The sequence below is a fragment of the Rhopalosiphum maidis genome, chromosome 3 (assembly GCF_003676215.2).
Source record: "Rhopalosiphum maidis isolate BTI-1 chromosome 3, ASM367621v3, whole genome shotgun sequence".
In the NCBI taxonomy this organism is placed as follows: domain Eukaryota; kingdom Metazoa; phylum Arthropoda; class Insecta; order Hemiptera; family Aphididae; genus Rhopalosiphum; species Rhopalosiphum maidis.
In genome coordinates, this window is record NC_040879.1 from 30247881 (window position 1) to 30319969 (window position 72089).

The following is a 72089-nucleotide window of genomic DNA, read 5'->3' on the forward strand; positions in this document are numbered from 1 at the left end:
CTAAGCAATCAATGATATTAAATATGATACCTAGTACCTATATGGCTACATAAACATTAAACAATACTAGAGGGAGTAAGAGGAACTAAATCCATTCCCAAAATTAGTTATCTCACCTAAAAAATAAAAAATAAAATTAATTCATAACATGTATATAAATCTGAATCGCATGAATACAATTTTAAATTTATTTAAAAATAAATAAAATAAATTGTTTTCAAAATATTTTTCCTATTCATATTAAATAATTTATATTATGAAAACTAGGTATCCATTACTTTTTCTGGAATTCGGTGGATTCCGTGGGTCATAAAGTCACATAGACAAGAATACAAAGTTTGTATTAATGGCTTTACATTTTTTGTAGTTAAATCGGTATCAGTCATCAGATAACATCAATAAAACGTTGTCATTATCCTTTCGGGCCAAAAGATTGTTTAAGCAGTCGCTTACAAATCGTGTTACAGTTTACAGCTTACTGGTTTATTTGTTTAAAAAACTTTTAATGTTAAAAGATACGGTTAAGGAGGTGAATCAACATTTATTTTTCAATAATAAAATTCTCTGTAGACTTTCTCCGGAAATCAATAGTTTCACCTACATAAAAAAATATACTAGTTACCCACCAATATTATTTCTTATTGTAAGATTTGTATGTAATATAAATAAAATGATCATAAATAATTCTTCCTCAATGTACTTTCATCGGGTAATAATTACTTTATTTTTTAAAAAATTGTCAACATTTTTATTTTTAATCTATAATACCTATAATAATATGTGAGGTGAAATTAATATTAAACAGAGTTCTTTTAACAAATTGAGATTGATTTTCAGTTAAAGTAGATGCTTACCTTAAAAATCAACGACAGCTGTAATGGTATTATGTATTATAAAATATAAAGTATCAGCTGCACTGCTATAGTCCTTTATATTTTTAACGCAAAGGCTGAAACGCGTGTAACATACGTGTGTGTATATACTGTATATGACTAGGTATATACTAAGTAGGTAGGTATACGCTGTTGTATTCTTTGACATACACTCGATCTACAGTTCTGTTTCTATTCAATACATAGAGTAAGTGAACAATCTAGTTTCTTACGTATTATAGTTGTTATATCGTGACTGAAACATTTGACAATCACGTTTTGGGGTACGTCACTGCTGAAGGTAAGACTGCTTAAGTGCAAGTACCCTACTTAATGTTTTTATAGAAATACTTTTATTATTAAAGATTAAAGAATCACATTGACGAGTGTTTTTAATAGTTTAGAAACAATATACATTATACTTAGGCATCTACTTAATTTTGATCAACTGTCACATGATTCTACAAAAATCAAGATTTTTGTTGTATGTAAGTACTGTTTTGGCTCCAAAAACTGTACACGTATTATACATATCATACATCGTTATTATTGATAAATTATAATTTATAAAAACTAATATATTAATTATTTTAACAAGCAACAGCCAAGAGACGATATTAATGTATTAGTATTACTCCACAGCTACGTAGAGCTAACAATATTCGTACAACTCGATAATGTATGCAATCGACTCTTATTTCTTATTAGGTATAAAGCAGAGCAGTTATCTGAGTTATCTACTTGTCTAACTTTTTAATTTTTATAAACAAAACTTAATATTTTTGATTTCAAACTTAAATTAATAATTACATTTTTTTAATTTGGATGCTTAAGTATTTACAATGTTATGATAATTTCTTATTAATTATTTTTAAACACATTTTGTCCTTTTTTAATCCATAAAAAAATTATCGTAGTTATAAAATCAAATGCAAACACTTTGAAATTCGTAATATTATATGCAAAATACAATTTTTTAAATTTAAATATGTCACTTTATGATATATTTCTTTTACCTCAGCTGGCATTTAATTTTATTAAACTATCAATTAAATACGATACGTGCTATCCTTTTCCAGAAAATTATGATACGCCGGCTGCTCATAGAGGTTGATACACATTAATCACATACGTATGGTTATAGTATACAGTTACCAAGACGGCATCGTAGTAAGAATAGACCGATTTAACATTTTTAGACAATGAGTGTGGATGACGTCAAACGAGTTTTTAAACTCGGTATCATTGTATCGGGGTAATACTTTATTACCAAATTGTACTGCTGCGCAGTGTTTAATCGTAGTAAGATAAAAACGCTGATTTATTTTATTATGAATTAGTAATTACAATATTTAGTTTAAAATTAATAATTAATTTTATTACGAAATGTAATCATGGTAACTATTTTTGTAACTTACAAGGAACTATTCAGATTTTCAATTTTCAATACCAGGTGCTGGGGTAATCTCATTTATTTATTTTCAAGATACATTTTTTGGAATAGAAATTTTTATAAAATGTTTACAACATTTTATTACCGAAAAAATATCCAAAATTCAAAATTCCTAACATAACTCAAATCTTATAAAAATAATTTTAAGTTTTGTCAACATTGTGAACTCGTGGTTGTCAATTGCCATTAATTGGTACTCATCGTTAAAATAACTATTTTAAGTTTTGATTCATTATTGAATTATTGTATTATAGCTTTTACTCATTAAATAATTTTTATAAATATAGTATATTCATATTTTTATATTTATAATTAATAATGAATATTATTAAATCCCACTAGGTTTTTTTTAAGTCAAAATAATAAATATCGACTTTAATAAGTTTATATTATAGCCTATAGGAAGTATGGCAATATGACGACTGTTTAAGTTCTGAGTACATTCGTTATTACTTATTAGTGATTACTGTATTAGTCAATTTTATAAGATTACCTAGTATTTTTGTTTTTCCGAAAATCTCTTTTTCATTCTTGGTTGATTAGCTTATGTTTTAATATTACTGCTACAATCCTGCAACTAAATAATAGTTTGAGTATTGTTAGTTAATATAAAATAATAATAAAATATAAAATTGATTTATTTTGTTATGATGATGAAAGCCCGACATGACCACGTTTTAGAGTGAGATTTAAAATATCCAATGTCATAGTCATGTAAGCAGTGGCGTAGACATGATTTCTGAAAGGGGGGATCGCAAAAAAAGCTAAATGGGAGGGGACAATTGAAAAATCCTCCGACCTGCCAAAACTTTTTACTTTGATAGTAAAATATAAGAACAAATGATGAACAATGAAATTTGAATTAATTCAAAATTCACATTAAACACAATATGGTAGATTATTCACTCCAATATTCCATAAAGTCAACATTTCTGTATTATAAAATGCTACATCATTAAATAAATATATAAATAAAATAAATAATAATTAAATTAACAAATCTAGTTTTCTATTTTTTTTTTTTTTTTTGCTAGTTAGTCTAAAACTTCTGCTGTAATTAAATATTTCTATAAACTGGCATAAGTGTTAGGCCATTTAGGCGTTCCTGTAACAAATAGATTTTCACACATTTTCGACAATCCCGTGAGTGTCTTTTTTTAGATTTCAGGTAAATAAATGGTATGTACATAGTACGTACTATGTATTAGTGTACTACGTATACGCGGTAAACTAAACCCGTAGCGATAATTATCTCATTAGTTATTTCTCATAATGTAATAACAACGATAATATCTGATAATATTTTAAACACAGGCTCACAGTGGAAGCATAGCCCTTTTAGTCGAGCATACATACATATTATTATATATAAAGTATTGTCTTTATAAATAATAAGATATGCTATAATAAAGTATAAACATAGTCGTTATTGAATATTTCGACTAAATAAACATTATTTTGCTACAAATAAAATAAAATTAAATTAAAATGGTATTTAGTATTGAGAAAATTTTCATAATTCAATAGCTCGATAGATCATAATATCACAAAATATTGCATTTTAGTGCATACTGCATAATGTAAGCAAAAACAAAAAAATAATAAAAATCCAATGGGGGATCTGACCCCCACATCCTCCCTTGTATACGTCCCTACATGTAAGTTCTAAAATGTATTAAAAATCATATTTCTTTACAAACTATAAGATAGGCTTAAACGTAAAATGTAGCCCTTCTACTATTATAAAAAATTACAGTTTATTCAAATGTTACCCTTTTTTTTCCTTTATAATCGACGACGCCGTGGGATCTGCTTTCACATTGCTTCCGCAGCGCAATTTCAAATTTCAAATTTTACTTACGGGATGTTAGTGTTACCTACCAAACTTTATCCTAAATTCATAAAAATACCGGTTTATCAAAATACTTTTAATTACATTAGAAAAAATTATCACGTACAAAAAAAAAATAATTATTTTAAAGCGAAATATTTTTTATAAAAATATAAATTCAAGTTTTAGTTCTGACTATTTTAAAATATTTAAATTATAGGTTCGGGTTACCATGATTCTAGTTTAAGAACCGGTTCTTTTTGGTTTGGTTCCAATCCTTGAGAGAAATAAAGTATTTTAATTTCAATGTCTTGTAGGAGTAAAAACTAACACACATAAATATTCACATTTAATATTTATGTATATGAAATAAGAATTTTGTATTCTTACTTTAATTCCGGCCACATGACTTGTGTTTTTTACTTAAATTCTTAATTATTATAACTAAGTACACGTTTGAAAATATAAAGTCTGTACTTTGTATAATAAAAGTTGTTTTCAATAAAGTACCAATAAAAATTAGATGATACATTGTGAAATTTTTATTTTTGTAAAATTATGTTTTACTATAAAATAAAAAATAAAGGTAACTAGTAATTACATATATGTATTCTTACTGTAAATATGTAATACATTATGTAAATGTAATTATATACAAATTAATCTCGAAAAATGTAACTTCATATATTACATCGCCCACAGATGGTAGCTTCCAACAGTTTGGTCACTATATAAAATATTTGGACTTAGTGTGATAATTTTAAAATTGTCCGCACTGCACCTATATATAGACTATAGGGTATTCTATATAGAATATCTTATAAAACGCCCAGTTTTTTTACTTACCTATAACATATTAAATATATATCATGACGTGTAGTGCTCAGCCGCTCAGGTAATTATATTATATTGTAGTGTTTAATGTGTATTTTGTAATTTACATCATCATTGTTACACCCAGTGATTGTATTGATGAGGTATAAACCAACGACATATGGCTGACAGATTAAAAATTTCAGATTTCTTATATGATGGTAATAACTGATAATATTTTAAATTATTAGTAGAGTTGTAGTATAGCCATATAACATTATATTATATCATAAATTAAAACAAAACTATTGTATAAAAACTTTATTTAAAAAATAATACCACTTATTTTTACAATTGAGTTTATAAACTATATAGTCATTTTCATGTTATAAATGTATTTTTTCTAAATTTGGTCACTAATCTTATAAAACCTATACCTATACACATTAAATTACACAATGTACTTTCATAAATTTGTTCACATAAATTATATTTATAAATATATAATTACTATATTTACAGTGTTTCAGAGAAACCTCAAAATATATTATCACAATAATAATTACTTTGATACAAATACCCAGCTTAATAATTCAAATGGATTTATACCTTAACCAGTTTAAGATTCAATATTTTATATTGCTCGTAAAAATGCCTTATTGCCTTAAAATAATTAAGACACTCAATATGAAAATTATAACATAGCATAAATAGTATTAAAATTATTCTAACAAATACTGTTTTATTTCAGGAACACGAACAAACAAAAATTGTCATTATATACTGTTATTATTAAATAAAAAATATTACATATTTAATTTAAACAAATTATTATAAGAAAAAATTATGTATGTAATTAATCTAAAATATAAATTGGGTTTCTCTGGAACGTGTTAACTTACCATAGGTACTAGTTATAAATATAAATAGAATGAGCACTGGCTAAAATGTGCTACATCTTATAAGAATATAAAATATTATTATATACTTATAATAAATATATAATAAAAATATATTTACTTTTATAATTAAGTTATATCACAATACATAAATTATTAATTAAATTTATATTAACAATAAATATTACAAAGATACTATAATAAATTAGATAATTAAAATAATTTAATTCCCATTATTTTAGTATACTTAAATATATTTTTTTTAAAACACCTTCAAAATATATTTGATCTCAAACTCCTAAAAATACATTACTTTCTTCATTTGAATGTACTTGTATGTTGTCAAAGTGAAATCAAAACCAAATTTAATTACGTTTTGGTAGTAAAAGTTATATGCCTATAAACCAGTTAACGGTAAATTGTACTTACGGTAGCATTTAACAACAAATATATCTATAGATAATAATAATATATATTATATACGTATAAATTGTAAAATTATAATAAATCAATAGATATAAAATATAAAATGAAACAATATTTTTCCAACGGAAAATTTACCATCATTGTTTAAATTTCAAATTGACAATTTAAAACATTTTTTAAAACATGATTTAAAGAGAAATTACTAAATTAAATCAATGATAAAATAAACAACCATTATTTGAACAGTAAAATATTATGGAAATTATAAATACGAATAAATAATTAGGTAAATAAAATGTTTAGTCGTAATAATAATTAATATTTTTGTCTTCAGTTGAAATATTATGTACCGACGGATTAGATGATATTATTTTTTGATAAATTATTTATTTTCATACCCAATGCTAAACAAAATAAATATTTGAATACTTTTTATCTTTGATTTTTTCTATTAATTATTATCTATTAATTAGTATTTATTTAATAAAAACTATTAAATCGCATATAATTTTAAGTATTATGGTGTTTGAAATAAAAGGAACATTGTGAGTCGTAACAATATTTTGTCCTTTTGTATAGCAAAATCAATTCGTGAAGGTGTCTGTCAAGTATTAAACTGATGGACAATTCAATAGTTTAAAGACGAGCGTACTTCCACGTAAATAAGAATAATAAGACATACATCTAGTGAAAACAACTATAACAAGAATACAATATGTGACATGTCGATCAATATCTAAAAAAGATGTTCTATTAAATTGCATCCGTTGACGTAATAGTCTACAGAGATCAATAAAACGGCTGTATTCGCTGTAAATAAAACATCTTTCCTATTAGAAATAAACGTATACGAACAAAATTAGAAACTATTCAAACTGATCGATGACACTTAAACTGACCATTCCGCATGATGTTCTTTTGTTGCAAGTCGTGCGAAAAAAACACTATGAGTACTGTATAAAATCATTAGGAACAAAAAAATTGTCTAAAAACTGTGGTTGTATAACCAACCGACTTGATAATGATATTTTGAATGGAAATGTCAAGTGTTGCGTTAAATTGTCCGTTAAAATTGCAATATCTGATTGATCCAGTCTTTGAACTTAGAAATTCTAGTGTATACACCAGGTTGATTTGGTTCAGCACATCCGATACCCCATGATATGATACCGGCTAATAACCATCTCTTGTCCGGTCTTTGAATTACCATTGGTCCACCGGAATCACCCTAAGGACAAAAAATTTTTTTTAAATTAATTTTCATATCTTTTAAGTCATTCAAAGACTAAGCTATGGTATAATTCTTACTTCGCACGAATCGAATCCTCCTTTTTTCCAACCAGCGCAGATAAATATATCTGGTATGTGTTCAATATATCCAGCTGCACGATACATTGTTTCGCAAACAGAATTGTTAATCACAGGAACTGTTACTTCTTGTAGAACACTAGGTAGAGGTCCGTCTATTTAAAAGAAGTTGATTTTATTTAAAAAAATAAATATATATATATACAGACATTATAATCAATAAAACACAAATAATATAATATAGCATACTAAATATACGTAGTTTTGTAATGTATTTTATTTTTACATTAGATACAGTAAAATATACTTAAATGTGTATTGTATATAAATTTGTTTGCAATGCTAAGCCTTTGATTTTTTTGTATTAGGTATGTTATTTTTTAAATGTTTACCTTCATATAATCTCCCCCATCCGGTGACGTAGGCAGAAGAACCTACAAAATTTGAATCGTCCTCAGGAACGCAAACAGGTATGATATTAGGTTGAAATTTTACGGGTTCGTAGAACCGCAAAAGGGCCAAATCATATTCAAAAGTTCTGGGATCAAACTGTGGATGTGATGCGACTATTTGTATTCTTCGTTCTTCGTAACCGTAAGGTTCTTCTTCTACTGACAAATCGTGTTCACCGAGTCTGAGGAGTAAGTCACTCGGAGGAACGCTAAAATGATTAAATTTAAAAATGCAATCAGTATAATTGTAAGAATACATCTAATACAAAAAAATAAAACTGATAAACCTATCTTATATTTTATTTACTTTTCAACGCAATGCGCAGCAGTTACAGCCCAGTTTTCATTGAATAATGCCGCGCCACATTTGTGTAAGTATGTTGACGTCCTCCACTGTCTTAATGAAATCTTTAATCCAAAAAATCATTTGATTGGTTATATTTTATCGAAATTTTACTCTAAACTTTTAAATTGACTTACCTGCCATGGCCACTTGCCAAAGGAAACTTTTTCACCTCCTACTATTCTAGCCGTTGGGAAAAGTCGTCTTCCACAAACTTTTTTATGACAATAAAGATTTCATCAATTTATTTCATTCATAACATACATTATAATATATCATATAAATGATTAACTTACCATCTTTGTAGTTAGACATATTAAGGGGAGCATTTCCGGCTTCAGTGGAATCCGTCGAAGTCGACTGCGTAAGCATTGACAATGTACTCGAAGGATTTTGTGTGCTACTGTAGGTTGTATCGATACTGTTTGAAGTCATAACGATGTCATTATCGGAAGGACTTGGAAGGGTCGTCGGCTTGGACATCATCATCGTTGACGAGTATGTACTAGAGCTGCTTTCTTTGGGCGGTGTGCCGACAGTGTTTGGTTCATGTGTCTCGACCGGAAGTTTGACCCAAGAAGGAAGCGTCGAACCGTCAACGGTCGATGGTTTGTGTGTCACTAAAACAGGAATTACATATCATTGATATTACAAACAGTTTTAATAGTCTCAAACTTACTGCTCGGCGACGACGACGGGGATGGCGGTGGTTTTGTGTTTTCAGCCGGTACAACGGGAACTTTGTCGAGCGTGGTCCAAGTGACCAGAGTCGGTGAAGTAGACGTGACGGTTGTCATGCTGCCGTAGCTGGGCGTCTGGCTCTGACCGTTTGCGGTGGCCACAGTGAAATCGGTGATGACTTCGGTGACGTTTTCAACCGTCGAGCGGGTCGAGTACGAGGACCCAGTCACGGATTCGACAGTGGATCCTATCGTTTCCGGTTTGCCGGTGGTAGGTTTCGGTTTGACTGTCGTCGCGGCGGGCTTGGCCGCGGTTTGCGGTTTGACCTTTTGCGCGGACGCGACGGTCGTCGATGACGGGGCCGCGGACGCTACCGTCGATTTGTACGTGGTGCTCGACGGTTTCACGACTGGTTTGGTGGTGGAGAACGTGGCCGTGACTGTGGAGCTGTGCTGCGGGCTAGGGCGCATCGACGTCATCGTGGTGTGCGGTTGACCGGTCGTGGCAGGCTTCGTAGTCGGTTCGTGCGAAGAGCCGGCCGTTGAGCTGGGAACGCTGAACTGGACGGTTGGTCTCGCGGTCTGAGGTTTTGGCTTTTGGGCGGCGGCCGTGGTGATGGACGCAGTGGCCGTAGCGGTGGTGGCTTGGTCCCTGATCGGCGGTGGTTTGAACGATGTCGGCTTGACCATAGGCTTGGCCGTAGAGAAAGTGGTGGACGGCATTGGCTTCGTCGAATGCGATATCGTAGTCGTGTACGAAGACGATATCGAACCGGTCGGCGGCGAACTGCTGCTGCTGCTCGCGAACGTCGGCTTCGTGCCGCTCGAAACCGATATCTCCGTGTATTGGGTGCGCGACGTGGACGTGGACGTGGTGGTGGACGGCGTGGACGACACGGCGAATTGACCGGTGGGCTTGTACGACTGCGCGGTGGACGACGGGTAACCGGTTGAAGCTGACGAGCTCGGTCTAGGCGTGCTGTACCTGTCGGTGGCGGCGGTTGCGCCTGTCGTCTGCTGTTGTAGCAGATGCAGTGGCGCGCCCGTTTTCGTGTCGGTGGACCCGGGCGGGCCGGCTACGTCGTTGTTGTCCACGCTGTTCAAGTAGTTGTCCGGTTCGCTGGCCGCATCGATGTCAGCGACAGACTGGGTCTTGCAGCAGCTACCGAAGTAGAATCGATCGATGCAGGTTCCCAGGTGCGTACCGTTCGCTTTGGCGCACGAGTAGGCGAACATGCACACGCCCGTCTCTCCGGACCTCCGGCTGACGCATGGCAGTTGTCTGATATTGCGTCCAAAATCTGCAATAGGAACACGATATAATAATTGATTTATCGCAGTATTACGAGATAGTATAGAATATTGATATTGACGTGTCAGTATATAATGTGATGTTTGAAGTTTAAAATCTAAAAAATTGGTCGTTATACTACTCAGCGTGTTGTACATGCAGTAGGTAGGTGTCGACTGTCGAGTGTATCTATTTTATCGTCATCAAGTAAGTCATTGGTATGTATATAGTTTATGTCTTATTGTATAATTCAACGATAAATCATTGTATGTGAAATATGATTCTGAACATAGATATTTAGAATACGATAGGTATATAGTTTAAACAAGTATTACTAAATATATGAATAATTATATTATATTATTTTACTAATTTATTTTATTACTTATTTAGTTGAATATTATTTTTTTCCCAAAATTAATGTATTTATTTATTATTATACACATAATAATATTAGGTATATATTATATCATAGTTATCATAGGCGTGTCTAGGCCTCATTCGCAGGTCGTGCACAACAGTGGCATATCCAGGAGGATGGGTTTACTGCACTAGAATTATCAATTTTTATAGTCTTATAAATATAAACGCTATAAGTCCAAATGATGAAAATTAAAAAAAAAAAATATATGAAATCAGAAACTGAGAAAAAATAAGGTTATATTATGCACCACAATTTATAATGTAAATTAAATCAAATTTCGCAGGTCATGCCTGTGCAGGACAGGCAAGACCCGTAAACACGCCTATGATAGTTATTAACAATATTAACCTTTGAGTCAATATTGACTTACCGTGGAACGATGTGAATAGATTCGTGGTATAAATAGACAAAAATGTATAAATTAAACTAAATATTTTAAAAACGTCATTGTTAAAGTTAAAGTTTAATAATATAGGTAAGTACGTAAAAGTTTCAAGTCCAACGATTAATATTTTTGAATTACAACAAAATAACTTAAACCATTGTGCTTCGTTTAAATGTCTAACTTCGTCCAAATTTTAGCTTCAAATATCTATGAAAATTAGCTAAAGTTTCAGTAAAAACAATACTTACAAGGAACTTTCTACTAAATTATCATAGTTTTAAAAATTTTTATCAAAATTTTAACTTCTAATCTTTACATATAAAAAAAATCATGGCTCTGTACTTCTATATTTTTATATATCAATTTATGAATATCTTAACATCTTAGATGAGATAATTATAGGAATTTAGGAACCTTATATTATTTTAAAGTTTTTTCCCAGTCAAAATATTTTTATCAATACTTTGAAAAAAATTGAATATTTTAAATTACTATCATAAATATTGTTTAAATCTAAATATTTTGGAAATTGTATTGAGTAAGATTATAATTTAAGTAACATTGAAATGTTATTGTAGTATAAAAATTTAAATATTGATAAGGCATTGTTAAATTAAAATCTAACCTTTCTGTTGTAAACTGAAATTTGAATAAAACATTCATGAAAAATATTTGTGTGATTAGACTCATTTTTTTTAAATTCTAGTTTGTCCAATTCATATAGACCCTTGTATTAGATTTTTAAGATATTTAACATTTTAAAAATTTTTAACTGCAAAATAATTTACAATTTTTGTGATTTGGTAACATTAAAATTCAAATTAGGAAACTGGTTTTTCGTAAAAACTTTCGTGTTTTTGAATTTATTTTCCTCAATTATTTTGAGTTAGAGTTATTTGAATTATTTTATTGGGAATTTTTGCTCCCAGAGAATCAACTATTAAAAACTATCTTTGAAATTGAAAATTTTATTAATTTTCTACTATAAAAAGTATGTTCAGAAATAAATATATATGTAAGAAAACCCATACATCATTATAAAATTAATGTTCAATTTTCCGCTCAGAATCTAAAACTATAATATATTATGTAGTAATAAAACACATAAAAGTTTTATATTATCTTAACAAAAGAGAAACAAATAGTATAAATAATAAAGAGTTATCATGAATTATAATACACTAAAAACAATGAGTCCTTTTACTCGTCTTTTACCATTCACATCACGCGTATCGGGGATCTGTCTATCTGTATATCAGAAATATCATAACTCATAATGTTGTACGGGATTTTTGTTAGTTCACGGCCGTCTTTTTATACAGCCATATCCTATAAGTATCGTGCGATTTGTATTAAAGTAAGAAATTTGCTTAATTATTTATTACATTTATTAAAAGTCTAAGACATTGCAGTTAAAACATATTAAACAATCCATTGAATTTATTTATTGCAAGTATAGTATTGAAAAATACACCTAAACTGAATAAATATATGTTACAAAATGTCACTTCACTATGCATTTCAGTCATTGTCCATCACCAACAATAATAGTTATAATAATTAAAATCAAAAACCAATATTATATATATGTACCTAAATCCACTAACACATATACATATAGAATGTAGATGTATAGTAAGTATATTATTGTGTTATAGTACATATTTATATTTATTATAGAGATGAGCGATTATTACATTTACGATACTAATAATTATTATTTATGACGTTAAGTTAATCATAAATTCTATATTGCGTTCAATTTATACCTGCTATGACAAATTATTTTTAATTGCACTTATAACTGGTTCTGTCTTGTGAATAAATGCTGGTTAGACTGGTCAAGCTTATAAAAATGTGGGAATTTTAACTTCACTGAACTTTATGTATGCTGTGTGAATTCTATATTGAATATAAAATTATTAAATAATGAGATGGTTAAAAAAGAAACAGTGTATATGTGACTTGCGTGTAAATTTCTTATATTGATCATAAATCGATAAAAGGTGAAGAACATTTTTTATACGAGTAATACAAAACGTATAAAATGTACCTACGATAATTATTTTTTATTCATACAAATAATTGTTAATTTAAAAATATAACCTACTGCTAATAGTATTGATTTAGCAAGTAGTTATATTAAATAGGTACCTCAAAAACACTATAGTATTGCGCATTATAATTAATAAATAACAATAAATAATTATATAATATTATATTATATAATTACAACAAAATATCAAAAATTGTTTGAGAGGAAATAAAGTTATTTTATGGGTAAATCCAAGGTTATAAAAATTTGGTTTTCAAACGTTCATAAAAAATTAATGTAGTATATACACTTTTTTTTTGAGGTAAAATAATTCATGAGAAATATTGTATTCAATTTTTAAATCTTAGGTATAAAAAGAAACATGTTTATGAAATAAAATAATTTAAAAATTTTCCAGATTTTAAGTCGCATTTGTTTATAAAAAAATATTTTGACTATATATTTTCGATATTTTTTATTTGGTAAATTAAGAATTTATAAAGAACCTATTTTACTAACATAAACATTTAGTAAAAATTTAAGTTTTGAGTTACAAAAAAAAAACAAAATCGATTTTATCAATAGGTATATCTATATTTCATTTTCGTCCATGCAGGTCACGCGAAATGCAAGTTGTAAACAATAGGTACCTATTTACTAACCAATTTGCTTTATAATATAAATTATAATGGTATAATGATTCATTTTTTTGCTTTGTTGTGATCAGAAATCCATACCTATTTATAGTTTTAGTATACAATAATAATTAATAATATCATATAGTCATATATTATATGAAATGATTTTTTTGTTTAATCATTAATCAGCCAATATTGTCTACGTATGGTTTAATAATTTATTATATTATATTTAATTACCGTTTTCAATATGGGATGACGTTAGATAGTTTGCTGAATAATAGTACATTTTATCGAAGATACAAACATATCTATAGTTGTCTACCTAACGTTAATTTATTATAGCGATTAATCTATCTCAAATCTATCGACAGTTGTAAATTGTTAGCAGGTAGCAAGCAAGGTATTACTTTCAGCATATTGCTCATCTGTCCACAATGAGTCTTTCCGACTGGAAAGAATGCTGCTTCCCTTATCTTTAATCGGGTTACGCGTGTACAAGTGATGGTGGGTGTGTGTGGTATTATTATTACCTATATGGTGAAAAATGATCATAAAACACTGACACACATAACAACATATACGGAATGGATCTAGTCAGTTGTTGAGTTTTTGAAAATAATATTCTCATAAATGTATTTATGATGTTACATTGTATTATGTTTATAAAAATAATTTTCTTATCTTATGAGTTTTTAAAAAAAATGTATTGACAAACTATGTATTCTTAATTGCATAACTAGATACAGATACTTTTATAAAAACGTTAATGTATAAATATTAAACATTGAATAAATAGTTTTTTTTTTTATGAATAATAATTAATAACTAATTTAAGTTAATAACATCAGTGGACAAAGGACAAGAGATTTTAAGTTGAAGTGAATTACTCTTCTCACGTGTGAACTTAAAAAGTGAAAAACATACTTATATTAATCAATAACTATTTGTTTGGTATTCAACATTAATAATTCTACGTTTTAGATGTATATTCTGCTTCTATAAACACTAAGTTAAAAACACTGCAAACTATCATTATAAAAAAAAACAAAAAAAAAATTAGATAGTATTATGAATACGTATATTAAAAACCATAAAAAACGTTTTTGTCTCTTCAAAAATACAAAAGTTGACTTGGAAAATTATTACAGCAATTATTGCAGTTAAATTGATCGCCCTGTATACAGCGCATCATATAGGTACACACACATACACACGTGTATATGTGTAAATGTGTATATGTGTATAATATATACATATATATATTATAGGTGTAGACAATGGGCCACGGTTATGTCTGGCCAGTTTGTAGGTCAGTAGATTGAGAGTGTACGCGCGCGCCAGCGTGTGTTTCGATTAACAGTTATCTTGTCTTGTATTGTGCCCACAAAAAACCCGTACCCGTAAAGGTAGTGGAAAAACAAGTTTTTTTAATGTATGCGCCAATGTTCAGCTTGCATTGTGCGCATAGTTGTTAGTTGAACGTGATTTTATTTTGCCTCCGAGAAAAATAAAAACGCAAGACGTTTGTCGTTCTACTTAGGTGTTCGATTGTCACTGCAGTTGTTACACATTAAAATTTAAAATATTATAAGTATAACCTACCTATTATCCACCATCGTAGCCGATCGCGTATTATCTGTGTATTATAATAAAAGGAACGCGTTTCATTCACACGACTCAGGATTTTTTTTTAAAATTAATTTATTATTGTTCGTTTTATATTTATATGGGACATAAAGACGGCGACTTTTTGTAAAAAATCCATAAACAATACAAACTTAACTCTAGTTCACAATATTGTATTAGACACACCATCCGAGCACGAACTTTATAAAGTCAATATTTCTCTCAACTGAATAAATTGATCGAGTCAAAAATATTTTAAAAACACAATCAAACGTAGCGAATTGAAAAAATAATTATTTTACAGATATTGTGGTTTAATTTAATGAAAACAGTCGAAATGCAATCATAGATGCTTCAATGCACAAAAAAATATGGCTTCTGTGACCAATATTATAGTTATAGATAGGTACATGTTGAAAAGTACCTATGTTTGAGAATAGTATATACTTATATTATAACAGTAATGACTCATTCCTAACTGTAAACATAGTTTGTTTATACCTCCCAAAGACTATTATTCACTTCATTATAATACGAGTTGAACTAAAGAAAGTGTCATCAGGACATCAGTTATATCTTTCTTGAAAAGTCATCGAGTTTATTATACTCGGATGTGTTCTAAAACGATCGTGACCTTACTGTTTTCCTGATTTGGTGTATAAAGATTAAAGATAAAATGTACTTATTTGATTTCTAGTAACGATAAAGTTGAAAAATGATAACAGTAAAATAACACTCTTAATCACATATTTATTCGAACTTGCTGCTACTAAAATAAATACATATAATAGTGTTAAAGTATCGCGAGTTACATATTAAATTTTGAGACGATTTTTTTTTTTTTTTTTGTTAAATATTATTAGTTCATTAGTTGTTATTAAAACGTGAATGTTTTTATAAAATGATCAGTTTCTGAGTACTTTATAATTTTACAATTGATATACAGTATTCAACCTAAATTATAATAATGTTTATTTCTGTATATGGTTCTAAGCTTAAGAAAATCAAATTAAATATGATCCTAGGATTGAATAAAAAGTTGCTGATGGAAAACCAGAATGGCGTTATTACATACAAACTTACTAAACCATTAACTAATAAGTAATGAAACAGAATTTAATAGGTATTAAATCTTCTCATCTTTATATTCCTATTATTTTAAACTAAGAATAATATTTATATACAATACATAATAATATTATGTTTAAAATAATTTTTAATTAATTTACAAATTATTTCTACTGTCACAATTACTGAACTAATACATGTCGGTACTTTATTACTATAGTTTAAAAATATTTTCAAAATATTATTTATTCCAAATTTCAATAGACTAAAATTATGTTCACGCATATTTTCTTACAAACCTTAAGTTCCTAATAATTTATATACATATATTAACGGTTTCAAATGGTATAAGCAGAATAAAACATATAATTATTATAACATTGTTTGTATACTGTAATACCTGTAGTAGATTTTGACCGAGGTTAATAACCTACGTCTGATGATCCAATTGCAGTACGATTTCAAAACTCTAATATTTGTATATTATAATTTTGTTTTAATATTTTGTTTAAAATTTAATTTTTGTAAATATATTTAAGTAAAATCATGATTACTTTGTTATTATTCATTTTCTCTTTTTGAAATGATACTTTTTATCGAGTAAAGGCTTATAACAGTTACAACAGGTATATAATATTATTTATTTTAATAAAAATGTTCACTTTCTATCAACTAACATACAATGTTGTGGTTATCTAAAATGTACATGTGTAGTGTGTAGTGTTTGCATTTTTAACAATTAAAATGTAGGTAAGTACTTTATTATTATTTTTAATATACAATTACCCGTATACACTAAAAGTGTATTATGATTATGTTGGTGTTTATACGAGTAGTAAATCAATTATTTAGGTATTATAGTCATTATTATAATTTGGAATATTACCTGTAATTGTAGTTGGTGTGTCCCACGAGGGATACGATTTTACTAAACTTTGGCTGATAATCAATCCAATTATGGTTATCTTAAGTAAAAATGTTTTATTGTGCGAAGACTTCATTGCTGAACAAATTCCATGTCTCTTCATTCTAAATATAAAAAAAAAAATTATAATAACATAATTTTTGATTACTAATATGTACAATAATATTAAAATAATTAATATGGAATTCCTTATAATATTGTATTAATTGTATTAAGTGCGTGTCATAAAATAAGTTTAGGACGATAAATCGATTGCCGTTAAGTTCATATTGTGTGAAAACCAAATATTTTTATTTTCATTACTTATAATTGAATTTTTAAGGTTTTATATGAAATTTTTATTTTTATAAATATACTTAAACTATAGTTTTTATGGATTTTTTATTGTTTTTCTATGATAATAATTTAGCAAATATTTTTGTGAATAATATTGAAATTTAAATATTTTATGTACCGAAATTTAGGTTCCTAGTAAAATTAATACGGATTCAATAATAAATAATAATATTTATTTTTTATTGTTCTTCGTAAAAAAAATGTAGATGTATAATATAATGCAGTATGCAGATTGCAGTTGATTAACATTACCCACAGTATCTAATATATTATAACGTATAATATTAATTATTATTATGTATTAATATATTATGGCCAAATTAAAGCATTAACTGTAGTCTGTATAACTTGTCTTAAATACAATAATTTACAGAGACTTAAATGACGTTTAACTACAAACCGTTAATACATAATAGTATAATACTACCTAATATCTATTGTAATACTATCTATTATTATTCATTAGTTATACATTATGAAATATTGGTACTGTTATTTTAAAATACTTATACAAATATATAAAATAAACAGGACACAAATTTATAGGAATGAATTTCACAAAAACCAAAAGTCGTATAGGATAATTTTATCATTATAATCGTACTTTCACATTCATACCATAATGTATAATAAAAAAATTACTATAAATGTGCATGCATGGAAGGATAGGACAACGATTTTTAATTATATTACTAATATGCACCATTTTAACTTGTCAAGAATGTAGTAAACGTGACACCCCCTTGTATATACTATAATATAATGTATACTTTTAATGTTATTGATGCATTCATAATTATATACGTTTTTAGTTTTAAATCATAAGTAGGTGTGGATATTTACGTCCCATCTGTTACATTTCTATAGTGAATATACCTATGCTATACAAAAAGTTATATGTCATCTAATACAATATTATAATATTTTATGTGATAATTAAAATATTAAAATGTATTTTTTTATTTATTCAATTCACTAGAGTGATGATTAATGTTATGGAATATGAGAAAAATAGATTTGAAAACAAAAAATATTAACAGTCGTATAAGTATCACAAGTATCACAATACGTATAATATTGTATAATGTATATTATATTGTAGCTATATGATTTTGGCTATACTAAAATAATGTTACATTTCAATTAAATGATAGTAACCATGTTTGAAATATGATATAAGAACATTGATTGTACTGAATACTTGAGTACGAGTATGCAATTAAAGTGTATTGAATCGTATTATGACGGAAAATGTAAATTATCTGAGGGTGAAGTGTCACTGCATTCATACCATACAAATTGTCTTGGTTAAAAACATGAATATATATATATATATTCTTTTTTTAGTCGAACCCGGCGATCCATTTCTGAGAAATAATGCGTCATAGATGCGAAAAAAATCTAGCGGAAAATCAATTGCATCCTTGATCTTTTTCAATTAGAATTTAAGTCATGCGTAAAATGTAAGTCTATATAAAATGTAAATCTTTATTATTCAAAAAAGTATTTTAAAATAGAACAGTGATTTTTTTTTTTGATTTTATTTATTCCAACACGATTTACTCTTCTATGATAAAACATTCCTACTTCGGGTTTTGGTAACACGGTAGTGCATACAAGTACAAGCACTTATTACAATTCTATTAACATAATATAATTATAGATTATCTGAGTGTAAATGCAATAGAATTTTTAATTTTATTTTAGTGTCTAAAAATGACACGGTACGTATATATTATATACGTATACTATATTATAGGTCATAGTAAAATATATACCGAGCTTTTAATTCCTATTTGAAGAGATAATTTTTATATACAACAATACAACGCAATAATAATCACATATAATAGGTAATATTTTTAGTAATACAGTGAATATATAGAATTATATAGTGAATGCACTTAACATCATAAGATCGATTAATTAATAATATGATAGTATTTTGATTAATTATAATAATAACGGTTTAAATATATATATATAAGTCAATTTACATGTCGCATTTTGTGGGTATAAACAACATGACCCATATATATATAATAAAAAAGTCATTGAATTTAAATTATAAACATTATAGGACTTATCTTCGTGATAGACGTTACGGTGTGAATGCCTGTACATAATATACCCGTTGGTCACCATTGCCTACCCGTATATTATGTCGTATAATATATGTATAAAGATAATGAACTAACTATATAGTGGATGGTTTAAGAGTAATATTATTATTAGTTTATGCTTCCGTATGATAGGTATGTGACCCACCCTGAATTATTAATGTGCCCAATAAGTATATCAGTTTATAATTTGGCCTACAATGCAATCATTAAATTCTAACAATAATGAATATATTATAATATAGTATATATTAAACAGAAAACTTAAACATTATATTAAATAATAAATATAATCATTTATTATTTATATTATTTTTTACATATTTATTTGCTCAAGTTCAATAATAATGCATTAAAAAGAGTTAATTCTAAACGAACAATTTTGAATAATTTTCAAAGGTATGGAAAATAAAAATGTAAATAATATTACATTATGTTCAGTATGTTTTGTTGTACGATTAAAATAACAATTAAAAATATAATTGAATACACGCATTTGTAAATATTTCGTAATTTGTTTTCTTGAAAAATAAATCATATTATGTAAATGCATGCCATTTAAATCTATTTGAACACAAAATTGAAGGAAATTTAAAAAAATCTAACCAACAATAGAAACTTTTCTTAAACGTTTTAAAAAATTAAGGGAATTTACTTAGACTATGCAAACAATCTAATTTGAATACCTACTCTAATTTATTTTTGATTCCAGAAATAAACTTTAAAGAATAAAATAATATATTATTATAAAATGATTATAGTAAAGACGATTATTTATTCAATACTCATTCAATTTTCATATATACAATGAATACCTACTTATAAGTTATAAGTACCAAACTCTATAGTCATGAATTCGTGATCAATAACGTTGTTTGTAAGTAGTAATATAAGATATTATAGTATAGAAAAAACAAACTTCAAAATATGTGTTAAAGATTTACCAAGCCTGTAATTATTGCTCATAAATTATGCACCGTCAACATATATAATATATTGTATTGTTAGGATAAGCGAATATTGGAACAACCATACATTTTATCGAAAAATACAAGCACTGAGCACAAATAAGTTTTATGTCTATCAATAAATTAATAACAATAAATAATAATACCAATAATGACGATCTATTGGTTTCCAACAGGTTATATTATTTTTTAGAAATAATACATATTCATTTTGTACGCGAGTTCTGCTACGATGGTACACGACACGCTCGAAGTCAGAGAGCGATGCCCGAGTATGAATTTTTTTATATGATATAATGTGTTGGTATTAGATATACTAGAATATGTATAACAACAAAAAAACTCACCGAAAAAACGTTGTCTACAAAATTCAAGAAATCGAATGGGCATTCTTGTAATATAATATGTAATTTTATATTATAATAGTGCCAGAATGGGCGGACAATACGTAAAGTTACTAGGTGATTCTGACTAATAGCATGCTGTAATTTAATGTCAACTTGTGATTGACAAAAATATGACCAAATTTAAAAATCAAATTAATATTTTTTTGATAATTATAACTCTGTTCGTATGCTATTGTGTCAAGAAATATAGTAACATACCTACATAAGTTCAAACACGAACAAAAAACGTTTTATTCTGACTTGAGTCTTACTAGAAGGCGAGAGCATAACCATCTGCAATACAATGTATATTGGCCCCTTCTAAATCTGTAAAATAATTATTTTTTACAACCCTTTGTTAGATTTGTAGCTTGTAAGTTGGGATTTTGCTATTCTGACATAAATACAAATATAAGAAATGGACTCATAACTAATAAATTAAAATCCGTTTAGAATCGTTATATGTACACTTCGCAATAAATAATAATCACTTCACTTCTCATATTATATTATAATAATCAATAATGTTTCAACGTTTTACGAAAGTCTACATAAAGCCGCTCTGAAGATCAAATCCCTATAGTCCACAAACAATCTAGTATAATTTATTACACCTAGTAATTATTAGTAGGTAACGTCGTGATATATCCTAGTCAATACGTAATGCATACATTACGTATTCATTGTTTACCAATTCATCCGCTATCGACTTTCCATAATTGTATTAAGACATTAACGCACAAGCTTTGGATTCCTGGTCGATTATTAGTCATTTATTCGTAAGCGTTAAAACCGTAACCACGTAGAAAGTCGTAGCAGTATTAAGTATAAAATGGAACGCGTGGTCGTACCGAATCCTGTGTGTGAATTTATTTTTTATGTCACTATTATTCATTCGAACGGATACGGTGTATAGTGCAGACGTAATGTACATGTTATGAGTACGTTATATTATTATATGACGAGCGTAGGTCAAATATTATTATAACAACCATTTGGTATTTCTAGGTCAACATTTTAAAACGGCGAAAGTTTTTTTTCGCAAACAGAGGTACGTGTTCTAAAATTTAAATTTTTTTCCTCGGAAATAACCCGAGAAAAAGTCAAAACGTCGTCGACTCGTGGTCTATTGCTATTACTATTTTCGGATATTGAGTCATGAATTTGCATTAACTAGCAATTTCTGTCGTCTGCGTGTATATTATATATTTATTTCACGAGAGTCGTAACTGTAAAATGGTTTATACTAGCGTGAACGATCCAATGAATACTAATTTTTTCTGCGGTCAAGTTAACAGAGAAATATGACCAACAAATTGTATATACAATCGAATCATTCGAATCAAATGAGATATATTGTAGGTACGTGAAAAATATTTTATGTTTTATTTTATCCCTTCTAAAAGTTGATCAACCAACATTTTATTCATAGCTTGCATACTAAATGTGTGTATACAGTTATTTCAGATTGAATTTTTACTTCTATAATATATAGGCATATAATATGTATTTATATTCTAATTAAGTAGTTACTTAACATTTTCGTCATCATTTTATTGAGTAAAAACTCATTAAAAACCCAATTCTGGTCATCAGAAAATAATCTTGAAAAATGTTAATACTTACTACTACTATGTTAATAAATAATATGTCTAGTTATTAAATATAAACTAGTACATAACAGAACATAATTAAAAAATCACAACAAGGAAATATAGTAAAACATAAATTAGAAACATTGAAACTGTCTTTATCATATAAACCGAAATCATACTATGTACGTTAACATTGTACTGGAAATATGCGCATCGATTGAATATAGGTGATTTACTAATGTGTTTGTTTGTTTGTTGAAACCTTTACTAATTAACACGAAAATGGTTTGTATCCAATTTTTATTTTTTCAACTAAATGAAGTTATCCTTTGTAAGTTGGTGGATCCTCAAAAATACCCTCAATAACATATATTATTTTGAGAATAGCCACTATTGATCATAGGCGTTTCCACGGGGGGTGCAGGGTAATGCATTTGCGCCCCCTGCGATTTCAAGTGGCACCATAAACTAAGAAAAATTGTTCAAAAAGAAGGCTAAAGCACCTTAGCCCCTTAGGTACGCACCAGGTTGTACCCTGATCTGAACACGCCTATATATGCCTACTGATACAATCAATAAACGTTGTAAATTTTACCGCGGTGTAAAGAATAATTCATGAATATAGTAAACTGGATTAAATCAAACAAAAAATGATGATCTACTGCAATAGGTATACTAAAAACTTTTAAAACGGTAAGTCACTCGCGATAATAAAATATAAAATTGACCGGGTAAATTTTACCGATGTTTTTTGTTTAACCGTAAACGTTACGATAATAATAATAAGTAATAACTATATAATACTAATTACTATAATAATATAGTTGTTCCCACTCCGCTTAATATCGTTACGTCGGTCAATTTGATATTTTGTAGCGTTTGCCATCCGCTGTAGCAGCAATTATATATCTACAAGCACAGTATGTATATATTCACTGTATACAGTAAAATCGCAGTGGTGTACATACATAATAATATATACCTAACCTATTATATTACAATGGCGTTGCGGACCAATATCGACTATCGTTCGGAATTTTAATGGATATAATATTGTGTGTACGTGTTGGCCGCACGAGATCCGAGAGGAGAGGTTATTCCTATGTATATAATAATTATTATTATCGTAAAGAAGGCGAGCCGTCTGCCGAAGCAGAAGTAGCGGATACATGTAGTTGGTAATTATACGCGCGCGGCGTGGTCGGCGGACGCGTGTGTCCGGATTAAAGAAGGAAAAAAGGAAAAAAGTTCTCTCTCCTCTCTTTTATGATATAAAAAACACGACTACGTTAAAACGACAATAATTAATACTGTCTGGGCTCGTGTGTAATTATCGATTTACAAAAAAAAAAAAAGAAAAAAATACCGTTGAAATCGTAATAATATCGGAAAATTGCTGAATACGCGTGTTACACGTACAGCATAAAGTGACAAACGCGCGCGTTACATACCATCACATAAGTATATATTATTATTGCCTACACCACAGAAAATAATAAGATAACGTAACGTTATACAATATAATTTTTATAATACCTGTATACATTAAACGTCATAATATTATTATAAGTAATTATGATATTCGATGTACGGTCGACGGTTCGGTCTTGTGCTCCGTATAAAAATATAAACTACTCGTATGTAGGAATAGTATAGTATATGAATATAATATAATATAATATTATTATAATATGCGTCGTATATGTATAACACAGTAGCGGGCTATCTGATGCGAGATATAAGTATATATATATATAAGCACACAGCGAAGGAAAACACGTTCTACATAATATTACTATATTTTATTGGGTAGGTTGTGTATGTTGTGTATGTATATAAAGGCGCGCCTACGTAAAAGCGAATTATTGCGTTGAACCCGTCACCCAGATATTTATATAAACGCTTCCGATGAGTGTTATGCCTGCAGACGATAGGCCTCCCAAGAATCCATGACTGTATATATTATTATGTATAAAATGTTTAGGCGTTGAGAAAGTCACGTTTGTAAATCACCACTGGTCTTAGATACTACAATCAAAAACCCAATAACATTTATATACATAATAGTATAACGATCGTTTCCTATATAGGAAATATATAATATGTCTGCTGCCATAAGAATTTAACAATATGTCAAAATTGCAATGTTCACCTTTTTACAAATAATTTATAATAACAATTTTGCTTCTTTAACTTAATTTTACTGTTGGAAATCTATTCCCCCTTCCCGCCTCATTGAATACACTCTGCTCTCACATAATATTCGGGTTCATAATAACGATCTGAGATATATTATGTTTGAGTTGAGAACATCACGGCCACGTGTTAGACGTGCAGTAAAAACTTCGTTAGGTCATGGTCGTTTAAGTCTCTTCGAGATATTTCGAATATCCGCTATATTATATTATGGTAAAGCGGCAGTACAACGGACACATGTATTGTTAAACAAATTAAGCACTCCCATAATTTTGTTCATAAGTATTATTAATAATTAATATTAATATGGCATATAGATTATATAATATATGAATATATAACGTGTTATTTACCGTGATAAATATATACTATAACATTAGTAATATTATTATCTATTATTTATACAGAAATAAACGCGTTCAAATAATTTTTCGTGGTTTAGATATATTATATAATTTTATTGTATCGTCATGAAAAATATAATATGTTTTTTGTCTTTAGTGGACTATCATGGTGATAATTATTAGAAATTAACAAAACCATAAATATATAATGGAATATCATGTCGTATTAGTCAATATTGTAGAAAATGCTTGATGTATTGTGTCCTATTATAAGCATACGAGTACCTACATTGCATTGGTGACTAATATTTCCCCTTATTCCATACTGGTATTTCTGAGGTATAGCAGTACTTATTAAATATGTAATTTATGACATACTTTGAGGTACCTACTTAATCTTAATCAATTCTTGTATTTTTTTTCCAGTGAACATATGTGTTTCAATGTTAAAAAATATCTCTGAAAACGTATACACAAATATATAAAACACTTTCAATAATCAAATTCATTGATCTGATACCGACAAATATAATACATATATTTATACGCATTACATAGATTATCGAATACGTCACATATTTTATTTTCTTCAAATAAAACCAAAAACCATTGTACGGCATTACCATATAAATGCATAATATTATTATAATATTAAAAATTAAAATATATATTAAAATAAAATTCGTCTTCGTCAGTGTGCCATTATATTCACACATATTTACACTGACTTAACAAGGGTGGTCCGATACCACACACAAGTGATGTATCTATATTACTAATAAATATAAGACAAGAGTACATTTAGTTTTTAAATGTAAAATATTTAGTGGTCATAATATACATATTATAATTATTTAACGGGTGGGCAAACTCGAATGGCTTGAAACTTGCTCATCGAGAGTCAAAACCTCAGACCAGTCAGACCACCAGTGATGGAGAGTAACAATAACAATTTTTATATTCATAGTATGACATACAATATAAAACTATTTAATAATACACATACGAGGCGAACAACTTCGATTTGTCTGAGTTCTCTGATAATATGATACAGTGAAACACTCGTATTAAATTTTCATTCCATAATGACCAAAATAATTACGTGAACAAATATACGATAACATAATATTATAATGTATAAAAAACTAAAAAATGTATACACGTATTTTATTACATGACGTAATCCATCGCTTTGCCCTTAGACAAAAGTAAATAATCGCTCGATGACCATACGGATGGGACTTAGATGATTCAAACTGTTTTTAATAAGTAATAACTGTTTCATGTTGAACTTGCTTATTTTTGCATAGGTATAAAATAATTTTGTATATTCATAAATTATTACTAAGCTATTAATCATAATATAATAAATGCGAAATTTATAAGGTAGATATCTTCTTTATTTGATTTCGATTCTTTTAAAAAAATACGAATATTTAGAATAAATTTATATAATTTTTTTTTTATCTATTATTTTGTAAAAGCACTATATAATAATTAGATCATACCTCTACAATGATAATCTTGATACGCCCGCTAGCGAGCATCTAATAATCGTGTAAAAATGGTAAAGGTATCAGGGCCGGCGAGAGGATGGGGAAGAAGGAGCCTAGAGCCCTAGGGCCCGGACCTCTATAGGGGGCCCGGTTAGGTTAGGTATAAAATAAGTATATATAAGTAAAAGGGCCCGGAATTGATCAGCCCTGGGGCCCACCAAAATTCTCGCCGGCCCTGAAAGGTAAAAAGTATACATTTTAATGTAGGACACTTATAACACGATGTAGAACCATGTAAATGTAGTTATATATAATATATGAATAGATTGTTTCGATGAGAATCTTCGAAACTATAGGAAGGTCCGCTTGATCACGTGTATATTATATATAGATTATAATTTATAGGTACGCATATAATCGTATAACGGGAAAGCGCGATTCGCTGCAGTGCGCGATGAAAATGCTTTTTTTACCATCGAGGCGATCATGCAGTGGTCCCGCATTGTTTTATTCAAAGTTAATTTATCTTTAACGAATTGTAATACTACTAATACTCGTATTAATAATAAGTTAAAATATAATAACGACAACAATTACAAAATAAAAACAATTTATTTTTCTTAACCTTATAGGTATTATAGTTTTAAGATAAAGTTTTAGAAATTTGTGAAATGTTGACTTAAGTTGTTTAATATATTGAACGTATAAATAGAAATCGGACTTTTACCCGCCTTTTAGAATGTTCACTCCTAATAACAATAAATTTATTCAAATTTGCTACATCACCTACGTAAATAACTCAGCAGTATAGACGGAGTGAATGCTACAAAATCACTTCACCAATTTAATAGACTTCGAATTAAATTTGTATTACCGTGAATAGAAATGTAGGCAATGTAGCCCTTTATTAAATATACGCTTTTGTTCACTTTATTACGGTGAAGGAATGATGGAAAAACCTAGTTGTTAATCCTTTTAAGGAGTATTCAGAAAACATACAGCTTTTAGCAATATTAATTTATAATACTCAGATTTATCGTTTGTCTGTATAATATCTAGGTATAAAACAAATTTATTTTGCATTTTTAAACTTCGATACTATAGAAAAAATGTAAAAATATGTACAGCATACATGTATTTTTTTTTAATAGCAACGGCGAAGATGCCTGACCCAATTCTCCTTTTTATAAATATGCGACCTCACGGTCCATTTGCTATTATATAATATAATCACTTATATATGATTCAAATAACTATATTATATGCCAATACCAAACTCCCCCAAAGTCATAGTCAAAGTCCACCTATATATTATACATGCAACGGCAGTGGTGTTAAGTAAAACTTGTTAGCCGCCTAGTATAGCTACTTACTATTACCTATAGTATAGTTAGATATGTATATATCCGTCCTGTACTAGGTAAGTATATTATTACGATCGCGCGTGCAGCGTGTATCACAGAACGACCGCAGCGTAAATCATATAACGGTACACGTCGAAAAGAAATCTCAATGACCTTGTGGCGTTGGGTCGTGTCCGCGGTCCTCTTGACGCAGTCGTGTATAACGTAGTTATATACAAAGCAACTCGCGGTCGCACCGAAATCGTATACATATATAATATAATTACTATATATACGATATGTATATATTATGTATATCTACATCGTAATGACGACGACCACGTATATGTATACACATAATATACCGTACAGGAAACGCAAATTTCCTCGATATACCGTTTGTCGTCTGTTTGTTGAACAGATTGATAATATTAAGTAGGTATATTGTTAGTATATTTAATAGAATTACTATTAACGGTTAGATAGTTTATAACAATACTAGTCGACTGACTTGGAGATGCAATTGTGAATCTGTAAAGAATATATACCTGACATGGTTACGTGAAAAAAGTGTTCTACAGAAACTATGGATGAAATAATTTCATTAAAAGTGCATCAATACATAATTTAAAATATAAGTCACCTACGGTGTACATTATCCGTCGAACGATGATAATGTTAAAAGTTACAATTTTTTTGTCGATATTCAGTTAAAATGATGCCGATCATCATGATCATCTAGATTGCAAAACTCGATATTCTTACATTGTAAAAACATCGAGTTTTTCGATCTAGTATTTACTATTTATTTGTAGTGTATAGATACGCGGAAGCGACGGCGACAATGACCGACCGCCGCGCCGCCAGAAACGGTTCTCGCACAGCACAAGTACCATCTCCCCGAACGTCCTTACGTTTATATATATAATTAAATATCATTAGTTCTATGTAATCATACCTATAATAAGCATATAATACATATCTATATATGCTTAGGTAGGATTTCCGATACAAGTGACTATGTGTGTATACATACCTAGTAATTTCTCTTATAGTATAGGATATTACGCACACACACGTGTGTGTGTGTGTGTGTATGTGTGTGTGTGAGTATGTATAATAACGGACTCGAGCAAGTGAATAACGGTCGATGTGTAATCCTGTTTGACTAGATTCTACAAGACACCCAACATTTTATCATTATATATATTATATATTATTGTTAAGTACCCATCATACACTAATTTGATTTTCTCAATGTTATTTAATAAGTGCGCGTTTTGTTTCTTTCCCTAGGTAACGAATTTTTGTTTACCTTAAAGTAGGTATCCAATGCACCCGATCATAATAATATATCAATGTATGTTACGAGTACAAGTACATCATATGTGATATCGCTACACCCATCGTAGGTGTAAACTACAGCGGACAGTCAAAGCGAAACGATTTTAAATTAACAAAGGGAATGTCCCACACTCCCACCTTGTTTTTTTTTAAACATTTATTGAATAAATAAATATATAATAAATTAAAAAGTATTTAAAAAGTATTCTATAATAGTTCAAATTTACTAGCAGAAATTTAGTATTGTTTTAATGATTAACTAAAAAATAATCTTTTGAATCCCACATTTTGTGTTGATAATTTTGTATGAAAAATAACCGATTGAATTATTAAGATTTGATTATAATTAGTTTCCTTACTTTTGATGACTTGCTTCTATGCTAAAAACCTGGTAGAATTTAAAATTAGGCAAAAGTTGCTAGTATACTATAACATTTAAATTGGCCACTCACTTTTAAACATAAAAAAAAATTAATAGTATAATCGATGTAAGAGCGAAGGAGTTCAATACTATTGCTCAAAAGTAAAAAAAGTTTAAATATAAATTAAATTAAAATAATGTTAAACACGTTATTATTCAACTGCGGATACAATTATTTTGCTGTCGTCGTCCACCTGATTCCGTTTTCTCTAGAATAATCATTCACGCTTAATATTATAATTTGTTTATCCGGTCTTTTAGCGCTCTTTTTCGTAATAAGTACCCAATACCCATACATATATTATATATTTATATGTGCCTACGTGAGATGACGTACATGTAGGGTATAGATAAATTATTATGTAAAACGATGCAACGCACCGTTATGGTTTAAACAACGGATTTTAGGATCGTAGTGTATAAATATATCTGTATAATTATCAACACGATTATAGTCGTAGAACATCGTACGAGACGAATTTATTCCTGGACTCGCGGTCGCGGGCTTTCATGATTTTAGATTTGGAACGGCTTTTAGTTGTTTCTTTCCGGTAGGTACAAAAAAATTTATCGAGCGTATAGTTCGTTGACCGGTCGTTAGATCGAAACATGCCGATGACAAGGACAAAATATATAAACTGAATATATAAAATAAAAATATGTAATCTACAGATGAAATTCGCAAATTTCCTGATATCTTAATTTCCGAGACAGTGCGGCGCGGCGGGACCTAGTTTTCATGGGCACGATGACGTCAACTACGTAATAACTAATAAGCTAATCGAATTATTTCGTGAATTTTTGTAATTGTAATCGTGCATACTACATTATACTAACGTAAATTTGAATCGAATTTAAGAATTAAACGAATAGGTTAGGTTATAACAACCAATATTCAATTATATTAATAATTCAATAATGGAACAAATACGTGTATTTTTTTCGACGATATACTTAATAATTACTAGGTATTTTTGATTTACGCGTTATTTTTTTTTTATTTTTTAACAATAACGTTTTAAACACCTTTTTAAATAAATTTGAATGCTCGATGACGACTATTATCTACGGACTTATTTGATACGGCATAAAATAAATTCGGCATTCGATGTCTTCTTTGTCTTCGCTCCAAAATAATTATAATCTGTGTTAGACTCAGTGTCGGTTTAATGATCTATAACTGAACGCGGATGTCGAATAGAGGTACCTATACATACAGTATAGTACACTACTTTTCTCTACAAGAGAAATCTTATTCAATATCTGTACTCAATTAAATATCATTATTAAAAATAACAGACGGATATGCGTTATTGTTAACGGGTGCATATTATAATATATGAGTGGCCCATTACACAAAGATTGTTATTAACAATAATTTGATAGAACGTATTTTATCTTTGAACTAAATTTAATTTGCGAATCACAAAAGCGTATTTAAAATTTGGGTATATTAACTAGCACGATCGCCACGATCTAGACTACTTATTATAGTTATGTATTGTTTCTATAATAATTATTATTGTTAGAAAATGTGATTTCTATTTTATTAGGTATATGAATACATAAATATGTAATTGTATGGATTAGGAACAAACATTATCTAGAACTCTATAGAAGGCATGTTATTGTTTATGAAACAGTGCTATATACTATAATTATTATTAGGTATCTAAAACGGCAATGGATTGCTAAAAGCAAAATTTTTGCCGATTTTTTGTGATGAAATTAAGATATTTTTATCAGTTTAGGTCTTAGGTACATACTACCAGCTATGTATCCTAGATAATTTTAAAAGCAAAAAATATAACCAAAAATTATAAAATCTAAAAAACTATATAATAACCATAATATCACTAAATTTTATACGACTGGCTTTCATACAATTTAATTATTTTTATAGTATCATTATTTGAATATAAAAATTCTTACTATGGAAAACAATTTGTCCGTTTTAGTTATTATTTATTGTGTTACGTAATATTAAAAAAAAGTCACAATATACATCTAAATATCTGTTAGATATTTTCTTTAATTTTTTGTTACAGCAAAATTAAAATTAATATCTATTACCTAGGTATGTAGATTTTGAAAATACGCTGATAAAAAACGATTGGAATGTAACGAAAAAAAAAAATAAAATATTCTATCAAAACATTATTATGTTTTTATGAACTTGACTGAACTCGTAGGTCATTCAGTCATGGTATATTAGTAAATCCCATTATGTTATATTATGCGTCTATTAATTTTTTTTTTTTGTATATTTTAATTGTCTATACAATAGTATTTTTACGATAGAATAAAAGTTTTGTAAGTTAATAATTGATAACGAAAACCAAATTAACTATAAGCATTATAACTATATAAATAAGGTGTAAATTCATTGACACTAATTTTACTATTTAATATATAATTAGAGTACATTAATATCTGTATAGATAATTTCTATTAAATAACGTTTATTTGTTCATTAAACATTAAAAACCATGAAACTTTATATTATCAGGTATCTTCCAGAGAGAACAACCTACCTATTACGTAGTTAATAGGTATACTAATTAAATAATCATACAATATAAATATTAATTTTAATATTTTTTCATGTAATTTAAATAGAATATTTAAGTAATCTGTAGGTTTTCTAATTTCCTATAGATTAGGTAATTATCCAATGATAATAAATTTACTTATATAGATACAGACTACTACTCAAAGTTTATAAAACAAAATAATTATATTAAGTCTACTATTCTTTCTTATTAAAACGATTTAATATTGTTTTATTTGTTTTTAATTTAAGACCTCATTAGCTGTTAAAGTAAAAGATAATAGATTTTGATTAATAAAAATATATTTAATATTATACTTTGTGATACTTAGCTGTTTTTCATAATAAATGTAAAAAACTAACATTTTATAATGATTTCTAACTTGTTTTTTAACATATAAAAATGTAATATTATTATAGGTCAATTATTGTGATAATTACTCAAAATTGTATTTATTTATTATTCCAATAGTATTACAATTAAATTATAAAATTCTATAATATAATGTCTATCTATAGATGAAACATTTTTCTGTATCTTATTCTTATAGAATAAAAAAAAATATATTCTACTACAAATCAAAATTATTCATTAACCTTAAACATATTATAAGCTAATCAACTTTAAAAAACTGATTGGATGCTTTGAACATAGTTTTAATAATTTCATTAAAACTTTTCTCATAAACGTGCAATAAATTATAGGTACTTAATATATTGGTACATGTACAATTGTACATAGCTTTTAGTATAAATCGGACCGAGTGCACAACTAGAAAAATACATTTTTGTTACATTATTTTAATGTTGTAATAAGATTAATACATTTTAAGAAGCACGCATAGATATTAAGTGCAATGTGCCTTGTTATTTTTTTAATAAAAATGTATTTTTAATTTGTTATATTAATAATATTTTTTATCCTATTATACTTGTTATAAAATATCTTTTTCAAATTATATAACATTTAATTCTTATTAAGTCAGCTTATCAATAATATACATATACTGGTATTGAGAGTTTTGTAGGAAACTAATGTTATTTCGCACAAAGAATTCTGATTTAAAAAAAAATAACTACGATGAATGGGTCATTCTCCTGTCTACAATTACGGCTACTAAGGTCATTAAAAGTGACCATCTAAAATACAATTTCATGGTTGATGCTTATCGAAATAGTAAAGTTATATGTTTCTTAACATATGGAAAAATGTTAAGGACTCCCATATTCATTTTGTTATTAATTGTAAAAATTTAAGAAAATTAATCATTTCCTAATACATAGTAAGTTATATTTTAATGAATAAAACTGTTGAAAACTCCGTAAAAAAATACTAAGACTATATAGTTTAAAATAAAATCATTAGAATTCTATGACCTATGATCATAATATTATACATTATATATATATTATCATCAATAATTAATTTGATATATATATACAGACTAAATATTTTAATTTTCTCATTCATATTATAATACTGTCATATTTTAATATTGTATATAATATTATATTTTGTTTATAAATACTATTTACTACTATAACGTAAATAATTACTAACTGTATTTACGACTGTACAATAATACCTACCTTAATATTTAAAATCAGTTTAAAGAAAATTGTTTACCTGTAGGATTCGTTGTGTCTTCTAATCTCGTGACAAATAATATTGTAGATAGTCGGATATTTCGGTAGTTTCGAAGACTATTGCACCACAGCTTATATATATTTTCTGAGTGTACTCAAGTATCGATCAATATCAACACAGTAGAGTAAATTGACTAATAATGTTTTCTCGTTTAACTGTCGTTGATGTCTCCTCAACCGCATGGCGCGGTTCTTCTCGACATGATAGTCATTGATGCATAGGGAAGATGATCGTTCTGTTTTTTCAAACCTAACGGATTTCAATAATTAGACCATTAAAAAATAAATATTCAAATTCAATGCCATAATTTGCGTTTATTATGGTTCATATGTTCTAGTCGCAAAACAAATACAAAGTTAAACAGCTCGAAAATCTTTATATTATACACTTAGACACCCTCGAAACCTACAAGAATAAAAAAATAAATAATATATTTAAGGTTTAAACCTTGTACCGGTATTATTTTTGTGTTTTTAATATATTTGTAGGTTTTAAAACGTTAAATTCGCCCCATTCTCGGTTATATAGAAATTAAATTTCCAGTATATATGATATATTATTTTCAATTAATATATAATAAACATTAATTGTGTATTTTCGGATCGTTCGAAGTCTTATAACGTCCAATCCGCACCTTACTATATATTATGAATTTTGCGACTTACCTGCAGCAGTGAAATTCGTGACGCGGAAAATGCGACGTCGAACTGCACCGAATCGGTATGTATATATTATTTATAAATAATATTGGCAAATGGCACAATGCACGTGCGACTATCCGGCGTTAAGTTTATTATATTAATAATAAACCTTAACTAGATGATTTATAAATATTATATAATTTGTGATATCGTCGAAACAGCGGAGCGGACGTGAAAAACTCAGACGCGTAACGATTTTCTTAAAATCTAACAATGATATTAAATCCTAGAAATTTGAACGAGCGCGCGCGAAAAGTAAAAAAAAAAAAATTCAAAGTCAGAAGACGAAACATACAAGTGCGCGTGCAGAAATCGGCGACGGCGACGGAGACCGATTCAATGACCCGTTGTTCCGGACGGACCGGTGGCGATTGTGTGACGCTGCGCGCGGCGATACGATAGGTATACTATTCTACCGGCGACTCGCGTATCGTGCGCGGACTGCTGCAGCAGCTGTATACAACGATATTTATCTGTGGCGGTCGCGCGCGCAGGATCGTCGACGGGAATTATTATTATTACAGCGGCGCGTCGCTTTCCTTCTGTTCGCGTTTGATGACCGACGGCGCGCGCGGAGTCGTCGTCGTCGTCTCCGCGGAAGACGATGGCACAGGACGTATATACACCACTGTGCTGCAACAGGCGGGCGTTCGGCGGCGGCCCCATCAGCTGATCGCCGCCCGCGCCCGGTATTTGCCCACTCCTCGCGCGCAAGGTTGCGGCCGCGAGCCATAGTAAGTAACAAGAAAAAATATTACCTTACCTATATAGATATGAAATATGTATAACGTTTATGCGGCGGCGGTGTTCTCGATTCATTGCCGCAAATATGGGGTTGAAATTTAGCCCCTCCCGCCCCCTATTCTGTAAAAATATTGTAACGTATTTTAATTTGACTGTCCGCGGCGTTGTGTTACACGTCAAGTTTATGTCAAAATTATATTACCATAATGATGTCAACGTGGAAAGCGAACTGTGAAGACGTAACCAACGTTGCTCTAATACCAACAATTTATACTTGGTATTTTCAATATCAAATACAAAACAAATAAATATTGTGCCATATATATTAATGATATGTGTTATTATAATTCATTTTGTAAAGTGTAAATTAATAACACAATATAATATATTAATTTTCTAGAAAAGTTTTTGTAAAATTTTGCTATTATTTTGTACGGAGATTCCTTGAGAATACTCGACGTTAAATTTTATTAAAAAATTATAAGACTCACAAATAATTTTCTTGTTGATTTTATTTTCTATTTACACCTATAGTTCCCATATAGAATATGCTACTATAAACAGTATAAACATATTTTATAAATACGCCCGCCGTAAAGTGACATCATTTTTTTGAAAAATTATAGGTATTGTAAAATTCTCAAGTAATTTAGAAAAAAACTCTTAAACCACCAAAAGGGGCCTCGTCTACCTTTTTGACCGATTTTATTGTAAATTTTAAATTTTATCTGAAATATTAAATATGGTAATATAGGACTAGGTAATATGAGCTGTTGGAAATTATATAAAACATATCACCGGCAGGTTTTTCTGAGAGAGTACTTTGTAAAATATAATTTGATTAATTAAATTTACTTATTTTTATATCGTACAGATTTTTCTTATATTTATAAGAGGTTTACCTCAGTGTAGAGCAAAACTAGTAACTTCATATATTCATCCGTTATACTTTGTACACATTTCTTCTACTAGCAATAAATAAATATTATTATTATTATTATTATTATTACATAGTTATAAACGCAATTCGTAGATGATATTATGACAAGATAAATTTTAAAAGTATAAACCTATAATAATAAATTACTTGATAACCAGTACTCTAACTATTGTAAATAATAAAAGAGAAACTTTAAATAAAGATCATTACTTCTTCATATACTATTGATTTAAGCCAAAACTCTTGTTGATGAGTCATTTTTTTAATAATTCTTGATACTAAAGCTAAGTTTCAAATTTCTATATTGCACAACAATTTGTATGAGTCATTTAAATCATAAGCCGAATAATTAAAAAATTTAATGTTAGTCATATACTCATATATTATCTCTCCTTTCACTAAGTGTAGAATACTATAGAATGTAGATAGATTGAGTACCATTAAATTTCAAATTTGGATATAGGACTTAAGTTCAATCTAATGTAAGCTGTAGCATAAGTATTTAAAGAATAAATCAGCATCACTATATCATATAGTATATGCATAGTAAATAAATAATAAATATACGCATATATTTATAACAAACATTTTAAATCATGCGAGTATCCTCATATTATAATAGTTTTAGTTTATAACTGATAATAAAATACTTGAAGTATTATAATTTATATAATCAGCAATGAAAACCATGTCTGCACAGTATTAAACCTCGTAGACTATTATAAACTTGAGTAATTAAAATAATTGTATTCTTCTTCCAGTTCCTGAAAATGTTATAATATCCTTTTCATTATATTTAGGACAGGAGAATCTTTTACAATAAAGGATAAAAGTTTTACCTAGTATTGTTTATATAAATAATAATAAATTATATCATAAAATAAATGAAATAATATTAACACTGGACATGCACTGTTTCACGGAATGGTATTTATGATTTATAACGCGTATGACACGAATCGCCAAGATACTGACCACGGTGTCTATAAATTATGGTAAACACAATATAATTTTGATAGATTGTATTCGTCGCATTGAAAATACGCATACCCTTATGCTTATATTTTTTCTCTATATATACTAGTCCAAAATATTTTATTTAACTACTGCAGAAATTCGTATATAGACTTTTTGGTGGAGGGGACTCTAATTGCATCATTTTCGTCGTCATCGTCGAAATAATATATAATATTCCGGTAGATGTACTGTAGTCGCGATTATGTACGCACACGCACGTACATCTTGCACACACATAAAAACACAACTCGCATATATATATATTTAGTATATATAATATATTGTATTAATAATAGCAATACACACACATACACACACCTGCGTGCGTGTACGTTCGTTCGTATATAATATTATAAGACATTGGGTGTACGCGTTTGTGTGTATTTGTGTGTGTGTGAGAGAGAGAGCGCGCGCGCTATTCTCTTCCATTGGTCGTTTGTATAGTAGGGGGAATGAACTTTTCAGACAATATACCGACCGCCGCCGTCGCCGTCGCTACTGCGATCGTCTCGCAACTGCGTACCTGTATACAACTGCCGCTGTTACAGAATCTATACGCACTAGCGACGACCAAGACGACTTCACACACAGACGCGCGCACTCACTCGCGTGTAAGTATACTTGCGTTCTGCTTGGAATCATCTCGCGAAAAAAAGAGACGACGGGGACAATAAAAAAGTTATAAATAAATAAATTATAGAAAAAATCTCCAAACAAAATGCACACAACCGAGGCAACAAATATACCTATATACAATAATAATATAATGTATAATATTATAACATTATACACTAGCCGTTTGCCATCGTGTTTCACGAATAATTCATGTACATTGTATTCGTATATATATATATTATGTAAGTTATAAGCATATAATGTATGTAATACATCATTCGAAATAACCTTACAATAATTCTCCAAGGGCTCGATTAACTATAAACAATTAACAAATATATATATTATAATTAGGTTCTTTAAATTTAAATTACAAACCTTTCGTATTTTGATCATTAAGCTGACAGACTTCAATCAACTGCAGCTAACTTATTTGTGTCTATAAATTACTAAATTCTGTAAACACACATGTTTCTGCATATTAACTAATTCATGCACTGCGGGTGGATATTTCTCAATATTGAATATTATCTGTAATTGAAGTTAACTGCGAAAGATTGTTTAGCAAATTTTAAAATCACGTCTTGTTCTAATTTATACCTAGAAAACTTAGACGCATCAATAATATTACGTCAGTAAAGAGACAATTGTTAAAAGACTTCAATGTCTCTGAAGTTTTAGAGTTGCAGGAATCACCAACTGCCGGACCACGAACACTTTTTACGGACTCTTTTTCGCGAAGTAGATTTTAAAATTTTTATAATATAAATTAATAAAAACTATAAGTGTGTCATATAAAATTTATATTACGACAAAAAAATTATTTATGTAAGTAATGCAAAATAATCTGTATTTTTGTAATCACTATAACTGTTAGGGACCGCGACCAGTTTGGTAATTTTCAAAACGGACCATCATAAAAAATTAGTTGGTGACGCCATGTAAATATATTTATTATAGTAGTACTTAATTATTTATTTTAGAATTCGCCAAGACGCCAAATTACCTATAGTGCTTTAATTACTTGGGAAATTGTTTTTGTTTATTTTAAATTACTGTACTCTTTTTCAATATAAAGTATATATTATTGTATATTGCATATCATTTAATAAAAAATGTATCATTATAAATATAGTAATTTTGGTTCGGTATATTTCATTGCTATAATATATTACCAGTCCGCTCTTGATTCATTTATACAGTAACGTACTAACGTTAATATATATATAGGAAGGATGATTAAGAGAGTTTCCATCTATATAATATTATATATACAGAGTATTAATTATACGAGTATATCTTCCAATTTATATTTCCTTAAACTTATAAAAAAACGAAAAATTGCTATAATATTGTTAAATTTTTCGATAAAATGACGAAAGTATTTAATACCATCATATAGACAAAATATATAAAAATACCTACTGTGATATTTATTACATAATTTCAGAATTAGTAATTAGCGACATTATTTTCGGGAAAACATATAAAGACAATATATTTTATATATTTATTTATCCTATTTTTAGATTTATGATACATTTTTCTTTAGCAAAAAATAAATTCAAATTTTAGCATTATTAGGGATTTATATACTTATTTTTTGTATAGTTCTATCTTACTACCCTGCTACTTACAAAAAAATCTTAAAATACGCTACAGTCTGTCAATCTATATACATAATAATATATTATATATTATATATTTATATGATGTATTATAGTGTTTAATGTTTATATATAGGTAGTAATGGTATTATACTAATTTAATTATATGTACAACAGGTACGAGAATATTTCTTATTGGACATCACTAGAACATTATTGATATCGTACAGAGAAAGAGAAAACAACTTTATTTTTGAGATGATCGAATTTTAGATTGATGAGCGCTTTATTATAAATGCACTCATCAAAAATTTATAAAAATCTGTTATGTCTTGTATTGATTAGAAACTTCAATTTCACCGACACGAGATTTTACCTAAGTGATGAATTGTGTCAAACTATTTGTATTTTAGTAATATTTTATTAATACTGTTAAAAAATATGCAATGTGTCAAATTGTTTTATGGCCAAAAAAATTTTACAATTTAATTAACATATTTACATATTATATGCAAAAAAATTATCGAAAAACTCACTCCGCTGTATAGTAGGTGTTGAATGTACCAACCTCATAATAATTGCAGGTAGAACTGGAAATGGATGTACTTTATTTGAACTAAAATATGAAAAATAATTTTGAATGTAAACGGTCTGTCAGCATACTTTTTTTTAAGGATATTTTATTATTTGTTTATATTTATTTTAGTTCTTTATTTTTAAAAGACTTAAAACTATTATTAAAATACATTCATACAGTATAAGCATATTTATTGTTTATTCATTTATTAATTTATCCATATTTCTAAATAAAAACAAATATAATTAGTATAAGTGAATAAAACTATATAAATATATCTGAGTCGAAATAAGTCCGTATCATAAATAGTGTATAAGACGTCTTATTCTATTATCGTTTTATTATAATTTATTAAATGAGTTTTCATAAACTCCAATTAATCCATAATATAGTTATCATATTATGTTAAGTACGCCTATTTTTATAAATATTTATTTTAATAAACCTTAAAATTATTTTTATGTTTAGAGTACTTAATAATAGGAAAATATAGCATTTTATTTTTAGTTTATTTTACTTTAACTAATATTTATCTTGGCGTGTTGCATTAATAGACAAATTGACGTATAAGATAATTTATGACTGCAGATATTACAGGACTCTATCCCATAATATAAAATAACCAATACAGGTTACCAGTTAAAAATATATCCGTATTTATGGGCAAGAGTGAACAATTTTCTATTTGACAGTGGTAATATTTGTTATACAACATTTGTATAACCCTTTTTCTTGTTTAGACAACTATCTGTAACTATGAAACAATTCTATGACAATTAATTTTCATATTTCCAATAATATGGCTTATTGAGTAGTTTCAGAATAAAAATACTTATTATCGATATTATAAAAGAGAAGTTAATCTGTGATTGTAATAATAATTATAGTTCCGAACCTTTCTTCCCTCATGTTTTATCTTTAGCAAACCATATTGTCAGTCATATTGATTTCTTTTTATGTTCACGACGGCGACGGTTTAAACAAAATATCTACAAAACTTTGAATTTAATTAACACTTAATTTTATTTTTGTATTTTCATTACTCTTGTTATGAACCTTTATGCTTTATTATTATTCATTCAAACTTTATTTTTATACTATTATTTTTTTATACCTATCGTTTTTATTATGTTATTATAATTTTTCATAAGTTAAATAAGTTTATCTACATTTATTAATTACTTTTATTCTAGTTATTAAGTGAAATTGTATACAATTATTCTAGCAGTCTAGCGTTCTAAAGGGTCTTATCCGTCTATTATAATACTTGTTAATACATAAATATGAAAGTTGTCATTATAAAAGTAAAATTTAAAAAAAAGTCATAACAATAAAAATCGTTAAATATCATTTTAAATACTTTGAAATAGCATAAAACGTATATAAAAATTATATTTTTAAAAAAGTTAAAATTTTTTACAATAACGTATAGATACTTAAATTGATCACCTTATAAAGTTATATATCTATACTAGGTAGGTATCTTCCTAATTTATTGGTTATACAAATGTATAATGGAAAACTGTATAGTAAAACTAGAAATTGTATTCTATTAAAAATTGAAAATTATTAGATATTAAAAATATTTTGATAGTTATGTATATTAGTGATTTATTATTACAAGCATTCACACCCAATTTCAGTAACGATTTTAAGGGGCTAACTAGGCAATGTCTATAACATTTCAATACATTTTAACTACCTACAGTTATTAATTTTATTAGCAATATCATTTTGTCAACACTTTTTTGAGCTCTATTCTAGTGTTACATAATTCTTACCTGTGTTTTAGATTATGTGTAGAGCGATAATATTTATTTTATCATGATATGTATTTTTTAAAATTTTTTTTTTGAATCTTTCATCATTTTTTGGGGCTTTGTTTTCAACTTTGAGTGTAGTTTGTAATAGTAAATTGTATCTAGTTGATACTTTTATGTTCAAAAGTAAAAAATTCCCAATATTTATCAAAACATTCAAAACAACCTAAAAAAATAATAACGATAAATGAAAATGTTTGCGTAAATCAGTATTTTATTAAATTGATTTTATTTTTTTGGTGTAATTCAAAAACAAAAAAATAATATCTATAGATATTTGAATTTTTATTTTTGCATATATCATAAAAGATAATAATTTCGAAGTATTTTAACTCTTTTTGCAATAGGCATTGATATTTTTCCATTTTTTCAAATAAATATCGATAAAAAAAATGTTACTGGGTCAAACTCAAAATGCTTGTATTTAAACATTTTAAACTTAGAATTTTGTCAAATTTCGTCAAAATTGTGAATATTTAATAGGAGAATCCCAGTTTTGAACCCAAAATCTAATAAAAAAAGTATTCTAGAAAGTCAAATTTCTCTCTAAAATAACTAAAAAATATAAATAATTGATTTTGTGTGAATGCGTTTTTTATGTTGCGCGTGGGCAGAGAGAAAACAAGCAGTGCACTAACATCTTCTTAAGGAATACAAATCGTTTGGAGATCAGGAAATTCCTGTTACCATTTGTCAACAAATAGTAAATATCTTATTTCAATATGTTATAATAGTTATTAAGTACTGACTATAGTTAATATTTCATTACGTTTACTTAATTTTATAATGTAGATTAAAATTTTTTTTTGTCATGGCTTACATTATATTGATACAGAACTATCTTATAGGCTAACTTAGTATCAGTACAACAGTACCCTCATATACATTTTTTCTGGCCAAATGAAGTTTAAAATAGCTAGATAATATAGGAGTACTTACATTATTATAATAACGAAGACAGACGAATGGACGATGCTTATTATGCCTACTGCCGAATCTAGCCAATCTTAGACATTTCCCTTCATGATATTTTCTTCCTATATAAATAAAACGCTAAAGCATATATTTATACATTAATAAAATATATTAATTTAATAATATACTAAATTAATCCTGTAAGCAGGTATATTGTATGTAAACAAAAAAGATTAAAAAATATAACTGATAAAAATAGATATTATAATATAATGTGTCATGCATTACCTAGTGTTTAAGTTTATGTATATAACTTCAAATTTATGATTTTTAAATAATATTTACAATTTTATTTTGATCAAAATTATCACACAGTATCTTCAATTTGTCACGAAATGAAATCTCAAAAATACAATTAAACAATATCTCAGCAATCAGCAATCGTCATATAGCATCACATAATACCATAATAAAGATAAATGATAAATAATATAAAATTTAGGAATTAATTCTCGACACTTGTATACTATTATTAAATTATATGTTACGGGCAATGTAGGAAATTGGGCATTGTGTATAGTAGGTATCCGAGATGTACACAATGCCCGATTTAGTGTACAAAGTGAAAATAAAACACATTATTCACTTGTTCAGGACTTCAGGCATCATCGTTTACAAAGAACAAATCCGCGTAGGACAATATAAACTACCAAATAAAAATAACTATACACCTATTGTAAAGCAAAAAAAAACATTATATTAATTAATTATGTGTTATTATATGTTATTATTAAGTACCTATATTTATTTATTTGAGCACAAACTGTAGCATTTCCGACTTTCCGAGTTATCAGCACTATTACCTAACATAACGTTCTGTAAGACAATCCTGTGTGCAAATATATCTATCATTCCTTTTCTATCTAAGTAACAACTGTGTCGACGAGTCGTCTCTCTTAAAGATATATGTTATGAGGAATTTCGCTGATAAACATAATAATAGACTTCGGTCACAATGTTAATTGGTTTCGACTGTTACAAATTTTAACTGTACATTTTACGTTTAAAAAAACCCCAAATAAAATTAATTTTATAAACGTTCACTTCGAAGAGCACACAGATAGAAACTAGCAGAAATAGTAACAGTATCACTCAACTTATTTAAGACAAGTACCAAACACCAGTAGGCACTGGGCAATAATTAATATTATCAGAATACAAAGAACACAATAATAACTGCTATAGTGCTATTAAAATATTATCTGTAAAATATAATATACAGTATCGTAAAATTGATATTTCAAAAACATATCACAAAATTTAACCAATGATAAAAAGAATCTAGGAAAAAACCACAGGTAAAAAACGACAAGGATAAAAAAGACAATGTAAAAAACGTCAAATGCATTTTACTTTAAAATTCCAAATATTAGTTAAAGTATATTATAAGTGAATTGGTAAGTTAAACAAGTAAATAAAAATAAAAATAAACCACAGATATAGTATAATATATTTTGCTATTGCTATTAAAAATGTGGTAAATATCTTTTTCCACTTATCTAAATATTCTTCACATAATGTTTTGAGTTTATTCTGTAATTTGGCATAGGTATATTTTTGTTTAATTTTTTTTTTTGTAGTATACCCAGTTAATTATTGGGTAATTTTGACTCGTCATTTATCACCTCCAATCGGATTTTTGACTTTTGTTATTAATACCATTGGTTTTAAAATCAATGTTAATACTCATATAGAGAGATGGCAATGGCCTACTAAATTTGAGAATCGATGATTCTATCCCTCCGTTTGGTCCGATCACCATTATTTGATGTAATATAATGAACAACATTCCAAATGTGAGGTGGGAATAAGTAAGCATATAGAATTGTCGTGTCGAATTAATTCATTTGCCATAGTGGTATCGCGGGCCACATGTTTGATACAATGATACCACTATGGCACTATCGTATTAAATAATTCGCAGTTTTTTTCGAAACTAGAAAAAAAAAATTAAAAATCAGGAAATTGATGAAATTAAAATGTTAAAATGTCAATATTTTCATAAAAAAAAAACTCTACAAAATGGCTATATCTTCAATTTTTTTTAAATAATTAAATAAAAAAATACATTTTTAACTTTTTTACCAAAACATAAAAATAAATTAAAACATGAAATATCTGTAGTTCTTGATCCTGTGAATCTTATTAAAAAACCAGAATTATGATATCTCCATTATTTCAGGAGATATCGCAATGGGTAAATCCTCGCGGGACACTCTGTATATATATGTATATAGGTATTTAAAAATAATTGTATTTATTACAATTATTTTCATAACTTGTAGCCAAAACTAACGTTTTATATCTAGTCGTTTTTTTTCCGTGTCGTTTATTACCAATTGGCAATTACCGATATAAATATTGAATTACCTGCATTGGTTTTATAAGTCATATTAAATCTAATAGAGTGTAGATAATGTTTATTAGATAATATGATTGATTATTATTATAACTAAACATAATCAATGATAATATATTATAGCAAAATATTATTGCTATATAGATAATAATACTTATGAAAAATAAAAATTGTTTTTAAAGATATTTGGCATAATATAAAATAAAATGTAGGTATTTTCGATAACATATTTAAAGGGGTATTTAATCGAGTAATAATTAGCAAAGTAAAATTCATGGTTCATATTGCCTGCAGTTCACAAATACCTACGTAGAGCAATTCAAATTATTTGGTCATTGTAATATAATGACTACCTATAATAATCGCCCACCGGTAATTGTAATCGATTATTTGGTACCTACTACTTAGCCACCAACTTTTTACTTAAATTTGATTGGTCTTGTATACAATGACCGCGACTACTTTACTTTGACGGTAATTTATAAAATATACAGTTTTATTAGATTTTGGTGCACGGAAGGAAAATGTTCAAATGTCCTATTTCGGGGGAAAAATTTTGTGCCGTTAAAAAATGCTTTGTGGGAAATATCTGTATAACTGTATATTACTGTGCTGATCGCCGATCGGAAAACCAACTAAATTAAAAGATAATTACAGATACGTTGTACATAACAACATAACATGGCTAACAATGTCCTAATTGTTAATACTAGTAACACCTATAGATAGTGGTTAGTACTAGTAGTACCTACTTACTTATACAAAATATCAAATGAACACACGTATCTACCATATATACCTACATTACTATGAGACGGGGATTTTGATTTTTGATATACATATACATTTTTTCGCTGATATTTGAAGACGTATTTTTCTTCTTTGATACGAAAATATATTTTAGAGGATCTTGATATTAATTTTTGTGATTTGCATTTTTGACAGATTCGACTATTAGAACATTTTTTGACAATAATTCCACTAACAAGAGACGTACATTTTGTATTACAATTGTATAAAATATAAGGTTACAACGAAAACCAGCATAATATTGGTTTTGGTTTATTATGATTATTGATTTATTGTTATCACATCACAGAGATTAGATAAGAAGGCGAGTGTTCTTAAAAATGATAAAAATATTAAGTACAACATTTATGACATAATAACAAAACCTAACGATCGAACTAAAAATGTATTAAATCGAACAATTAGTATATGTTTATACGTCTGATAAACACTAATAATAAAAGTTATGTATCTATTTAACAATCGAAATCTTGCGTTTGTGAATTGGAAGCAAAAAATGCGGACTTTAATTTCAAATTTTGGATAAGAACCCAGTTTGTTGCAACTATAGGTAAGTGTTCATAATATTATGTTAACCAATAGTTATACTAATTAATAGCTAATATATTAATATCCATGAATGATCATAGTATAACAAAGTTATTTGTAAAACGTCTAATCTAGAAAATGATTTATCTTGTATGTATCGTGACAATGTGTTCGTGATTGGTACCATGTTTGAATTACATTTTTTTTTACAATAACATAGTTATATTTATGTTACTGTGAATTATTAAATGAACTTAGGGTAATGAAAAAAAGGTAACCGTTATAATTTAATTAAAAACTATAAAAATATATGATTTGTAAGTTTTAGGTAATCTCTATCATTCAAATTTTCTAATTACAAAATATAAAACAAATTTTTGATAGTTAAAAAAATTAATTAATTATATAAAAATTAAATAAAACATAGAACGTTTTGTTCTGTTGTAGTATAATATAATAGAACATCTTAATAGTAATCAAAACTGACTCGTATTTGACTTATATTTAACATAAAAATATGTTTTTTATAATTTAGTTTACTTTCTTAATATTTTGCATACTTTATTATATAGTATTGCTTTGTTTTCTTTCTATTGAGAAGTAAAAGTATAGTTATTATCTTATTATAAAATAATCATTTTTAAAAGCTATTATTTGAATTACATAATTTTATTTAATTCATAATTTTTTATTTGAATACAAATTAATATTTTAATAAATTATCATCATTGACTATTAATTATGATAATATACAAGTTTTAACAAATAGTATATGTTTAAAGTAAATTATGACTTATGCATTAGACTTGTTTTTGGTTTTTAAGATTTGTAATAGACGAATTAAGACTATTATTTTTTATGATATATTAAAGCATATTACATATACCATCTAACTTATCAATTAAACACATAATTTTACTTTTAAACAAATTATATAATATGATTAATATTATGTGTTTTATGTTTTAAGATACTTACTAAGTTGTAACTATGTATAGTTAACTTTTTATTTATTATTAATATTATATTATATGTGAACAGGACTTTGAAAAAAAAAATTGAATCATGATGAGTACACTAACTGGGGATACTTCACGTCGTCGAATAGCAGCCCTGTCATTTTTGACGAATATATCACTTGATGGCACTCATAAGGATACTAACAAATTACTTTTCATCAAAAACAGTATGTATCGTCATCAAAAATCTGAAATGGAGTTTCCGTCACTTCCTGACATAGGAATGGAAAATGAAGAGAATACATTCAGTGAAAATGATATTATCTTGAAACAAATGGATATTGAATTTCATGGTCCTGTAAGATTGACAAAAACACGGTCTTTAACATCTACACCAATAAAATCAAATATGAATGATAAACATAGTATTGAAAAATTTTTTGAATTGGATTCAGATAAGAGTTCTGGAAGACTACCATTTCGCGAAAGGTGATTTTGTTGTTTTTTGTGATTAATTATTATTGAATATATTTTTCAATAAAAGAAATTAACATTTTTAGACTTAACACAACTGGAAGTGATGTAACTATGGAATCAAAAAAATTGGCAGCATACTATCGTAAACGCATGATTCCTCAATCTTTATTGTCCGATGATAAAAGTAACATAAATTTCAGCAGTTCTGAAAGTCTTGGCTTAGGTAAAAATATATGCTTATGAAGATATTTAATATATTTTACAAAGCAGCAACCATTTTTAGTAACAATAACATTTAATTATACTCAGTTTTTTTAGAATATATAAATATTTTTATTTCTTACTTTTTGATTATATATTTATATTTTATAAATTTCAAGACTAGTTAGAAATATTTCTTTATAATTACTTAAACTTATAGACTTCTCAGACTTGTTATAATACAATACTAATACATTTACTACACACAATATTTAAAACTCTAACTAAGTTACCCAACCATGATATTGTAATAATACTACATTTAATATTTTGTGGAGTGTTCCAAATAATTATTCACATATTTTTTAACCAAATTCTATTAACAATTATGTATTTTTATTATTATTATTTTGGTATTTTTACTAAGAGGTATAAATGGTTACAAATAAAATGCTTAAATTTGTTATTTTAAACTAAGTAATCTTTTGGTTATGTTCTAACTGTTATAAAATTTGTTTTATTTAATTATGTTATTATATTTATTTACTAGGGAGATTAATATTTTTATGAAAAATTAAAACTTTGATTTTAATTTAAAATAGATATATATATAAAAAAAATAATTTTAGAAACCAACTACTAGATTCTCAAGAATATATCTTTATTTAGCTATTAAGATATTAATATATCTGCCTGGATATATTTGACAAGTATTAATTCAGTTAAACTTCAGCTAAATACAATTATAATAGAATATGTTTAGCCAAATAATGTTTTACCCAAAACATAATATAATCAAAATAATTCATACAATAATTTTTCTCTAATAATAATTTATAAACTTATAACAGTAAGTTACAACACATTAAATTATAATTTCAATTGATTTTGATGGATTCTTATAACAATTTGTTAGCGTAAATTTATATTCATAGTGAAAATGTTTTGAGATAATGTTACATGAAAGTAAATTTATGTATTAATTTTTAAAATAAATAAATAATAATAGATAAATATCAAGTATTAGGCTAGACTAAAAATTGTTTAATATACATTTAACTAATTATTAATTAGTTTGTATAAAAAATTACAGCTCTATATAAAACTAGTACTTTGCTTCAAGAAAATAGCTCTTCGAATCAATCTATGGATATTAGAGTTGTACGTCCAACATTACAACATCGATTCAAAAATGAACGTTTAGTATTAGTCACTCCACAGAAAACTCCATTCCTTGTTTATTCGCTAATACCATTCAAAAGATCTAACAGAACCATAATGTTTGTACCACGTTTTTAATAGTTATTCAATAAATATTTAATTATTTTTGTTAATTAATATAATTGTAGTGTGCGATGTGAGCAAAAGAAGGAACCAAATCGTAGAAGACAAACATCTGGAACTCGTCCCCTATCTGCTGTTAATGATATAATTGATGCGTTTGATCTCTTTGGATTAGAAAAAGGCAAAGATGGACAGGTACAGTTCAAAGAATAAACTAATTATTAATTTGATTGTTAGGCAATACTTATTTTAATGTTTTCTTTAATACAATAAATTTTCATTTACCATTATTATTAAGCTTATTGACATATTTATAGTTTATACTTAGATATAATTAGTTTAAATTTTCATGGTTTGGACTCCTTAAGTTGGAATATTTTTTTTCATGATTTCACCAAACATTATAGGAGAATAAATTTAAAAAATGTTTCTAAGTTAAGTATAATTTATGTTATACTTTCAAGCTATAAAGATACAGCGTATAATTTTTTGGTTAAATATGTAAGAAGTATAATATTTTTGCCGTTGTTTCATTATGAAGCTAACAACAAAATTAGAATTTACACAAACTAAAAATATAATAAATTTAATAATTATCATGAGTTTTTGTAGATTTGTTTAAAAATGCATTTAAGCATTGCAATATAATTTTTGTTAATTTGAAATATTATTAACATAAATGTATACATATTCTTAATCTTCCCACAGTAATAAACTTTCAGTAGGCTTGCTCTGACTTAGAATATTTTTCATAATAAGCACTAAGGAGTATTGGCTCCTTAGTGCCTACTGCCAATTTCACCAATCCATGAACATTCATTGATGCCTATAATGATATCAGTGTACAATTGTTTTTATTCGCATAATATACTTGTAAATATATATACATTTTTTATAAATTATAATAAATAATCTAGAAATTCATCTTTAATCTAAAAAAAAACAAATAAAAATATTTAAATTGAACTAAATAAAATAATTATTTTAGAATGAGTATAGAATAAAAACAAATACAAATATACATACCTACATTAAGTTATAAAGATGAATTAAAAGTTATCAATATGTATGTTTCAAAAAGAACTTTGACTATCACAATACAACAATTAAATTATTCACTTCTTATAATACTTATATTTAATACACTAATAGTATTTCCCAACCTACAAATCATAAAATATTTTTGATAGGTCGTTGTTTGTATACTAATAACAAGGAAAATATTATTTTAGTTATAGAAAATAAAAATAAATGTATCTATAATAATAATTTAATCCATAATTTGAAAAAAAAATTTAGATTATAATTTAGTTAATACTTTTAAATTTAATAATAATGTGAAACTAGTCCAGGACATAAAGAAACCACTATATTCATCGTAACTTTTAAATTATTTGAGGAACAATAATGAGAAATTTGTAGTAGTTTTATTGGTAAATATGCTAATGACTTGATTTCATTTTGTACTTGTACAAAATGTAAATTGTCCATATAGTTGGGCAGCACATCAAGACTAAAAGAGTACAAACTAAATTAATTTTATTATTATATTATGTCAAATTATAATTGATTTTGATTTAAAAATAATCTTTGTATTTAACAAAAAGAAGTATTTATTATTTAGTCTTGTTTTAAAACGATAAAATTGCTTGCTGTAAAAATGAATATTAATGTTACTTTGGAAAACAGTACACTAGAACACAACAAATTCTCATCTGGCAAACAGTCAACTTCTAAAATTTTTGTCAATTTTTAAACTTCTTTCTAGTAGTATAACATTTAAAACAATTTGTATGGTTTATTTTTCTAAGTTCTAACAAAAATTATAAATAATCTCATTATATGTTAACTTATTTTTTTTATAATGAAATTCATTAAAAAAAAATATTATCGAAATAAATTTATTTATTTAAGTTTAAATTATATTTTGCTTAGTTTCCTAAGAGGAATATCATTTGATAATACAAAATTATTTAAATCTGTATTAAATTATTTGTATTTTAACTATAATTTCTAATCTGACCACATTTTTTTGCTTTATATTCTTAATACATTTTTAGATTGAACATTTTGATTAATCTATTATGCCTTTATTATTAGTTTATAAAATCACCAATTATTATTATGACGAGTAATAATTTATTAATTGTTTTTAGGAAATATCATACAGTCATTTATTAATTCCTTCACGAATTGTTGAACCCAAAACCCCAATTGAAGATATGATGTTAGATACTATACAGTCAAAATCACACACCTTAAGCAGGTAAATAAAATTAATTCATAAATAGTAGTTATTATTAGCATATTCTTGTATTATTGTTAAATTAAATTCAAATCACATTAACATTACAGTTATAAATTTTTCACCAAAATAAACTTTAATATTTTTACCATTTATTATTTTTTTAGATAGTTTTTAATAACATAAGAAAAAAATTAATAAAAAGTGGTTGCAAAACAAAATTGTGACTCAATTTTACTATTAGACACAAAACATTTTTACTAAAAAAAAAAATAGTATTAAAATATATAAAACATATAATATCAATCAGAGCAATTATATGTAATGTATCAAGACCACTTCAAATTTATTTAAAAATGTATAGGAATTTCATTAAATTATTAAAAAAAATTTTTAATGTTTATATTAACTTCTTGAACTCTCTTAAAACTATTTACCAGAGGTAGTTATTCTCGTTATTATAAATTATATTATAGCTTTAATTATTTGTTTTGTTAATATTAAAAAGTATATTATCAATAATTTAATTACATTAAATACTATTAGAAAAAATGTAACAATAATTATTAACTTTTTAGTTTTTAACTATATATAATTTTGTTTAAGGTGTATTTCAGCTGATGTTCCTGATAATGTAGCCATTGGATCTGGTACTTACAAAATGTGCACTGTTCAACCGACATCATCACCTCCTAAAGGTGATTTGACAAAAGGTAATTAACATTTAATAATCATGAATAATTGTGTAATGTAATGTAAACATTTTCTGATTAAATTATTTATTTTTATAACATTTTATTTCTAATATAAATTTTTAGTTACTAATACCGAACAAGAGGAAAATGGAACGGCTTTGTTTTCTCCAAACATTCTTGATGACCCCGAGTTTTTTGCTGGAAAACATAGAACACTTTTAACATTCATATCTTACATGGTAAGTATACTTAGGGTTCATTATTTTGTATATTTAGAATGTGCTGTTAAGTATTTGTTTTACTTAAGGTATTATTTAACTATACATTTATTTCATTGATGTACCTTTAAAAAAAGTCATATTCCCATGATTGGTGTACTTTGCCAATGTTTAGTACTGGTGAGTGGTGAATTGTGATTACTTTCCAATGGAATAGTATCCTTTTATAATTATTGATCATTAATGCCCTTACTGATGATAGCCAGTAAATTTGTTGCAAGTCAAAAAAACCAAATTAAGGCAAATAAACTAATGAATATATTTGAAACAAGTGCAAGAGTTATGGGAAACCAAATTTATGATTATAAATAATTGCTAAGCATCATTTACAACAAGCTAAAATTTTAAAATTAACATTAATATTTTAATTTGTCATCAAAATTGTTTCACTTTGTCAGGGTTATGTTAATGGATTAAAATTATTAAATACAAGTAGTTACATTAGGTATTATATATTTTATTGTTGAAGCTGTTTTTAATCTTAGTTAGAAGTTTAAAATTTGTCTATATTATATATTATATTTCAGACATCAATTATTGATTATGTGCGTCCAGCTGATCTTAAAAAAGAATTAAATGATAAATTTCAAGATAAATTTCCTCACATTGAGCTAACATTAAGTAAACTCAGAAGGTAATTAATTTTAAATTAGAAACGTACCTAAAAATGAGCATTGAATTATAATTTATATTGGTTTATTAAATATTTAAATTTTTATCTTTTTTTTCAGTATTAAACGAGAAATGCGTAAAATTACTAAACCAGATGCTACTTCAGACTTGCTAACTATAGCACAGGCCTATGTATTTTTTGAAAGATTATTAGTTAAAAGCTTGATTAATAAAGAAAATCGTAAGCTATGTGCCGGAGCATGTATTATCTTGTCTGCAAAGTTAAATGATATGAAGGGTGAACCATTAACTAATCTTATTGAAGTAGGTTACTTTATCATTAAACCTCATAATATTTTGATGATTTCTTATCTTTTTTATTGTTATTTATTTACTTAATATGATGGAATAATATTTAAGCTCATATAACTTAGCAATTATGTCCAAAATAATGTTATAAATAAGACTGTGAATTAAAGTATTACATGCCATTAAATTTCATTCAGAAGTTGAAATTGGTCATAAATCATTTAAAAACATTCTTAGCGCAAAAAATTAAAAACAACAATATCCAAACAGATATTCTGAAACAAATGTAGATGTAACTTTTAAAAGAACATCATACCTGCATGTGTTGTCTCTGTCTTACAATCGCAAAACATAGCAAATTTGTGTTCAGCAGAATCAATGTATTCTGTTAGTTTTAATATTAGAGTCAATTCACCTATTATTAAACTTAAAGATAATAATATTTTCTAGGGCATCTCATAGACCTTCATTGATATTTTAATTTTTAAGTAAGCTATAGTCATGTAAAATATTAAAAGTTTAAAATTCTCATAACTCATTTAAAAATTAAAATATCAATAAAAGCCTATGAATTTCCCTAGATAATAGTTTTACCATTCAGTTTGATAATAGAAAATTAACTAATATCATAGCTAACAGCATAAAATTGATTCCACTAAATGCAAATTCGCTATGTTTTACGTTCATAAAAAAAAAACATGCAGATATGATGTCCTCTTAATAAAAATGTTTAATTCATAGCTCTAGTTTTAAATATAAGTTCAACATAAACCTACTGACTTTATTGATTTAATTTTGTTTTATTAATATTAGTTATTTCTTTTAATTTTATACTTACCAATTTTACTTTAGTCTATATCATATCCTATCTATATAATATTTGCATATCAGTATGATAGTTAGTAACAACTTTTAATTATATATTATTTACTTTTATTTTTTCAGAGAACTGAAATAGTATTTCGATTAAGCAGAAAAGATTTAATGGTTTCTGAGTTTGGAGTATTAGTAGCCCTAGAGTTTGGTCTTCATATACCTACTCATGAGATAATGCCTCATTATCAGCGACTATTGTCGGAGTCATGACATAGAATATTTAACTCTAGATAATTTAGAATTGAGTGAAATAGTGGAATATATTAGCATGAATAAATCTAACTACTTTAAATTAAATGTTTTGTTTGCAACACTTTTATGACTGTGGTATGCATTATACATGTTATTTATTTTTGTTGTATACATTATTTGATTAACTTGAGTTATAATTGTAATTTAATTTATAATTCTATGTTTAAATAGTAATTCTGAATAATATTTCAAATTGTTACCAATTTTTTTTTTTTTTATGTTGATTATTTTTATGTTACAAGTATTATCATTATTTATTATATAGTTGAGAAAAAAAATAATATTGTTTTATTTATTATAAGTATTTAAAAAAATAGTATCGAACAATGATAATAGTTTATGAATGGATGTTATATTATGGTTTTTAATCATTGTCATTTATATGTAAAATATGGTAAATACATGTATACAGAGATCATACTGTAAAAAAAAAAAATGGTATGAACTTTGTTTGTGTGCATTTGCCATGTAAAAGCTCAACTTCTCACACAAAACAAGACAAAAAAATACAATTTACCTTTTAGTATAATATCAAGGTAATTTTGCATCAATGTAATTAAATGAAGAAATAACTTAGCGTGAACTATTTATGTACTTTATTGAGATACAACAACTTAGTATATAAGTGTGATTTCTTTTTTTTTTATTATTGCTTGTCTGATTTGATTGATTAGATTATATTTAAACTAAGCATTTTATTCTAAGGAAACAATTGATTTCGTTAATATGGTTATTATGTATATGCATAAGTCAAAAAATGTTGCAATAAATAATTTATATAGCTATATATGTTCTTCATCTAAATAGAAAGCAAAACATCTAAATTTTAAAAATGTAACAATAATTATAGTTTTTACTAGTATTTAAATACATTTTTATCATATAATTTAAAGTTATATATATTTTAATCGATCAGAATAAAAAAACTAATATATTGTGTTATAAGAAAACATTAAAAATATCCTTTTTGCCAGTATGACAAAAAATTAGGTTTTTATATAGTGTAATACTACAAATAATTATATTCAGTGTCATTATCTAAATTCTAAAAATGAGCAACAATAATACTTAGAAAGAAATATTTGAATTAAATTTTTAGTGTAAAGTCTTACTAAACTAAACCAATTATATAAAAAAAAAATTAACTTTTTACATTAGTCATCAAATAATATGTATATATAAAATATTAATAAAAAAAAGTTAAATTATTTATTAAAGCAAATTTTTTATTTAAAATTAATAAATAAATATTAAATAATAATAAATCAGTTTAAATAAGAGTCTGCTGCAGTAATAGACCTAAAAGTTTTATCATACAGAGTGTAACAGGACTATTTAACAAATATAGTAACATTTGTAGTGGAAGTTTGTTAAATAAGTCTAGTTACACCTTGTCACCTTATATAGTCATGTACAACACCATAATAAAGATGACTTGTTTATAAATCCTATGATTTCATTATATTATTTAGCTTCCTACATACCACATACACCATACAAGGCTCTACTATAATGTTGTAATTTGTGGCTTTACATAATTTCTATTTTTATCTAATAATTTTAGATTAGGTGTAGATACTAAAAAAAGAAGAAACCCTTTTTATGCTAAAACAAACCTTTTTGGTGTTTGGTCAGTTTTTATTGGTTTTTATAAAGAAAATATAAACCAAAACTTTCCCAGACCTATAAATAGCTTTAAAGAGTGAAAATATTTTGAAAAAATTATACCATGAGACATGAGTCCATGAATAGAAAATTATGATATGTAAATGTGATTATGAAATAATAATAGTAATAATAATATGTCATAAACTCATAGCTGATAATAATATATGATAAGATGGCCTCAAGTGCAGTGGCCGCGACCCGTTTCACATGGGCGCGCATACGCGCGCGTTTTTAGTTAACATTGATTGAGTTCATATACGCCATACCGGCGAGGGAAACGCGGAATCGTCGGAGTGACGCGTATATATTTAACCAATGTAACCGAAAACGCGCGCGTACTATACGTCGCGTACGATGCGTCGCGTATGATACGCGCCCATGTGTAACGATGACGGTGGACGAACGACGAGAACAAGGTTTCTGATCTGTTTTTAACACTATTATTTAGTATTTACTAAATACTATGAATAAATACGATATTTAATTTTCAACTAATATCGACAATTTTAATGGTGTTTAAAACGTAATATTTATTAAATATACTGAGGCCAAATAATTATTTAAAATTGAAAAAAAATGTTTAGGTAACAATTTTATTTAAAATGAGTATTTGGTTTTCTGTTGCTTGGAAAAATATTATTTTTTTTTTAACTTTGAAGTAATCACCATCCTTGCAATTATAGACTATAATTTTATAATTATTAAAAATTAAATGGAGTATATTCGTTTTCAGATTTTTATTTTGTAGTTGATTTGAACATAAATCAGGTAATTTTTATGTATTTAACAATGAAATTAATTTTTCAATAATGCGATGTAGGTAAATATTTTTTAAAAATTATTTATTGTTATTTATTGCATTTTTTAGTGATTTTTTAAATTTATGTATGATACAATTTTTGTTTTGAGGTAAAAAAGCTTGACAATTTAACATAAATTTTCTCATAATATGCTATTCATATACCAATTAAATTAAAATATATTGGAAATATTATAAAACTTTTTTTAAGTATTTAAAAGTTCAAATTTTAATAGACATTTGAAGTTAAAATGTTAATGGATATTTACCATGTAAACCAAGAATAACAGTTTTGATTATTTCATATTTATACCACGAACTGATTCACATTATTTTACGGTATTGGTATTGACTCAAATATTAATAATAATATAATATGATGTATTGATGTTGATATAAGTATATCACCTATTATAATAAATCAAAATTAATAATAATAATAATTAGAATCATTTTTCATAATTTTTATCATACACTTGAGCTTAACACATAATATAGGTACAACCAAGCCTAATGAGAGTGACCCAGGTATTTTCTCACTTTTTATTGTCATATATATTATATATATTTCATGTTAATTAAGTCAGTATTGGTGTGGTGTCGGTTAGTTCTATGGAGATTAGGTATGTTATATTAATATAAGTATGTACCTACTTAAGTACTAACCACCTAAAAAATAAAAATCTGAAATCAATACATTCATCGCTCCACTCAAAATCTAAAATAAAATTAAAGTAAACGTAATTATTTAATTATTTATAATAGAAATAGGCAATGAATCTCCAAATCTAGAATCGCCATGGATTTTTTTTAAAACATTACGGTGTTTCGGACCCTCTAAAATTTTAGTGTTAATTGAGCTATTTTAGTGAATACCAAATTTCAATATAATGTATACTAATATAATATCAAACTGTAAAACAATTAGATTAGCTTCTATGGTACTCAAATATTTAGGGAAATTTACAACATATATTTTTAACTATTATACCTATAATTTAACCTACAGGCCTTTATTACCTAGGTATATGTAAACAGGCAAGTTTTGTACACAATATATTAGCTACTTATTTCACTTATTTTTTTAGATTTCATATGATATAAATGATATAATAAATGTATTCTAATTCTTAATACCTAGTTAGTAAAGGTATATTGGTATTAATGGTATATAACTCAGTCTCTTATTAAATTAGTATGCATTCTTATACGCAATTAGTCACTAAAATAATATTATTATTATCTTATAATTGATAATTTTTTTATCAAAATATGATGTAGGTAATAATAATTCAAATTAAAAACAACAAAATAAAAAAAAACAAAATTATTAATATTTTAAATAGAACTACCTTCGAAAATCGGTATATCGAGGAATAGGGATTCAAAAGTCAAAGCTGCTTTTTCATACAAATGTGAAGGAAAATCTACCTTCGTAACCTCCGTTTATGGCAAAAAGCACGAGTTCTGTTCATGAATCCCTGGTATTCGTACACTCTATTTACGATCCACCTCCGCCAAACGACCTGGAAATGGAACGATTGGAACGTTACCGGTCACGTAGAACGTTTTGTTGAAGCGCGCTATTCAAATTGTGATACTATGTGTGTGGTTGGCCTGTGCCGCAATTAAAAAGTTATTTAAATTGGTTAATTATAATTTGTAGAAATATAGTAGTCTTAATAATTACAATTTATATATACCTACTATGTATTAAAGTAAATAGACGTTTGACCACTTAAATGTATACCTATATAATATAATATATACCTTAAAGATATAAGTATATAACATTGTTATCATATCTAATAACATACTTACTATAATATAATACAATATAGCAAAACAGTAGTATACTAGTATGGTTATAGTTTTCTTGATGTAAAAATGTATGTATATCCCATTATATGTTTACTATTCATCTAATTACATAAAAAAAGACCAAAACAAAGAATTTGTTTATGTTGATAATTGTTAAATAGTTCAATGTTGTCTTTAAAACTACACAGAAAATCAAATATTGCAAGATTATAGTGTTTTTAAGTAACTAGTATGTTGCAGATGTAACTATTTTCTTGAAAATTTGAGATAATGTCACCTATACGTTATAAGTTGATAACCTATCAAAACCTATTCTGGAACGCCACAGAGACTTATGGAAAGATCAAATTAAATAAAGTTCAAGTATTCAGTTTTATTACTATATCAACTGTTGATTACAGTGATTACACCCCTGCTTTATTGTCCGATTAAATTACTAGTCTTAAAATTAAAGACTGTAAAGAACTTTCATGTATTTCACGGATTTATCATATCCTAATTGAAATACATTGCAGAAAAATAGTTACCGATATAAGGCAGTCAAGAAATCTTGAATATTTAGCTTGCATTATATTTGTGGGTTGAACTTTTTACATTAACAGTGCCATTTATAATAAAATATTATGTAAATGAAACCAATAGTAAAGTTTAATAGACCAATTCACATTTGAAAATCAATACTTGGAATTTCTTGTAGTATTCAAATCTAATTTATAGGATTTGGGGAACGAAATTAGGAAAATTGAATTGATTGATCTTAAATACACAAAGACAAAATAAAGAGTTCAAATCTATTTTCAAAAGCTTCAACATATCACTAGTTTGATCGGTATGATTGACAAAATATTGGTATAATGTTATGTTTTAATTAAAATAACTGACTGGACTACTATGACACCATTCACAAAACAACTTAACATAAATTGTAAAATATATATATTGTATACAAAAAAAATCATGCCTATGTGTTGTAAGAATAATTTACGAAAAATGTATTAAATTTTCAAGTTATTTGGCCAAAAGTAAAAAATATTATCAACAATAATTAAAAAAAAAAAATTGAACATTTCTCATGTTTTAATAGCTCAAAAATATTAAAAATATTTTGAACAAAATGTAAGTGTAAATACTAAATAGGTATATTTAATGAAAATTTCAAGTATTTACAGTAACTCGTTTTTGAATTACAAAAAATATCAAAAATAATTTGAGGAGAAATTGTCATTTACAGGTGAATATCCAATAACATCATACAATTTTTTTTTGTAGGTATCTAGTTGGAAATAAAAGTTATCAAAAATGTAAATATGTAATTAATAAACTTCAGTATTATAAGTATTAGAACCACAACAAACAGCTGATTTCGATTTCCCAGCATTTTTATGTTTATTAATTTGTCTGGTCGTCACGAGTGTAATGTTATCATTGTTAGGTATCAATATTTACGCAGCTCTATAGGTAGGCGCAACCTCTGAAAGTCCGAAATATACGTGGACTTGAACGTCTTAAACTTTAAACTCTGCTTTCATCAAAAGTTAGTACATGAATTTAAAAAACTATTATATAATTATTCAACATATTTTCTAATATAATTTTTAAAATATATTTTTATGAAATTTTAAGAATCATTATGTGTTACTGCCCAATCAGGATATCTGCTTAAATTTAATTTTGCAAAATAATAAACCTATGTATATTTGGTCCGCAATAAAGGATCTCCGCACCAGCTTCCCAAGTGTTTTTCGGTGATTAAATTTGTTATTGTTCAGTTGTGAAGAAGGTGTTAAGGCTCCTCTTATTTCTTTTATTTTTAATTTAGATTTTAAAGTAATAACAGTACCTAATACCTGTAGGCACATTGATTTTTACGATATTTTATTTTTAAGCAAATATATCTATATTTTTACTTATCAAAATTGATATATTTTAAATATCTTCTATCTACCAACAATTATTTTAGTACCTACGTTTATTTTAAATACTATTTTACTATATTAAAAGCATACTTTTTTTCGAATTTCAGTGTAAAATATTAGGAATTTTCTTTAAAATAAATGGTAACAAAATTGTATTTTTAAATACCTACCTACTTAAAATAACGTACAAATTGTTTTTTATTTATTTATATTATGTTACAATATATAATATGTTTATTATCTTAAAACATCATTTTAACAAAAACCTAATCATTTGCATCAGTGATATAATGCATCCAAACTCAAAAAAATCATTTACCTAAACCAAGACCACTATAATATAAAGTTTGACCTGACCTATGTTAAGCCCTGTTGCTAGCAAAACTTAGATCGTGTAAACTGTGGTGTTTATGATGGGTCGACTTTTATAACATTTAGCAATCTTCTTTTTTGCCATCAAACTTTTTTTCATATTAAATATATATATATATTTAGTATTTCTTTAAACTTTATATTGATTAGAATAAGTAGTGGGCGTGACAATAGTATTGGGTATTAATTAACTGCCTGGCTAGAAAATAATATTAATTATTAATTATAATTTATAATTACCAGTAACTGGCAATTACAACTGGTAATTAGTTTTGGTCTGCAAATTTAATCACCTTGTTTTTATTTATTTAGTTATTAATTGTACAATAGGACCTTAATAATCTAGAAAAAATTCAAATAAAGTGTGATCTATAGTAGTATTTCATAGAAATTACAGGATGTTTTACAAGAGTTAATAACAAAGCAATTTTTTTTTATCAACTTCAGTTATCAGTTCTGATAATGAAATCAAATATTTCTAAAATAACTAAAATTAACTTAAATAATAGAAAAAAAGTATACAATATTTATCAATTACTGTTTTTAAATAAGCAAGCTAAAATTAAAATTTTGTTTTGTACTGTATTATTTGTGAATAATAGATATATTACACATAATTTTGACACACTAAGGATAATGTATTTTACACATATTCTTCAAGTTAAAATAATTTTTTTACATAAAAAAGATTATGAATATGTACTTAAATATAAAAGGTATTTTTTTATGACATTATAATTAAAATACACTAAAATTAATAGCAGTTATTATTTAACAAAACAAAAGGATTGATACAAGATTTAAAAACTATTTAATTTTAATTTTATTATTCATAATAAACATGGTTATACATATATTACATAGTTAATGATTTTTCAAAATAGTTGATTGGAGCTTAAAAATATAATTTTTACAAGCATGAATATTTTTAGTAGTTTTTTTAACAAAATAAAATATTTATACTTACACTACATTTTTTGTAATATAGATAATAAAGATTTTAAATTAATATAAAATTTAATAAAATTCATGAAGATTTAAATAGAGTTATTGCAGGTATGAACTCTCACACGGTATTGAATTAAATTCATTATTTTGAATACGATATGAGAGTTCATACCATCAAAAAAACTATTTTAAAGTGATTTTTTCACATGTTCGGAATTTACTGCTTTTGCTCTTCCCAGAAGAAAAAAATAGTAATAATGCGCTTGTATTTTCTGAATTACTGAATTTCAATACAAAATGATGATCATGATGTCTCGATCAAAATACCTACAGTTTATTTTGTTCACTGAATTCATAGCACCTGTAATTGAATTATTAGTTATTGAATGTAAATAATGTAGGACCTAATTAACAAATATAGAACTATATACTAGTTATTGTAATCTTGTATTGACGTTATTAATTTCTTATTTTATAAACAACTATGTATCAGTAAAGTATCAATTACACTCGGTATATTTTATAATAGATACTCAATTAATAAAAAATTTTTGAATTTATTGAAATCATAGAATAAATTTTAATTTATTAGGTAAAAACTAATTTCATAAAATAATAGAATTATGATTTTACAAAAAAAAATGTTTACTTCAACATAGTTTACATAATTCTACGCAGAAATCTAGAAAAAGAACATTTAAAAAAGTAATAAGGAATAAAATATTTGTAACATAATTGTACACACAGATACTGGTACAAAATTTTTATTTTATTATTGCTATATTGCTTGCATTAATTTTTGTTGAGACTAAAATCCTATTAAAGGAGATGGTGGGTGAATATTTAACAATATAAAATAAATTAAATGTATATAATATACTTACATGTGTACATTTAAATGCGCGGAATTATAGACATATGAATTGTTGTTGCAGTGGCAATTAACAGCAATCAGCGCTAACACTAGTAGTCCAAAAAAACTAAAATATTATTACCGAAGAAAACTAGCGACTTGGGCATCATTAAACATGCGTTATTAATGGACAATTATCAAATAATCTAAAGACCTGTCAAACTCGCGTTCCTTGACATAATCTGAGTGAAAACCGATGGAAAACAACAACGTTTGCCGAAACCATCGAAAGGTTATAGCTCAAGAATAATTTAGATAGATCTGACGGTTCGGGGTCGAGTTGAAATCAAAGAAATGTTGGTACATGGGCGGATTGTAAAATAGTGTCTTTGCCGGACATGGCGAATAAACGTAAGTGTTTATCACTTCTAAAACAGAAAAATAAGGTAAACGGTTCTACACCGGGACTAATATAATACGCAGAAAACCGACTGACGCGACGGAGTAATGAACGGCGAAATGAACAGACCAAGCGACAATGATGAATTATGGAAGAGCGTCGCACGGCCTACGTGGCAAAATTGAAACTATTACGAGTATTACGACGGACGAGCGGCAGCGGGTAACCTCGAAAAACTTTGTTTACAAGCGGTGAGTCTGAGGACGTGGCAACAATATTGTGAACGCCGATACGTTTGTCGGGGAGGTTGTATAGTCGGATGACAGAGACAAACTGTCGGTGTATACTGCGGACCTTTGTCAGCAACAGTAGCAGCTGCGCACAAATCCCGTGGCCCGTGGGAATATTGCGTTCGGACGGTTGGTAAGCAACAAAGTTTGTAACGTGTTCGTTTCGACAACGATGTGAAAGAGTGACGGGGCAGCTGCAGCTGTTCCCACGCTTCACTCGAATTTAGGGTGCAGCTAGGGCGTTGTTATGATGAGCGGGTAAGGGTGGGGAATGCCACCTTGCCAGATTTAGGCATCGATTTTTATTTTTTGCTTTGTCATTCACAATATTCACATACTCCACCACCGTTTATATACGTACCTCATTTTTCTTTACTTTTCATATATGCAATATTTTAACATGACGCTGAATACTTATATATATATATGTATGTCTTAAGTTTATGAAAAAAATAACACAGCACATCTGCACATCAATATCTACGCTCTATCACAGGCGAGAAGTCCAACCCACCATAAAAAAAATTTAAATAATAAACATTCACTATTTTCTATTTAGTAGTATATATTGATAGTCCAGTCGTAAATATTATGAAATACTATTGATGTATTGGTCTACTACATTATATATTCTTTTTACCTATCTATTTTATACAATTCAGCAATATCTAATTAGTACATGTTTAGCATATTGAAATACTAAGTACCTACCTATTAACCATAATATGGACGAGAGTAGGAGTGATACGACATTATATACGCAGCTGATACCTACTATCAATTCAATTTTCTCTTTTGTGTAAGTTTTAGTTTCGTTATCGTTCAGAAGATTCAGTACTTCTGTGCGAGTGAGAACGATAATTTCTCTTTCTGTTATGTTGACTTAAAATCGTATGATATATATTATCATGTTTGTTGAAGATAGGAATGACGTATTGATATTTTTAATATCAATGATGTTATTAACTAACAAATCGTGTGTGTAATTATTGTTCCAAATATTAGATTATACTGATTTAGTAAGTAGTGAATAAAATATTCGTAATAATATCATAAATTAGATGAACGATAATGGCATCTTAGTTTTGAACCAAAAATATATTATACCGTAGCCAAAAAGTAGAAAAAGAAGTTAAAAATTAGATAACCATTTTACTGTACATTAACAGTAGGAGTCGAGTATATCTCGTCATTAAGTAGACACTGTGGATGCATTAGATTTAAATTTGAATTTAATGATAAATCATAGAAAATGACAAAAAGAGTGTGACTGAACAGAGAAGGTTAAATATTTATTTTAATAGTGATATTACAACTATTACAGCTGTTTACAGAAACATCCATCAAAGTTGATGACAAGAACAATTTTTTCTATTTTGTGTTCTTCAGACATAAAAATAAAATACTGAAACACATAGGTATCGTTATACAAGCAATACATCCATCGCTCCACTCTGGATTGAAAATTAATATTTTTTATCGACTATGCCCACTCATTTACTCTTCTAGATCCGCCCGCGCGAGCCAACAGTACGTGTGATGGAAAATATGGGCCCCGCGTAGTATAAAACGATTTCAATGTCAGATTTAGCGGCGTACGTTTGTGGGCTGTCAGTCAATCGTGGATGCATATACCAGGGATTTATAAGCAGGACAAGTCGGTCCTAAGATGTCGCCGTAGACGGTTATTGCCCACGACCACTGTGTTTTGCCGAACAACTATGGATTTTTCTTCGCATCATTTTAGGATATCAGTATTCAGTCAGTTAGCAGTTGTAATTGTAGTTATGTTGAACGTTAAGTATTTACGGTCACAGGGTATTTATTAAATTTATAATACTAAATTGAAATTAAAAAAAATCTGATAAGCATATTCATTATATTACAAGTTACAACAGTTCATGTATGGAAGCAAGATAAACAAATTCTTTTAAAGAAAGCGATAAAAATCCAACGTTCGAAATTAAAACTATGCTGTAATATTATATGACATAATTAAGTCTGAATTTCTGATGGTGTCAGGCGCGGATCCAGAGTAATTATTAGGGAGGGGGGCATTTATATATAATATGGGTGGCCAAACAAGACTGTACGCGAGCCACATATATTCATGCAATTATATCAAAAACCAAATTATCTAATCTGTATTTTTATACCACAAAATTAATACAGATAGCTAACATCCGATAAACATATCAAATTACGAAATATGAAATTATAAAATAATATTAATAATAATAATAATAATAATAATAATAAAACATTTTTTTTTTATAAATGTATGCAAAAGAAATTTAAATTTTGGTTTTTGTAAATAAGACCGTGAGCCGCAATTTGGTCACCCCTGAATTATATATTGTACAATAATTATATTATTATATTATAATTATTACCATCGATTATATGTACAATATATATATCATATATGTATTATTTTAATTTTATTATATACATAATCAATGCTATTATTATAAATATTTCTTTAATTTTTTAAGGAATTAACTTACAACTAAAAATTAATAAAAAAACCTAGGTAGGTGCATTAAAAAGAACACTCTTTATTTAAGAACAATTAGTAAAAACTATTAAAAAACTATTGAATATTGATAAAACAAACAATAATTATAAAGCAAAATCTAATTTTTTTTTTGTTTATGAAAAATATTCGACATATTTTGTTAAATTTGTATTTATTGATTCGAAATATTCAATGTTTGTTTGAAGAAATTTTCATTGTAAATTTTATCTATACAATTATCTCTGCATTAATAAATTATTATTACAATATGTGTTTGAGTGTGAAAAAAATTGACTAAAATACATCCATTATTTATAAAATAGTGTGGGTCTCACATTTAATCACTAATTATTCAAAGATATACAGACTTTAAATAATAATGAAAAAAATTGGTTAGCGCGACAACACAACGTGAGTCGAGAAGTCAATAATTTTACTAAATTATAATTTATAATATGTATTCAACAACAAGATATGTTTAATTTTAAATCACACCATCTTCTTAAGCACATACTTAGGGTTATAAAAAAAATAAATTCTGATACTTCGTTCGGCATCCGTAGCGTCGTCAGTCGGCACAATTGGAAATTACAGAATTATAAATAAAACTATCCGCTAAACAATGTATTTATTATTATTTAATGTAAATAAAAACTAAATATAAGATCCTAAACTATAAAAAAATTTAATTTTTTTCATCGTTTGACATATTAATTAAGTAAATTGATTTTTTTCGTGATTTGGGGGGCATCGCTCCCATGACTCCCCTTGTATCCACGCCTGGATGGTGTAAAGTAACAAAGTATAGGAGAACAAGTAAAATCCTATCGTTTTCAAGGAGTTTTGTATAGGCAAGACGTGGGTACGCAAGCGTGTGCGTTGCAAATGTTCATTAATATAGGGCTGCAGGATTTTTGTTCGTTACCTATTTAAAATACAAAAGAAATAAGTACATTTGGTGGTCATATTGTTATGGAACTCACGATTGATTTATTATTATCGTCTATCGACGTTTATAAATTACTGACTGAATCAGAATGTCGAGAATATTTTGCTCTGATAGCTGATAGACGATAGTCTCAAGGACTATTATGTAGGTATAACACTACAACGGTTGGAAGATATTAAAGTGTTGAAAAAACGTCGCACGTCGTTAAAAACTATAGGCATTTCATACGGATAATTAAGTATCAAGCAAAAATCAATTTAAATTTACATCAATAAAGTACGAATGTAAGCGATATTGCATAGTCAGTGTTATCCTCTTTTTATCGTGAAAATTGATTTCGAATTAATGATAAAGCATCAGTGAAACATTTTTCAGAGCCACTTATTATTATGAGTAGTTCTAGTAACGGTATGAAAGTGTTTTGTGTAGTGTTTGTCTGCGAGATTCTTGATTGTACGGAACGCAGCCGGCGCGGCCCGCGGTGTGGGACGAAAATACAAAATATCGTGGCAATCACTCTCAGGAATCACTCCGGCATTATGGAGCCCTGGTAGTCTAGAAGCGCGAACGGTCATACATCGGATGCGCATAGGTTATCGTAGTGACTGAGTGACCTGACCGGCGTTTCCTCGTGTGCGTTTGACTGCTCGAGTACCCGCATGTGTTATCTCCGTCTTACAAGTGCGCAACATAGCAAATTTACGCTCAGCAGATCACGTTTAGCTCCGTTAGTTTAAAAATTAGAGTGAATCGACCTGTTATGAAACTTGATGTTAAGAACATGATCTACGTTCGTATGTTGGTTTTTTTACGGTAGTTCAATTTTTTAGCAAGTTATGCGGATGTAATACAGCGTAAATTGAAAATGCTCATAACTCACTAAAAACTGAATAATCGCAGAAAACCAACATACGAACGCAGATCATGTTCTTAACATCAAGTTTTATAACAGGTTGATTCACTCTAATTTTTAAACTAACGGAGCTAAACATGATCTGTTGAGCGTAAATTTGCTATGTTGCGCACTTGTTAGACGGAGACAACACTTGCGGGTATTGCGTCCTCTTAAGTACACAGGATAAAGTAGATTATACAAATTATTATGATATAGCTACGGTTAATGTTCGCTGACCAAACGTACGTTTGATTATAAGATTAATATAAAATATTTCAAATACAAATAAATACAACTTCTAAAACTGTCTCTTCGAGTCCAGAAAAGTTAGTTATAGTTAGTTAGTTATTATTGTATAAATGTTTTAAAATGGTAATTTGATATTTTGATATATTGTAAATTTAGTGCCGACAAAATTGACTATTACATTTAATTTTTTAAACATTCATAAAATATTATAAGACATGACATAATTATTTAGTTTTTGTAAATATAATTTTAAGTATAAAATAATAAGACAATTGATATGGACAATCTGTAATCGATACCAAACAAAAATGTTGTTACGTAGACACCATACAGCACTATCTTTTATGAAGCAATATCGCTCAATAATCAAAATAATATATAGGTACCTTTATTCTTTTTTAATGATTTGCTAGCTGCTGTAATTAAATAAAATATTCTTCCAATGTCCCTAATTAATTTATATTAAAATTAAATTATGTAATAAATGTTGACTGATTTGCTAATTATAATATTATATTTTATTACACCTACAGTGCTCAACATTTTATTAATATGCAATTGTTGACGGCCAATGCTTTGTTTACAATAAACTTTTAGATAAGCCTTTTATTTAATTTTATATTAAGATTTATTATTTAATAAATAAACTAAAATTAAATTAACTAATCAAGTCATCATGCTCATTTACTGAACAGCTTTATAATTTTAATAAAAATATAGTACCTAATACGTTTTTGAACGCAAGTTAATGTACTTATAATATCATGTTAACTAAAGAAGTAAGTTATATTAGTTATAAACAACCATTAATAAAATCACAAGCTCACGTCAATAGAAAAATTGGGTGTTCAAATTTTCAATTAAAAATCCTTCAGACATTTTTCAACAAAATTTTAACCATAATTTTTTTTTGTGATGATCGGTGGAAGGACGAAGTAAAAATCATTTTGCTTTGAACTTGTATACGTGACTTTGTCATAATTAAAGTTATTTGATTTCTGCTACATTCATTTATATTTTGCACAGCTAAGTATACTTATAATTTTCTATTATTTTAAACTAGTGTAATAAAGTTAGAGAAAATCAAATATCGCTGACGTGTAATTTTATTAACTAATAATACATATTAATAATTATGCATATTATATAGTATATACATTGGTAAGCAACTAATAAAGATTATAAATACATTTATTAAGCTACAATTACAAGTACAATACTCATCATCCATACCGTTAAAAATCAGGTATTTAGGGCAGCAGTTCTGAAAGTGTCTTTCCAAAGGCGCCGCGCCATAATATAATTATATACCCATGATGATCTATAAATAAAAATTAAAAAGGTCAATTATTGTAAATTCAGGCCTGCAGATTCTTTAGAATGCCAAAAATGAGCAGGAAAAGTATAAAATATAATATAATAACTAGGTATTCTATATACTACCTTAGCTCAAGCAGGAAAAGTGTATATTAGCGTTATCTATACACGATTACATTTTCAAAATATTCTGGCTTTTTTTTTAGCTATTTATAGACTATTGAAATTTTTGATTTTTCTAAGTAGGGTACGCAAAAAAACTTGAACATTTAATAAAAGGTTTCTTATAAATTGTTCTTATTGTAGTTAAAAAAAAAAAATTATCACAAAATTTAATAACGATTGAAGAAGTTCCAAGAGGAAATACATTTGCTTTACGCACAATTGCAATTCAACAGACTACAGAAACTGGACAAAGTTTTATAAAATTCACATGCAAGACAAAATGTCAATCTAAAAAATGTTTGTGTGTAAAAAATAATATTTTATGTAAGTAGTTCAAAATGTCATGCATCAGCTATATGCTGCAATATATAAATAAAAATAAATAATAATAAACATATTTTGATTTAACACATTACCTAACATAGTATTGGCATTCTATAGAAATCCTAGCCATAATATAAAAAACATTCAAATTTAATACATTGCCAAATAGTTTGAGGAATTCTATAGAATGCCTATATTCAACACTTTGCTGGTAACATATATTATATAGTATATAATATATACCTATACTATATACTAATTGGCTGTGATTAATACATTATTTTTAATATCTTCTACAAGTCCACTTATTTTAATGAAAAGACAATTAGAAAATTTCTGAATATATTTGAGTACTTAGTATACACAAATAATTTTTGTTATACGAATTGTTAAAAATTACATTTATAACATACGAGTATAGTATGTAAAATACAAAAATATTATATTAATTTATTTTTAAGTATACCTACTTACAGTGCCAGATAGGTAGGCTAATAAGGTATCGGCTAATCGAATTTTAGGATTTTTAGGATTACAGCTATAGCTACTGTACAGTTTAATTATTTGATTCAATTATATTGTCTACTAATGCTTGTATTGATTTATTATTATTGCTTATAAAAAAAAACAAAATTATAATCAAACACTCGAGTGACCATCAAGATTTCTGGGCCTGCCTACTTATGCCAGTAAATAATTTATTTTACATAAGTAATATTAATTAACTGATATTTCGTAAAACTTATTGGGATTGAATTTTCAATCGACATTTTGGTTACCTGCAGTTACTAGACTAAGATTATAGTAAAAATTTCACTATACGATCCAGTTTATATTTTATCTTCAAAAGTTATTTGTTATTTTGTTATAATTCTCTAAATATATTAATTATAAAAAGTTGTAACATTCCATAAATAGTACACTCATAATTTTTTTTTCGTGTTAAAACTTACACACGGAGTTTAATATTGTAAGTTGTAGGTATAAAGTTACAGTTGAGGTATAAAACTACCACTTATTATAGCACTAGTTTTGAGAAAAAAATAGAATTTCAATGACATATCAATATATCATCCATTTTTTAAAAAGAGGAACATAACAAAAATGTGGTAGCATGTTTCAAAAATGTATTTATTATAGGTACTTTAAATTTAAAAATTGAATTCATTAAAAAATGGATAGGTGTATAATTTTCTGCTAAATCATTATTTATTTTGTTTGACTTTACGATAAGTATTTTAATTTTAAAATTTCTCTAGAAGTGAAAACCACCAATTTGTTTTTAATAGATCTTATTCTATACAATTTTTAATTGTGTAAACACGCAAATGCAATAACTAAAAATGGTACATCAACACTAGGGAAATACTAATTTGAAACATGGTTTATACTAATTTTAATATTCTATTTATCAGGATATATTAAATCCCACAAAAAATGTAAATGGAACGCACAAATAAAAACATGGTAGACTTAAAAAATTCTTCACATATACAAATAGAAG

General features: G+C 27.0%; 2 protein-coding genes across 2 annotated transcripts; one reads left to right on the forward strand and one right to left on the reverse strand.

The window, feature by feature from the left end:
* Nucleotides 1-6697: 6697 nt before the first annotated feature.
* LOC113556574 (serine proteinase stubble-like) lies at nt 6698-35480 on the reverse strand. The gene is made up of 10 exons (XM_026961608.1): nt 34886-35480; nt 34200-34469; nt 17434-17576; nt 9077-10378; nt 8694-9017; nt 8535-8611; nt 8362-8462; nt 7995-8263; nt 7603-7757; nt 6698-7522 (listed from the first exon to the last, which is right to left on the reverse strand). The coding sequence occupies exons 3-10, from the start codon at nt 17573-17575 to the stop codon at nt 7361-7363; spliced, it is 2532 nt and encodes an 843-aa protein (XP_026817409.1). The 5' UTR covers nt 17576; nt 34200-34469; nt 34886-35480; the 3' UTR covers nt 6698-7360.
* Nucleotides 35481-46707: 11227 nt separating this feature from the next.
* On the forward strand, nt 46708-55256 carry LOC113557110 (CDK5 and ABL1 enzyme substrate 2). Its single transcript, XM_026962422.1, has 11 exons — nt 46708-46935; nt 47955-48361; nt 48433-48572; nt 49644-49830; nt 49900-50029; nt 51991-52100; nt 52686-52792; nt 52898-53013; nt 53580-53686; nt 53784-53988; nt 54919-55256. The coding sequence occupies exons 2-11, from the start codon at nt 47979-47981 to the stop codon at nt 55057-55059; spliced, it is 1626 nt and encodes a 541-aa protein (XP_026818223.1). The 5' UTR covers nt 46708-46935; nt 47955-47978; the 3' UTR covers nt 55060-55256.
* Nucleotides 55257-72089: the final 16833 nt, after the last annotated feature.

Bases quoted from the DNA above. Each gene is read 5' to 3' on its own strand.
- LOC113556574 (XM_026961608.1), bottom strand. From the start codon at position 17,575: ATGAAGAGACATGGAATTTGTTCAGCAATGAAGTCTTCGCACAATAAA. The intron at 8,612-8,693 runs GTAAGTTAATCA...GTCATAAAAAAG, and splicing joins TATGTCTAACTACAAAGATG to TTTGTGGAAGACGACTTTTC. The intron at 8,463-8,534 runs GTAAGTCAATTT...TTTGGATTAAAG, and splicing joins TTGGCAAGTGGCCATGGCAG to ATTTCATTAAGACAGTGGAG.
- LOC113557110 (XM_026962422.1), top strand. From the start codon at position 47,979: ATGATGAGTACACTAACTGGGGATACTTCACGTCGTCGAATAGCAGCC. The intron at 52,101-52,685 runs GTAAATAAAATT...ATTTTGTTTAAG, and splicing joins AAATCACACACCTTAAGCAG to GTGTATTTCAGCTGATGTTC. The intron at 53,687-53,783 runs GTAATTAATTTT...CTTTTTTTTCAG, and splicing joins ACATTAAGTAAACTCAGAAG to TATTAAACGAGAAATGCGTA.